Raw genomic sequence first — 72,089 nt, forward strand, 5'->3', positions numbered from 1 at the left:
AATTTATTCCCAAATGACCCAGTGGATTAGGGGGAGAAGCAGAACCTGTTAACAGGTTTACAAGTCTATGATCAAGGGCTTAGAGCAGGTCACAGTGAAATGAACAATGTGGCTCCACAGAGCGATCCTCTGAACAAAGAAGCATTTCGTAAATGGGTTGTGATACGTTCTCTTCCTTGGAGGCTTATCACTAAGTCAGCAAGAATCTGTCCTCAAAAGTCATCATGACTTAATTTTCCATCATTCCATGAATTGGGCCTTCAAGGCTGGAGGTGATTAGTTTAGAATAAAATGATTTAAAATCTCCAATAAATATTCCAAAGCTTAAGGTTTTAAATATTTATTTAGTGCATACAAAGCTCCCCCCCACCGCCTCCAGCCTTTTCAGGACATTTTCAGGACCATATTCTTTCCCAGCTTCTTTTATTATCCGGGCTGCATCATATGTTTCTTACTGGAGTCCAGGCAATGGAAAATAAACAGACTCACATCTGGGAGATCCACACGGCAACAGTGGCAAAACACAACACCACGAAAATGAAAACTACGATGTCTGTCACAGGAGTGCAGCAAGAGAGAGGACATGTCAGGAGGTCGGCTTGCCAGGGGCAGCAGCTATATTGGCGTTTCTTTCTGCCTCAAGTTCAGAAACAAGTTGGACTATCTCAGGGTGACTGAATTTTCCTGCAAGGCAAGAAGACAGGGAAAAATAAATTGACAAGAGAATCCATCGATGTCTCCAGCTTGATCCCAGGCTTGTCAGGGGCTCGGCTCTGTGATTCACTCTATGCAAGGGCTCTGCAGAACACAACTCCAGGTTCTGAAGGTCATGCTCCATCACCCGGATGCCACCAAGCATTAGGGATGAGAATCGGACAAAGAACTGTCCCATTAGGCAGAGCTAAGAGAAACCTCACCAGGCTGCCTCTTGAATGCATCTACTAGGAACTACAAAGAAACTCAAGTAGGACAGCACCCAGAGAACTGAGAGCAACCCCTGTCCCTTCTGAAACTGCAGTGGAGGGGAACAAAGCACCAACATCAGAAAGACTAGTAGGAAGACAGAAGGTCTAGGCTGTCCCAGGATGCAAATGTGCCTCTCTGCAAACACTTCTACACTAAAACCCACTGATCGGTGCTGACTTCCCTGCCCCTCAGCCCCCCCAGATTTCTGTCCTGGGCAGCAACCAGCCTGCAAGCTATCGTCCCATGTGGCTGGCACACGGGAATATTACACCCACCATCCACTCCCTGTTTTTCTGGTTCTGGGAGGTTTTGTTTTATTTTGTTTTTTTTTTTTTTTTTTTTTGCCAATACCTTTTATTGTTTACTGTTCATTCCACACTTAACTCTGTTCCATTTATTCCCTGTTCTCAACCACTTCTTTGAACCTTCCCTTCACCTTCTTGCCCTAATGTCTGGCTTATCCTGAGGCTATGGCTTTCCCTGCAGCCTTGTTACACGGCGGCTGTCTCCTCTCTCACATGGCTCTTGTTACTGGGCCTGGGGCTGCCCTCTATGCTCCCGGTTGCCTCCTGGCCACCCTCGGCCCCACTGTGTAAAGGTCATGCCGTCAGACTATTACCGCCATTCCACCAAAATAGCTCTTATTGAGGACATGCCAATTAGCTCCATGTGCCTAAATCTGATGGCTCTTCTTTCCCCTCCTGAAACACTTTCTTCCCTTTGCTTTTGGGACCCCTGATTTTCTCCTCTGAAACCCGTCTTTCCCCCATCTTCTCCATCTAGTGGCAACTCCATTCTTCTGTAGTTGCTCAGACCAAAATGCTTGGACTTCTCTCATAAACACCACCACACAAATCTTGCCAACCTTTATATTCAGAATATAACCAGAATCTGACCACTCCTTCCTTTTTCTACCACTACCACCTGGCTCAAACCACTAGGAGACTGCAATCGCCCCAGTCAGTCTCCCCACTTCCAGCCCAAGTGACCCTTTCAAAACACAGGTCAGATCACACTTGTCCTGCAGTCCACCTTCTCCAAGGGGTCCCCATCTTGCTCAGAGCCCATGCCAACCTCATATACTGGTCGGAGGGCCCCCGCCCACTTCTCTAGCCTCACCTGCAACCCTCTCCTCTCACCCACCCCCACAAACCACATTGGCCTCCATGCTGTTCCTCAACACACCGAGTTTCAAAAAGAAAAGAGAAAAAGCCATAAGTGGTGACTGAATTAGAGAAATAAAAATGTCTTATCAAACAAAAGCTTTTATGTCCCCTTCAAAATCCTCATAAGGGGGCACCTGGCTGGCTCAGTCGGTAGAGCATGCGACTCTTCATCTCAGGATCATGGGTTCGAGCCCCACGCTCACACTGTGCAGTTTACTAAAAAGAGAAATCCTCATAAGGGTCACAGTGTACATCTTCATCTCTCCTTAACTAAACTTGTTTTTTTTTCTTCAAGCATTATTGGGATAAGTAGGAAACCATCCTTACATCAGTTTTCATTACTTATAATTATTAATTTTTTAGTAGAGTAGTGCACCAGAGTGGAAAGTAAAGTGAACTTTAACCCCAATTCAGCTGAGGACACATCAACCTCTTTCTCAGTTCAAGTTTCTTCCTCGATAAAATGTGGACTTTAAACCAGATGACCTCCTACATCTCATTTTTTGATTCTTCTAGGAGTTTCATGTTTCATTTTCTATTTTTCACTGTGAATATATCAAAACAGAAAATGATAGCATTAACATGCAAAGCACTACACAGACATGACTTGTATTTTAATTACATTATTGGCAAAATATGCTACCTTGGAACCTAATCATTGCTTACAATGGGTCGGCAAACCTTCTCTGTAAAGAGTAAGACAGTAAATACTCTAGGCTTTGTGAACTATGTGGTCTCTGTTGCCAACTACTCAAGACTACTCAATTCTGCTGCTGTGACTGTAAAAGCAGTAGAGACAATATATAGAGAATGAGTGTGGCTGTTTCAATAAAACTTTATTTATATGAACAAGCAACAGTCCAAACTTGGCCCATGAGCCATGGTCTGCGGATCCTTAGTCTAGACTGCTATTCTAGTTAACTGAAGTCAGACATTTTTGAGCACCACCTGTATCAAAAACAGATGAGACAAACCTGGTCTTGGCCCTCAAAGAGTTTACTATGGTGTAGGATGAGCAACTGGAGGTCTGGGAAGAGACCCAACAAGAAACATCACTAAAGAGAACACAAGTCAGACTGTCACAACACTATGGAAAGCTCTAGACCAAATGGAGACTGAGCAAAAAGAAGGGAATGCCTCATTCTGATGGCGGTGGATCAGATAAGGCAACCAGGGAGAGGAGCGGCCTCGGACGGGAGAGCTTTTGAGCACAGAAGTTTTAAAAATGAAGATATGATAATAACTATGTCTGCAGAGGAGGAAAACACTGCAATCTGCAGGGAGAGCTGGGAGCCTGGCTGGCGGAGTTAGCAGGTGATGACAAGAGATGACAGAAATAACAAGGGCCTCATCTGAGGCAAAGGAAGTGGGGCTGGAAAAGACGGAAGGAAAATCGAATCAACCCCATGATGAGGCACGTCATGTCCTGGAGCCCCGCCTGTGAGCCAGGAGTGACATGACGTCCTGAGAAGTCCCAGAGGGGCACTCTAGCAGTGCTCTGAGGGCAAATGGGGGTCGAGCTGAGCCTGAGGGACTCCAGAGTGGAGGGTGGGGGACAAGGAAGGACGGAGCTGTGCTCGGGGAGCCACACAAACAACAGTCAGCAGTCCTACAGGTACAGAGCTTCGCCAGGAATTGTATCACAATGAAGACAGCAAAGGCTTATTGCCCAGTATTATTCTAAGCACCTCGCACTAGATCCTCAAATAACCCTATAAAGTAGATTCTATAATAATCCTTATTTTAGGGACGCCTGGGTGGCTCAGTTGGTTAAGCAGCTGCCTTCGGCTCAGGTCATAATCCCAGCGTCCTGGGATCGAGTCCCACATCGGGCTCCTTGCTCATCAGGGAGCCTGCTTCTCCCTCTGCCTCTGCCTGCCATTCTGTCTGCCTGTGCTTGCTCTCTCTCCCTCTCTCTCTGACAAATAAATAAATAAAATCTTAAAAAAAAAAAAAAAATCCTTATTTAAAAAAAAAAATTTTTTTTTAAATCTCTATATCCAGCGTGGTCGTCAAACTCACAACTCTGAGATCAACAGTTGCCTGCTCTACCAACTCAGCGAGGACAGTGCCCCTATAATTATCCTTATTTAAAAATATGGGTACTAAGGCCCAGAGCTAGGTTAAGTAATTTGCTGGAGGTTACATGCATTACAGGAGGCAGAACTAGAACCAGTTGAACTCCAGGTCTGCGCCAAGAAGCACTATAATGACCATGGTGACTTCAACTGTTTGGGGTTTTCTACTTTGAACATCTCTTTTTCTGCCTCCATCTTCTATGACTTTACTTCTATCAAGCACTTCCAGATTATAAGGCACTTTCATAGATATTCTCTCTTCAATTTCAAAACCCACCTGTGACTCCAATAAGTAAGCTCTATGCTTTCCACTTTTCAGGGAGGATACAGAGAGGCCAGGACACCGCCCAGGGGTGCAGAGGCAGGTGGGAATGTGAACCTGGCTTGTGCCAGTGCTCTCACGCACCAGGCTGCTCCTCCCTGGGAAGCTCACCACGTCCCGGTCAGATGCTCCATAGGGAAGTGTCATTAGAAGGTAATGACAGCAGATCCCACGAATGCGCCGTCAGTCGCTACACTAGGAGTGAGGCCAGCTACAACACTGTTTAATGAACACAACCCAGGGTACCTGCTGTGGAATCATAGAAATCCTGCAGCCTCCCGGGTCTGTCCTCCAGGTCTTCATACTCGGATGCCTGGAGAATCATCTCACATTGGTCCAGCTGCTTCACAAACCTGGCTTCTGCACTTGACTGGCCCTCATACTCCTAAGGAAAGGGGCCACAAACACAGCATGGTCAGAGCTGCGGGACGGGGTACTCCAGGCGAGTTCTGATTCTAGTATTGATATCAGACTCGTAGCTAAAAGCACATTCTGTACTGGCCACCCCACCCATGCAGCCACAAGCCCGTCGCAGAGACGCTGCCTCTGTGACGTCCCCGCTCACTCTCAGCACCCCGTGCAAGAGGGATGTGCTTGCCATTCCGCATAGTCTGCCGGATGCCCCCAGAGTCCCAGCTGTTCGTATCGACACTCCAAGCATTCTTCCTCCCAGCTGGTACCCTGTCTTCGAGATCGTCATTTCATCCACCGGAGTGGTGGTCTTTGTAACTTCCAGCTACTATTTCATCGCGTGTTTCTCAAATTACTTCCCTCCCCATTTAAAAACAGTCAGACTTCTTTTTCCTTTTTAAGTGAATTTCTAGCTTTCTCATTGAATTTTGGCTGTCCCTTTACAATGGAAACCTCTGTCCTTGCTTTCCAAACAGGTCCCCCTGGGGTATGACTCTGGAGGACACAGGCAAGACCGGCAGGTTCTTTGTGCAATGGCGTGTGTGTGCCCGTGTCCTGGTCACATGGTGGTGCTGAAGGCAGTGGACCGGGAGCAGCTTTTCTGCCCTTCCTCCGCCCTCTGGTCCCTCCCTCCTCAGTGCAAACCTGACACAAGAAGCCCCAGGAGGGCCGCTTCGCAGAGCAGGACGCCTGTCACACACCCGTAAGTCCCAATTAATACGATCTAGAAGACCAGAGTGTTCCCAACTGGTTTCCCTGCAAAGTTCTCATTTGTAATTCCACCCCAGATGCGTCTGGATAATGAGCCTGTCATGCTTTCTTGGCAGGGTGACGTGATGGGAATCACTTAAGGTTTCTCGATTTTTATTAGATGTCTTATTCTTACAAACGCAGCTATTTGGAATTTGATAGAGCTGAAAAGTATACAGGAATATCGTTTTAATGTGAAATCAAATACATTTTGTTTAACTTCAAAGGCCCTTAAAAATAAATATCTTTGGGGCGCCTGGGTGGCTCAGTGGGTTAAGCCGCTGCCTTCGGCTCGGGTCATGATCCCAGGTCCTGGGTTCGAGCCCCGCATCGGGCTTTCTGCTCAGCAGGGAGCCTGCTTCCTCCTCTCTCTCTGCCTGCCTCTCTGCCTACTTGTGATTTCTCTCTGTCGAATAAATAAATAAAATCTTTAAAAATAAATAAATAAATAAATAAATAAATATCTTTATTGAAATACTTATTCACATTTAAAATCATATATTTATATTTAATCATTCAAGTTCCTTATTCAACAAAAAAGAAGTGGAATGTACTCAAGGCACAGCAGTTCAGGATATTTCTCTTACTGGAAGTAAGAAAAAAAGATTTCAAGACCATTAAGCAATGACCACACACTGTATAACAAATTCTGGTGAAATTACATGTTTCTTTTAAAAATATAAATTGTTGGGTTTTTCTTCAAGAAGCAATGGTACAGGCACTTTCCAATTTCATTTTCCAACAATGAGGCAGGGCAAGGAAAACAGTGAAGCCAAGAAAGCTCTAGAAGTAAGAAGACACCATGGCATCTTTGAGAGCTTAATCCAAGCAGTTTCTCATGACAGGAGGCAGAATTCATTGTAGGAGGAAGAGGCTGAAGGCGGGTGAAGGGTCAGCTCCTGAAAGGCCCTGTCGTTTGTAATAAAGGGTTTCAGCTTATCCTGCAGCGACTAGACGTCACTGGAAGGTTTCAGGCCAGAAGGGTCATGATCAGATCTGTGCTTAGAAAGATCATCTTACCTTCCGTGGGGAAAACGGCTAGATTGGAGGCAGAAAAATCGGGCTCTGAGACTTGGTAGCACCAGCAGAGCAGCTAGGAGAATCTGGTCTGGTCTAATTGCATGGCAGTGAAGATGGGACAAGTGGGAAGATTTGAGAAACACTAAGGACAAAGAAGTGAACCAAAACAGGAACGTGGATGAAAGGAAAGGCTGAAAAGGACTTCCTCATTTCTGGCATGGGTAACTCAAGAGGGAGCAAAGGGGAGAAAAAGAGACCCAAAAAACTGACAGAGCAAGGAAAGAGCAAAACCAAAACCTAATGAATATTTATAACAAAACTACAGAACACAATGTTACCATGAACCACAAAATATGGTTCAAAATATAAAGTGGGGACAAATCACCTCTAGCCATAAGCCCTGCTTTCCATCAGCAGGAGCAACAGGGCATGGGATGGACCTGAGAATAGGAAACCCTCAGCTCCAGCAGCCGCTGACTCAAGCCCAGCCCTGGTGAATTCGCCAGCCTGACCAGCAGGGGGCTCTCTCCAGAACAGGCCCCCACAGAAAGAGAAACTGCTGGGGACGCAATCAAAACTGAGTGGGGTCAGGATAACAAGAAGAAAAGACAAAGTCCAGATAAAAGTGGGGAAAGAGAACAAAGCCAGGGAATTTCTGAACGCAGGCCACCATATATTTTAACAGTACATTAAAAAAAAAAGAAAAAAGAAAAAAAAAAAGAAAAACAACAAAGCAGACAAGGAAGTTCTGTGAAGTTCAAAAAGTTATCTGGGAGCATGTGGGTGGCTCAGTCAGTTAAAGGTCCAGCTCCTGGTCTCAGCTGAGGTCACGATCGCAGGGTGGTGGGATCAAGCCCTGCATCAGACTCTGCACTCAATGGGGAGTCTGCTTGAGATCCTCTCTCTCCCTCTCCCTCTGCCCCTTTCTCCCCTCTCAAATTAGTAAATAAAAAAAAATTTTTTTTAAGTTATCTGAACCAGGTTTCATTCCACAAGTCTGGGAAAACTAGTTGTGTATCAAAATGAGCACCGGAGATCAGAGAGCACAGAGATCAGGTCCCAAAGAAGCCTACCAGAAGCTAAAGAGAGCAAGGAGCAAAATGACATCTCTACAGACAATTCACATCAGAAAGACATCCTTAGTTTTTGCTAAAAGGATCAAATCTATAAGAAACTATTTCAAAAAGAACTAAAAGATGCTAAGAAAATGTTAAGACATGAAAGAACCATATAGAACATTAGAGATAAAAGTCATTTTGCAGTGAAGGCTAAGCAAACAGAAACACAGGGATACTTAAACATACCTTAAAAGAAACAGAAATTGAAAAGGTTAGGTTTGGAAGCCAAAAAGATATGAAGAAGATGTAAAGGATCTGAGGGAAGGTGACAAATATCCCAAAGACGGGCAAAGAAGAACCAACATACAGATATGTCAGCATTTTGGAGGAAAAAAGGAAACCAAAGTAAAAGAAAAATTATTCAAAAATTTTTTCTTGAAATTAATTTTTTTTTTAATCTGAAAGTATATATTGAACACACACACTAAGTAGCTAAGGATATTTACCCAGAAGGACCAACACCAAGACACAGTCTAATAAAATTACCATATATATGAAAAAAAAAATCCTTTGGACACCTATGCAGAAAAAGCATTGGACATATATGGAAAATAAAATTATTAGACTTCGCTTTATGAGCAAAGAGAATGGGAGTAATGTTTTTAAGACATTCAAGCAAAGAAACTGGGAGCCAAGTATTTTTTTTTTAATCAAGTGAAACTGACCTTCCAGTTTAAAGAACACAGAGGCAAGTTTAGAGCATATTGTTCCTGCGAGCGCTTTTTGAAGAACCTACAAGAGGACAAGTTTCAGACAGCCAAAATGACCAGGACAAACTGATGTAAGGACGGGTAGAGAGCATCAACAGATACTTGCAGAACTAAGACTCAATGAGGTGTAAGAAACAATACATTATAGTTAATGTAATGTAACGGTAGTGTAACAATATAGACAGAGTACGATCTCGGTAGAGTACAATGACAAAAAAAAAATACAGGAATAATAGAGATTAGCAGAGGCAAAACAGTTTTTTAAACTGTTTTCAGTAAATGGAATTGATGATTGTGCTATATACAATTGTTATTCTGAGATGGGTACATGTGTACAGAAGGATAAAGCCCATATAATCAGGATTCCTTGTGTGGAAGAAAGGGTTTTGTAGAGGAGGTGAAGACATATCATACAAGAGATTAAGTAAAAACCACGCAATACTGTATTTGAATTAGAAATATCATCATGAACTCACAAGGTAGACACACACGTATATCCTAACTCTGTCCATTAAAAAGCATAAAAACCATAGACAACCCAGGAGCAGCAAGCACCCGACTGCACATATTGTGGTCAGGAAATTACACTGCCTACTGAAAAACAAAACAAAACAGGAGGTCTGGCTGCTGCAGATCAATGAGGCTGGACTACACTGCCTGCTATAAAGGAAGTGACCAAAGTCAATACCCACTTTTCCTAGATGAACTGCAACCGAAGACAGGAGGAGGAGGAAGCCTCTGCGGGTATAATTACTTCAGCTACTAAATGAAAACAAGACAAAAATAGTATATTATAATTCTCAATGGGATGAAGGGATGTAAGCATCAAGAAAACCCAGACATTATGTGCCTCACAATCAAAGACTCCAACACCATCTACAGTTTTGCCAAAAAGATCCAACGTGAGTCTGATCCAGGCTCTGGATTCAGAGGCCAATGTGCAGAAAATAAAACAGAGGAACAGAACTGCATTATGAGTGTGCAAAACCCAGACTATGGAAAACTCTTTAAGCCAAATGCTCTGGATTCTTCCATAGATAATTTGCAAGAAAGAGAAAGAGATGGGCTGGGGGTCAGAAGGGAGGGGGAACTGTAGATTAAAGGAGATTTAAAAGATACATTAAGCTTTTAAAAAAAATGGACAGGATTAAACTAGAATGTTGGAGGATGACCGCTTGGGTCACAAAACCATAAAGAAATTCAGGTGATCCCTGTGAAAATCAGGGCAGTGGTTACTTTTGGAGGAAGGGAGTGGTTGGCCTTGGTCAGGGCACAAGAAAGGGCTTCTTGTGGGAGTGGCACAGTTCCAGATCTTTTTTTTTTTTTTTTTAAGATTTTATTGATTTAGGGGGCGCCTGGGTGGCTCAGTGGGTTAAAGCCTCTGCCTTCGGCTCAGGTCATGATGGGATCGAGCCCCGCATCAGGCTCTCTGCTCATCAGGGAGCCTGCTTCCCCATCTCTCTCTCTGCCTCCCTCTCTGCCTACTTGTGATCTCTGTCTGTCAAACGAATAAATAAAATCTTTAAAAAAAAAATTTTAAGATTTTATTGATTTATTTCACAGAGAGAGAGAGAGCACAAGTGGGGGAGCTACAGGCAGAGGCAGAAGCCAGTTTCCTGCAAAGCAGGGAGCCTGATGCAGGACATGATCCCAGGACCCCAAGATCATGACCCCAGTGGAAGGCAGGTGTTTAACCTAGTGAGCCACCCAGGTGCCCCCCCGACAATTCCAAATCCTGATGTAGGCGGTAGTTACAAGAATGTTATCCTTCCAGTAACTCATTATGCTATACACAGGTGTTTGTGTCCTTTTCTGTGTTTTACTTTTCAATAAAATGGTTTTTAAAATAATAAAAATGGCTGAAGAAAATGAGGATGCCAGGAACCGGCTGAGCAAGATATTTAGGTGGAGCTGCTGGATTTGTGAGTCTGGAGCTGAGGAGGAAGATGTTCAGGAGAACACAGAGAATTATCAGGATATGATCCCGGAAGCCTGGGAGGAGTGTGCAGAGAGCAGAAGGCCAAGGACACAGCCCTGGGAAGGGAACATCGGCCCTGACCAACTTGGCCAAGAAAGAGGGACACCTGCACAAACTCCGAAAGAGCCCGGAAGGTACAAAGAAAAGCTGGAGGCAGCAACGTCACAGACCTGAGGGATGAGACAGCTTCAACGAGCCAACACCTGTGGCCCAGGCGTCAGGGGCACCTGGGGGACTGGCAGACTCCCCCAGATGGAGCCACACAAGACAGTCCGTGACCTTGGCCAGAGCTGCGCATGGTGGGCCTGAGTCACATAGCAGCCTGCAGGCCATGGAGACAAGGCCCTATTTAGTGGTGAAGGGAAGGAGGGAAATGTGGTGTCCAGGGAAGTTTATTTCAAAATAGGGTACAGAAACATTACTTATAAGGCTTACAAAAAGCTGAAAAAGTTCCATCCATTTTTCCAAAGAAAAAGCTTTTCTTTTCTCACTGAAGGAGGCAAGATTATTTGTTATCAGCTTGGGGGAGGCATGACAAAGAAGGTAGAGGAAGAGAGGGGTGGGCAGCTGATGTGGGGCCAGAGATGGAGAGGCTGCATGGTGGCTTCTGGCACCTGAGAAGGCTCAGCAGAGCCTGCTGGGCGGGAAGCAAGTGACGCCAGTCCCTAAGGCGGGGACAGGAAGGTCCCTGCATCAGCACTCTGCAGCCTCTGGCTGGGACTTGGGAGCCAAATGATCCAAATGACTTGGACTGGGGTTCTGAGAAGCAACAGAAGAATAAGGAGTTCAAGCAGAAAAGAGATACAGTCTGGGTCCTGAAAGGGAAGAGAGGGAAGGAAGGGGCGGGGAGGCCAGAAGTCTCCTCCCTGTCCCCTGGAGAAAGGCCGGTGGACGGAAGCATTAGGGGAAGTTTCTCTCTTGCGTCTTCTACTCCACCACCTCCTAGTGACTCTCCCTCGGGGAACTAGGATCCTCATGGTGCTCTGCATCAAACTCCCCAATAAAATACTGCACCTGAACCATGAAGTACTTGGTATGGAGACTTTTTTAAAGGGTACCTGTAGACCCACTGTATCTCCCAACTGACTGAACTTGGGGCAACATGGCGAGAAAATTCGGGGCAGGTGGGTATGCCAGGCATCCTGCCTGAGGAGCAGCTCCTGCTCTGTCTGGGGACTCACAAGGATACTTCTTTAAAGGGAAAGGCAGGTGGTGGCAGAACAACTTTCTGTGATACTCGGAGAAAAATGACAGTGTTTTCTCTTGACTTGCTGAAATTTGATTTCACCCTTCTATGACCAAGAACATTTATAATCAAGGACGTTTAACTGCATTAAGCAGACATGACCCTCTGGGCTGACAGCTATTTATGGCGGTGAAGAGCTATGATTAAGATTTCAGAAATCAATCAACTGGCATTTTCTATGTAAGTTGTACTATTCTAAGTTCCCCGGATACAGAATGACCATATTTTCTTAAACCAAAATCAGAACATACAGACTGGAGACAGAGGAAAGATAGAGCTTACCATGCATCTGGCAACATTCCAAGTCCTTTCATATATTAATTAATTTGATTGCCATACAGTCTGTAAGATAGGTATACTATTGCTGTTGCCGTTTTATAAATGAGGACATTGAGTAAGTTGTCCAAGACCATACTGGTAGTAAACAGAGTATCTGAACCCTGGAAACTGGATATTGAAGTCCAAGTACTAACGATGGACATAAATTATAAAAATGCTGAAGTTAATATGAGAGTCTGTATACTGGGATGAATAGTGTTTTCCAAAATTTCATGTCTACCTGGATTCTATGAATGTGATCTTATAAGATCTTTGCAGATGTAATCAAATTAAGATAAAGTCATACTGGATTAGGATGGGTTCTAATCCAATGACTGGTGTCCTTATAAGTAGAGAGAAATTTGGGTGTGGATATAGACACGGGGAGACCACCACCTGACTATGGAGGCCCAGACTGGAGCAATGTGTCTGTAAGGAAAGGAATGCCAAAGCCAGAAGAGGCATCTCTCAGGGGGTGCCCGGTGGCTCAGTAAGTTAAGCGTCCAACTCTTGATTTCAGCTCAGGTCATGATCTCATGGGTCATGAGATCAAGTCCCAAGTTGGGCTCCTTACTGAGTGTGGACCCTATTTAAGATTTTCTCTCCCCAGCCTCTCCCCGTCCCACTCACACACACTCTCTCTTTTAAAATAAATAAATAAATAGATAGATAAATAGGCAGGTAGATAGATAGATAGAAAGAAAAAAAGAAAAATGGAAGAGGCGTCTATGAGAAGCTCAGCAGAGGATTTTGGACTTCTAGTCTCCAGGACTGTGAGACAATAAATTTCTCTTGTTTAAAGCCATCCAGATTTCTGGTAATTGAAATTTACCAGCAGTGCTAGGACACTAAGAGAGCCTCTTACTACAAATAAGGTAGTGGTATGGTGTCCTCAATATGCTAAACCTGTAAGTGCTTGTTCAGTTAACCACCCACACTGCATTGTGAGAGAAGGAAAATGTTGAACAAGGAGGCAGGCTTTGTCACCTGCTACCTAAGAGACCCTAGGAAACAGGTGTTCTTCTAGTTTCAAATTTACAAAATTCTAACAGACACAGTAAAGAACCAAAGAGACAGAATACAGAGATAATTAAAAAATAGGTAAGAATATGAAAGTAGCCATTAATAGTACCAAAGGTATGAGAGAGAGGAACAAGACAGAGAGAGAGTGAGAATGAATTAGTTTTCAAGGGCTGCTATAAAAAGAACCACATCCTGAGGCTTCAGCAACAGAAAATTATTGTCTCATAACTCTGGAGGTAAAAGTTGAAATCAAGGTGTTGGCAGGACTGGTTCTTTCCAAGGGCAGAGTGGAAGATCTGTTTCTGGTCCTTCCCCTTGGCTTACAGAAGGCCTCCCTCATATTCACATGGCGCTCCCCCAAAATATGCCTCTGTGTCCAAGTTCCCCTTTTTATAAGGACACCATCATATTGGATTAGGACCCACCCTAATGATCCCATTTCAACTTGATTACCTCTGTAAAAATTCAATCTCCCCCCCTCCAACAAATTTTTTTAATCCTATCACAAAAAACAAACAAACAAACAAAAAAAACTCCACAGTTACAATTTCCTCTTTGGAGAATACATGAAATAATATAGTTATATTTCAAGGTGAATAATAAAAATTTGAAATATAATTATTTAAAAAAAAAACAAAAACTCCTTCACAGTATCAAGAAAAAGCCCTGTCAATTCATTCAACAAATATTTATTGCCTACATCATGTATTATATTTTACTAGGTATTGAGAATAAACTATTGAATAGAAAAGAAAAAAAATCATATATTCAAATAAGAAATAAGGTCTTATTCGGAGGTACATGTGAATTTTAGGGGGACACAACTCAATCCATAACAGAAGGAGAAGAGGGGAGAGGATTATCTTCTTCTGAGGGACTGCCTAGAGCTAGGCTTTTTTGTCAGAAGAGTCTGTGGGCTGTGAGAAACATGTATTATGCAGTGATAGTCCAGTTCTTGAAATACAGGCTTTCATAGGCACAGAATGGGGAGAAATGGTCCAAGAAATGGGACAATTCTAATGTTTAACACTCTCTCTACAAAATAATATTAGATGTTAAGGATGTCCATTTTCCTGCTCCATTTTCATGATTTCTAAATAAACTTAAATACACATGTGCCCGCTGGCGTCGGCACCCATGTACGTACGCACATTTTTCCGTGGAGAGTAAACACTGGGACTTCTTTGTAGGCTCAGTCTGTATGTCTGGGCCCTAGTGACCTTACCCTCTTGACCTTACTTCATTCATAGGGATGTATGAATTGCTTAAGGAAAGTTTAAGAGCCATGAATACTATTCTCTGTGAATAAATTTCTATAATTCTATCTGAAAAATGTGTCGCTGCTTATTTATATGGTCTTCATTTTCCCCCCTCTGGCTCTTCATAGAAAAACAAACTCCCAAACCTCCTAGAGTATGCAAACGTGACATCCATGCCAGAAAGCAAAAAGCTTACAATTTTTCTCCTCCGCACCAATCAGCATCCCACGGTCTTACCAATGAAGTTATTTAATTCCTTGCTATTTTCTTTTAAGCTCTTGGCTGGCCCGGCAACAATTCTCAAGAAACAGAATTGTCGGGCGCCTGGGTGGCTCAGTGGGTTAAGCCTCTGCCTTCAGCTCAGGTTGTGATCTCAGAGTCCTGGGATCGAGCCCCGCATCCAGCTCTCTGCCCAGCGGGGAACCGGCTTCCCCTCTCTCTCTGCCTACCTCTCTGCCTACTTGTGATTTCTCTCTCTGTCAAACAAATAAACAAAATCTTTAAAAAAAAAACAAGAAAGAAATTGAGAATTGTCACATTCCAAGTGGCCAACTGTGTACCTGGCCTGAGATCATCCTTAACAAGCTTAATTAACTCAACCAATGACTTTTACAAGATCATAAAACTATCACTTGTTTGGGGGGGTTATCAAATCACTTAATGCTCTGAACTTTATACATTTTTTTCCAAATCCAAAGTCTTTTTGTCATGTTTTCATTTGGAAGCTACTTAATTAAAGGAGATTTTGCAGTAAATTGAAAGTAAGTTAATTTTTGTAATTAAAGAAAATTTTGCTGTAAGCTTTTTCAGCCAGTTGCTGATTGCTAACTGAGAAAATAATTTAACAGATACTGCCACTGTGTTCACAATAATTAGGGGACACAAGGGTTCCAATTCTTATAAAACGTTTTCAAATTTTGGGAGTCTTTCCTTCTTAGAGACATGGAATTAGTTTCATAAGCTCAGTGCCATTTTTTTCTTCCTGTGTATGAAATGCAGCCCAACTCCACTCCATTATCCTCAATTCATACTGTTCCAGAAGTTCACTTGCGAATACATACTTTGGCACAAGGGACTCTTATGCCTGAAGCGACCCCGTTATAACTAGTAACAGACGCCACCTGAGCCAGCCTCCAGCTAGAGGCCGTGCATATTTTGCTAAATTTAATTTTCACAATTATTTGGCAAGGCAGGCATTAACGGCCCACAGTCTTTTACCTAAAAACCGTTTCAGTTTTCAGCATATTTTTAACTTAGAAAATAATAAGGGACGTACAGGTACATGTTATAGAAAACCCCTAGTGGGGTCCAGGGTAGGCTCGGTTGCCAAACAGATGAGTATTTCTACATTAAAGCATATTAATTTTCACACTAAGGGGGGTGGGTCAGGGCAGGCGGACTCTAAACAGCCTCATAGTGATTCAGGTAAGATTTTACTGTGTGAGGTCAAGTTAGAACAGGTTTTGTTTTGTTTTTGTTTTTGTTTTAAGATTTTATTTATTTAGTTGACAGAGAGAGATCACAAGTAGGCAGAGAGGCAGGCAGAGAGAGAGGAAGGGAAGCAGGCTTCCTGCTGAGCAAAGAGCCCGATGTGGGACTCGATCCCAGGACCCTGGGATCATGACCTGAGCTGAAGGCAGCGGCTTAACCCACTGAGCCACCCAGGCGCCCTTGTTTTTGTTTTTTTGTTTGTTTGTTTGTTTGTTTTTTTAATTTATTTGACAGAGAGAGATCACAAGTAGACGGAGAGGTAGGCAGAGAGGCAGGCAGAGAGAGAGGGAAGCAGGCTCCCCGCTGAGCAGAGAGCCCGATGCGGGACTCGATCCCAGGACCCTGAGATCATGACCTGAGCCGAAGGCAGCGGCTTAACCCACTGAACCGCCCAGGTGCCCCTTGTTTTTGTTTTTAAATAGCTCCCTGAACTCTGTAGATTTCCTAACTGCGGCTAAGGGCAGGTGGAGCTGTATTCCCACGTTCTAGGAGAAACAGGCCGGCAAGAGCCAAGCCCCTCACCTCAAGAGAAGTGGGGTTCAAATCCAGGTCTCTCTGGTGCCAAGCGCTGCCCTCTGCATCAGAGCCTGCTGTCTCACAAGGGAGGATGCTTATGTCACCCTCTAATCCAGCTAAACCACAGAAATGACAGTGCACCACAGAATCGGACCACTGAGTAAAAGGTATTTTTAGGAGACACATCTATTCAGCGTTCAACACTGACACTTTCTCAACCTGTCCCCCAGGCTTCCCAAGTCAAGGGAAGAGCTGACCTGGCACGCTGGGCAATGGGAAGTGAACTCTGCCAGCTCTGTGGCTCAGGGGAGAGAAGGCCGGGCGGGAGGGCAGAGGATGTGAAAGAAAAGGTGGAAAGTCAGCCTCTGAAGGCAGGAGCAGGGAGCAGGACTTTGAAGGACCCAGGAGAAGTGAGAGTGTGAGGTAGCAATTGAGGATAAGGAGGGGCGCTAGGGGCTCCAGCAAGGAAGGGCCGGTGTAGAATGGAAGGAAATGAGAAACTGCGGTAGACAAGGGTCTGTTTGTTGTTTTCCCTTCACAAACGAAAACCAGTACTAGGAGCGGGAAGCAATGGGAACACAATGGCTTTCTTGGCTCTTTCCACTCTTCTTCCTTTTCCCTCCAGCCAAACGGCCTCCCCGCTTGCCAGCAAGCTCTGGGAGGGGAGTGAGCACCCACAGGGCCCCCACTCTGTCCCCCCAGGGGCATCCTGGCAGCACTTCACGTGGACCCGACTCAGCCCTGGAGCACCCTTCCAGGATTCACAGATGGGCGACAGGCTCAGAGAGAGGAATATGCCCAAGGTCAGAGCCAGTGGTGAGGGCCCACGTTCTTTCCAAGGACCAGAAATGGGTAGGGATGATGTAGCGAAGGTGGCAAGGGCAACGCAACAGGAAATCCAGGGGACTGTGAGTCAAGATCTGTGCCAGGCATTATGGTGTCAAGGGAAATGGGGAAATTGGAGGGAAGAAAAATTTCTATGAGCCATGAAAAATTCCTGCAGCAGCCAGGAGGTGAGAAACAGACACAAACCAGAAAGCAGTAAGTTAGAGACAGCTGTGATGACAATCTAAGTCAACTAAAACACTGAGGAGCCATATAAATTCAATCACAATACATTAAAATGCAACCTATCATATATACTTACTTCCCAAAGTTCATAAAGTTCCTTCCTGAGATCCTCTGGGAGGAGCTGGGTCAGCTGCTTCATGGCTTCCTGAAATAACAGTTATTTTAATCATGATCACATTTATCTAGTGAACAACTCAACTACAAAAGCCAAATCATGGGCTCAAACTCTTACAAATGGCTCCCCAAAGGGCAGAATATTGGACAATATTTATGGCTTACAAGGAGGGCAGTTGTGCACATTAAAGAAACGTGTGTATTTATTCGTATGGGCTTCGCTGAGCATATGTTTTGTGGTCTGCACCACACCAGACACCAGAAAAAGGACAAGGAAGGAGGAGGGTGTGAGACAATTACAGAAATATCAGAAGTGAGGCCAGGGATTTTACATCTTATGGATGAATGGCAAGATTCCCATGTAAATTTCCAAACAGAAACATACTAAAGTTCAAAACAAACCTGAGAACAAGAACAGGAAAGTAACACTGAATTACAAAGCTCGAAATTGTTTGTATATTACTGTATGCATTTTCTATTATTAATGTTTTTATTGTATAGCATAAAGCACTATACAAATGGGCAGTTACTGTCATTAACATAAAGGAAATAACACGAGAGTATTTTGCAGACTCACAGACACACGGGCCGAAAGGGGATATGATATTAAAAGACAATTAGCAGGACGCCGGGGAGACTCGGTTGGTTAAGTGTCTGCCTTGGACTCAGGTCATGACCCAGGATCCTGGGATCGAGTTCCATATCAGGCTCCCTGCTCAGTGGGGAGCCTGCTTCTCTCTCTCCCTCTGCCTCCCACTCCCTCTGCTTGTGCTCTCTGACAAATAAATTTTAAAAATTAAAAAAAAAAAAAAAGGTAACTAGCTACATCATCCAGGAACCATTCAAGAGCATCCCTGATCACTTCTTATTCTCCCTCTGTAAACATGTCCAGGTGTGGGAATCTAGCACCTCAGGAGGTTGCCCAAATGGGCTGTAGGCAGCTCTGACAGAATATACTTTTTTATATCAAGCCGAAAACTGTCCATGAAGGTCTACCACTATGCCTACCTCCAACCCTCCGGGATCCCTCCCTCACACACAAACACAAGGTCAAGTGACCCAGCTGGACCAGAATCTGGAAGCCACAGGGACTGGTCCATGGGAGGACCACATAACTCAAACCAGCCACTTGAGGGACAGCTGCGTGATTTGTCCAGCAGAGGCTAGGGGGAAAAAATGATACAGAATACCGCTACTCCCAGAGCAAACTGTATTTGCCAGTGTCATGGATCAGCCTTAAGTAACTTCACCATCTCCAACGATCTGTAGCACCATGCCTCTCTCAGTGGTATCAAATTTATGGTAGGTTGTGTCTGCGTTCTCCCTTGTTTCTTTTTCATAAATTCTAGTAAAATGGTTGAGAAAATCTTTGCATTCTCAAAAATTAAGGGCATCTTTATAAACAGATTGCCTTTCTCTACATTATTCCAAAAACACAAGTCTGTCCATTGCTTTTGTTTGAAAAGAATGAACTAAATAATGTGTATTTAAGGTATGTAAAAACCCAAGCTTTTAGAATATTTTACTCCAGCACCAAACAATGACTGATGTGTGCTCTGACCATAGTGGGAGAGAACGGAACCACACCTCTGTCGTGCCAGATACTCTATTTCTTCAAAGGAAGCCTAAGACTAAAATCAGCTTTTTGGAGATCACATCCAGTTACTGACTTACTGATAAACTTCCTGTTGATTAAAACCATCATGTGCTTTGAAAAACCAAAACAGGTAACAAATATGTTGTTGTTCTCTTCTTGAAAACTGAACAATGATTTTCTGGATCTCTACTCACTGGTATCATTTGTTATCATAAAATCCGACTGCATTTGGAGACCTCCGACGTAGTCGATACTCCTTATTTGGTAACGTATGCCACAGAACTGTGCCCACCTTTTTAAATGAACCCTTTGAAAACGACTTTGCTAAACCCCAGGGTACCTGGCTGCATACTTCAGACTTGCCCTCCCCATGTGAGCCCTGCCACCCTCACTTCTATATGGAGTTTCACCTGGTCCACACACTGATTTAGGGTGATAATTTTCCTAGCTTCCTCCCATTAGCAAAGCGTGCCAGGAATTTGCCAGAAGTCCTGACTGACTAAACTTTCAGCAAACATCCAGTTTTGCGTCAAGCACTCAGAAAGCATCCCGCATCCTTCAGACATCACTTGTGGGGCTGAGCAGTATAGGAGTTCGCTGCAAACTATAGATTCAACTGGGGTTTGGGGCCTGACTCGCCTATGACTGGCTGTGGAACCGTGGGCAAGGTACTTCACCTCTTTGTCCTTCCGGTTTCGCATCTGTAAAATGGGGTGAATAATGGCATGCATCTACCCAGGGGGGGCTGTCGTGAGGATGAAACAGGTAATACAAAGCTCGTGCTGTCTGGCACATGATGACCACTCTCTAAAATGTTCACTCTATTTTTCAGTTTCTCTATTTTGCCACATTCACTCCCATAAAAAAGCTTGGTTTTCCTCCTTTTAACCTCTTGGTTCTTCAGCAACTTTCAGCAACTTGAACCCTGGCAGATACATACCTACCATGATTCTGCCTTCTGACTTCATGTTTTTGTCTTTAAAAAGCAGTATGACCTGCTATCGCTGTATTCCAGCCCTGAGTTCCACCCCACGGGTTCCTGATGGTCCCTACGAAGCGTCATTCGCCAGCTCGCATTATAATACAAAGTTTGTTTTATCTTATTTAGGAAGGGGGTCAGACAGTATTGCTTTTGGCCCTAAACTTTCTCTTCCGTGCCCTCAATTTCCCTTTCATCTTAATACTGTATACTCTCCTCCAAAACAATCAACCTTCCAAGTTCACCAAGTGTTTTCCTTCCCTCCTACCTCAGTTTAAGCCTTCCTGATGCAGTTGGCTAGCCCGTGGGCAAATCATGCCGCCCGATTCTCATTATTGCATTCCACCCTGAGCCAAGAAACCCTCATTTAATTATCTTAATGCATGGTTCAGACATCCAAATCTTGTTCATAAACACCATCTGCATAAAGAATTGTTCACCTTCCAGATCTTTCTTTCTGTTCCCAAATCCTAACCAGTGGCAGAAAGAGGCAATGGACTCTTGGCCGTCTTCCAAGCCTTCTGTTTCTTGTCTAGAACCTGTGGTTCTTCAAGATGCTTCCCCTGTCCCTCCGGATTATGGCCTCTGGGAAACGCAGGAGTGGGCAGCGGCCAGGAGGTATAATGAGGCTGGAAAGAGTCCCATCATTGCCAGGATAGGAAGCCCAAGAGGGCAGAAGCACTCTCTCTCTGTTCATGCCCCAGCAGGCCCCTCCACGAGGTGTCACTGGCCAGGCCTCCCCCTGTCAAAACAGTAGCTGGTCTTCTCCCATCTCCAGTGAGTGGAGAGCCTGCCCAGGGATGCTTTTTTTCTCCTACAGACTCTGACTTGCTCCTCTGTGGAGGAAACCTCAAATTCATTATCTACCTTCACGGGACAGTTTGTCTTTCCTCCTTGCTCTGTGTCACTGCATGGTCTCTGAGGACCCTCTGGTACTTCGATATGCCATTTCTCCTCCACGATGTCCAGACTGACCCTTGACTAAAACTAGCTTGCATCCTGAAATGAGCTGTATAATTAGGGAGTCTTTTTCCCCATTCCTTTTGTCTTCATCATGTCATCGCTCAACATCCTCTGGTTCAGAGCTAACTCCTTTCTGCCACTCGGTATCTTGAACTAATTGGTTTCTTTTCTCAGTAATTCTGCCAGTCAGTCCAGGAACTCTATTCACATCAGTCTAGACTCCTATAGAGAAACAATGCCTCGACCTTCTCCGTCTGTATAGGCTGCCATGATACTGAGCCTATATTCTGGATCTGTGTTTTGGCAGGAAGAATGCATTCCTTACACGAGTTCCCTTGTTCCCATAATGTCAGAATTCCTAAACTGGTATTCCTTGTGGACCTTCTTGCCTCTCAGGGGATAAAAACAGTGCAGGTTACTTAACTCCGGTCTCCCCCAGCTCTGAGAACAGCTAGTCAAACCCACCTGCCCTGTTGAAGCATTTCAATGAAGGATCCATCCACTGAGCAATACAGGACCAATCTCCTATAATAAAAGTAGCTCGCAATACTCCCTGAATTGAGAACTAGCCATTCAACATCAAAAAACAAAACAGCAACAACAACAAAAAACCTTCCTGGATTTTCTGACCTCTGCCTCAAATATGTCTTCCTCTTTGGCCCTGGGCTCTGGATTTAGAGTCCAAATTGATACTGATTTAATATTTTTCTGATGTTCCTTTCTTACTATTACAAATATTTTTCATTACTTTCAACCAATAAATCAAAGACTAATTGAAAATTCACAAATAATTATCATAATGATTAGACTTGTGATTTACAGCATTTTCCTCCAAAGAGCTTAACCAGGATGGCGAATTCCTTCCAATTCTAGCTACTTCCCTTGGGCTAATGAAAGCCATACTATCTATGTCCACTATCTATGTCCACCTACTCATGAGAACAGAAACCCAACAGTTTCCTGTCCCTGTGTTAGACAAGGCCAGGAGCAGGCATACTTTCTTGATCTCATGTTAAACAAGGTTGAGAACAACCAACACCAGTGCGCTACTTCTAGAAATCCTTGCTTCTAGAAGATAAGACCATTCACGGCCCAGATAGAGTAAGCACTAACAGCTTACTCCTCCAGACTCTCCTCTTTGAGACTCTGCCTCACCAGTCCTACCAATCCAACGCTATTTTGTCTTACACTCTGTGCAACCTAACTAGTGGCCTGTCTCATAAGATCCATCTGACCATCCTCCAGCCCAGACCCTCAAACCCTACAAATACCCGCTCCTGATTCCCACCCCCACCCCGACATACTGCTCAAACTCTGTGCTCTCCCTTACTGCCACGGGTCCAATGAACTTAGCTTTGCTTCAGCAACAGGGGTCTCTGGCGGTCTCTGGTGGAGTCAAGAGTTAACACTGACCTCTTCTCGCCTATGTTTTTCTTCTTTGGGGATGTTATCTGCTGGTGCTATGTCCCCAACGATGCATTCTGCCATATCATGAACGAGGGCTAGGCGCACACATCTGACCAGACGAGAAATAGTGAATAAGGACACAAAGTTAGATTCGCTACAAGTTCCTTCTCTAGACTATCGTGAAGATGCATTTTTTTCCCCTCCACCCTTACAGGGTATGTTAATGAAGTATGTTCTTTTTTTTTTTTTTAAAGATTTTATTTATTTATTTGACAGATCACAAGTAGACAGAGAGGCAGGCAGAGACAGAGAGGAAGAAGCAGGCTCCCTGCTGAGCAGAGAGCCCGATGTGGGGCTCGATCCCAGGACCCTGGGATCATGACCCGAGCCGAAGGCAGAGGCTTTAACCCCCTGAGCCACCCAGGCGCCCCAATGAAGTATGTTCTAAAGTAATTCTCTTCTACTAGCCAACAACAATTCTGATTTGAAACTGCTAGTTAATATTCAACACAATAAAACATGAATGCAAGGGGAAAAACTGTTTAGCATGAATTTTTTTTTTTTAAAGATTTTATTTATTTATTTGACAGAGAGAGATCACAAGTAGACAGAGAGGCAGGCAGAGAGAGAGAGAGAGAGAGAGGGAAGCAGGCTCCCTGCTGAGCAGAGAGCCCGATGCGGGACTCGATCCCAGGACCCTGAGATCATGACCTGAGCCGAAGGCAGCGGCTTAACCCACTGAGCCACCCAGGCGCCCTAGCATGAATTTTTTTGTTGTTGTTTTAATGGCTATCACTTTAAAAGGTGGACAACTTCAGATGACAAAGCCAGGAAGGGATGATCTGGTTATGGCATTTACTTCCTGATACAAAACTCAGAACTAATCATTTCCCCAATATACTAGTTAGATGTCAAGATGAGGCTCTTTAGAGAGACATGGGCAGAGCAGGACAGATCTGGGTCCGAATCCAGCAACCATTTACTAGCCGTGTGACTTTTGCCAAGTGACTTAATTTCTTTAAATGTTCGGTTCTGTCATCCTTCATTTTATCATCTGTAAAAAAGGGGCAGTAATTCATCATAAGGTTGGTAGAAAAACTAAATGGGATCCTGTGTGTTCCTGGCACATGTTGATCATTAGGCCAATGGCTATGATTATCAATAATAATGATTAGGCCTAACAACCTCCCCATGGTGTACCAACTGCAGCCTGTCTCCGTCACCAGGTTAAATCTCCAACTACTCTTGGGTTTGTTAGCTCTATTCCACGCCATGTTCGTCTTGTGCTTTTTGCCCAAAATCCCACCTCTGTACCACCTATGGAGTAACAGGGCGCCTCAGCTCTCTAATGAAACTTTGCTACAATCAAATTGATTTACTTATCATTTCCAAAACAGACCTTTAATTTCGGGGCTTCCATTGTTATGCCCTCCTCTCTGCACGCTGTGCCCTCTACTTCTCTACCCAGTCAGCTCTTCAGAGATCACCTCTGATCCATTCCGCCCCCTCTATTAAGATCACCCAAGCACATGTGACCTCTTCTATTAGAATAGCTTGCTAGTTTTTTTTTTCTTAAAATTTTTATGTATTTATCTATTTTTAAAGTAATCCCTTAGCCCAGTATGGGGCTCAAACTCATGACCCAAGATCAAAAGTCATGTGCTCTACTGACTGAGCCAGCCAGGCACCCCCAACCTTACTAATTTTTGAATGTAACTAATTTGAACATAACTAATTTTGAACGTAACTAATTTGGGGCTTTTTATAGAAGCCAGTTGGGACCTGTGTCATTCCCAGGAGATTAACTTACTGTCTTACTTCGTTAGGAAACTGTGTCCTGTGCTCAAAAAGCATTTTAGACACCTGTTGTCTGAAGGAGAGAATATCTCTTTCTCAACTACCTCTGCACATACTCCTCCAAAAAATCACCCTACCAGTGGGTGCTAGTATTCATGAAAGGGCTACAGCATACTATTACAATGACAGAATTTTAGACACAGCACACTCACTGTCAAGGCCCTGGAAATCGTATTATCACACTTATATCTTCTTGAGATCACGGCAGGCTCTATCACTTGCCAAGAGAAAACCCAGAACGCACTTTACAACTGACGCAACCAACACACGTAATTACCCTTCCTACAGCCTGAACCTATATGGTTTGCCGCAAGTAATTTCTCTTGACAGATCAACTAAAAACTTCAAGAATTAGATAAAAGCATCAGTAACAAGAAGCGGCACATCCCACAGACCAGAGATTCTAGCAAACATCAGAGTTCACGTCGGCTTACCTGTCTTTGTTAAGATGCTCATCTTTGGTCACCAGAGCCATAACTGCCATCCTGTACATGTGATCTGACACGCTCTCTGGTTTCTCAACATTTCTGTATACCCACCCAGTCCGTGGGACTCTCTGATGAGAAGGAAGAAGAGAGAGAAGCTTATAAAAATGAGTATTTAATCTGCTATGCTCTTTAAGAGAAGCCCAAGGAATAGGGTATAGAAGCAGGGTCATAGTTTCTCGGAAAGTGTCGAAAAATGCTTAACTAACCAAATGATCAACATCTGGAATCAAACCAGTGAGGTCGGGAATAAGAAGGAGCAGAGGGAGAAATAATTCACAAGTATACAGTGCAAGGGTCCAAAGGTCGAGTTACTCTGCATTACTAAAGCATAAATTATGGAACATACATGGGTCCTTTAGACATAAAAATAAAACTGTAAAATATTGTGTTTTCTTAACTATGAGAGTTGAGACTCTTGCCTTCAAACAACCCCATTCAACACATGTACAAAACACTGGTGAAAGCTCTGAACTTGAAAAAGTGAGTGACAGACATCCCGGTCTGGAAGCAGAAAGGAGAAAGGCCTTTCTAATTGCTCCTGCTACCCCAGTCATGATTCTGCTTTCTGTTCAGATCAGGATGCGATCTTGTGAGACTGCATTTTTCTCCCCAGGAGTCAACATTTCTGAAGAATTGTATAAACAGTAGCAAGAGCGGCAGGATACAGATAATCTGCTTTTAACTTGTAGAAATTCTGCAAAATCTCCAATTATGGGTAGAGGAGGATAAAATGGAAAGGGAGACCACACAGAATACAACTTCAGTGTGCACTACATAAAATCTTCTGTTTAAAAAAAAAAAAAAAAATCAATGGAACAGAATAGAGAGCCGAGAAATGGACCTTTAACTCTATGGTCAACTATTCTTCAAAAAAGCAGGAAAAGAATGTCCAATGGAAAAAAGCCAGTCTCTTCAACAAATGCTGTTGGGAAAATTGGACAGCCATGTGCAGAAAAATGAAACTGGACCATTTCCTTATACCCACATGAAAACAGACTCAAAATGGATGAAAGACCTCAATGTGAGACAAGAATCCACCAAAATGCTTGAGGAGAACACAGGAAGCAACCTTTTTGACCTCAGCCACAGCAACTTCTTCCCAGAAACATCACCAAAAGCAAGGGAAGCAAGGGCAAAAATGAGCTACTGGGACTTCATCAAGATAGAAAGCTTTTGCACCGCAAAGGAAACAGTCAACAAAACCAAAAGACAACTGACAGAATTAAAGAAGATATTTGCAAATGACATTATCAGATAAAGGGCTAGTATCCAAAATCTGTGAAGAACTTACCAAACTCAACACCCAAAGAACAAATAATCCAATCAAGAAATGAGCAGAGGACATGAACAGACATTTCTGCAAAGAGGACATCCAAACAGACACATGAAAAAGTGCTCCACATCACTCGGCATCACTCGGCATCAGGGAAATACAAACTGAAACCACAATGATACCACCTCACACCAGTCAGAATGGCTAAAAATAACAAGTCAGGAAATGATAGATGTTGCCAACCACGCAAAGAAAGGGGAACCCTCCTACACTGTTGGTGGGAATTCAAGCTGGTGCAGCCACTCTGGAAAACAGCATGGAGGTTCCTCAGAAAGTTGAAAACAGAGCTACCCTACGACTCAGCAATTGCACTACTGGGTATATAACCTAAAGATACAAATGCAGTGACATGAAGGTACACATGCACCCCAATATTTACAGCACCAATGTCCACAATAGCCAAGCTATGGAAAGAGCCTAGATGTCCATCAACAGACAAATCGATAAAGCAGATGTGATATAGATCTATAATGGAGTATTATGCAGCCATCAAAAACCACAAAATCTTTCCATTTGCAATGACGTGGATGGAACTGCAAGATAGTATGCTAGGTGAAATAAGACAGAGAAAGACAATTATCGTATGATCTATCTGATACGAGGAATTTGAGAAACAACAGAGAGAGAGGATCCAGGATTGTAGGGGACGGGCGGGGGGGGGGGGGGGTATTGAAACAAGATGAAACCAGAGAGGGAGACAAATCATAAGAGACTCTTCATCTCAGGAAACAAACTGAGGGTTGCTGGAGGGGAAGAGGGTGGTAGGGATGGGGTGGCTGGGTGATGGACATTGAGGAGGGTATGTGCTATGGTGAGTGCTGTGAATTGCCTAAGACTGATGAATCACAGACCTGTACACCTGAAACAAATAATACATTATAATCTTAAAAAAAAAAAAAAAAAAAAAGTCTTGTTACTTCTAGAAGTAGCTAAGAGGCGGACTTAAAGCACCCACTTAACATCTGCCGAACTGATGGATTCTGCTCTTCCCACCAGCGGCTGCTCTGAGGTCCAGCAGAGGGGTCGTGAGCCCCACGTGTGTTCTGGGCTGAAGCCCGGGGGCAGGGAGGGTCCCACACATCACCGCGCCAGCTGCTCTCCAGAAACCTCACGGAGGACTGCCCAGGCCTCCCGGATTTGCACCAGGCTCATCTACCCACACAGGATTCTCCCGGCTCAGACTTCACTGGGCCTGCGGTGGGCCCAGCCGCTGCGCTTCCTCCACCCCATGTGCAAGCGCGCCCGGGCGCCACGGGAGCTTCGGGGCCTACCCCTGAGAGGCAGGGAGGACGCGCGGAGGGCGCAGGCCCCAGTCCCCGCCAGCTGCAGCTCGGGACGCGGGGGCCACACCGGCCTCTCCCCGCGCGCCGTTCGCCGGGCCCCAAACGGCCCCGTCGGGCGCCTGCTCACCTTGAGCTGCCCCACCAGCCGCAGGAACCGCAGCAGGTTCCGGGCCCCCCCGCCCGAAAGGGCCGCGGCGGAGGCAGAAGCCATGCGGCCTCGGGTCCCGCACGTCCCAGCAGGCGGCGTGGCCGCCTCCCGAAGCTCCTCCCCCTCCTCCGCCTCCTTCCTACCCCTGCGCCAGCTCCTCCGCCTCCTCCCTCCCACTCTTTCCCGCTCCTCCTTCTCCTCCCTCCCCATCCCTCTCTTTCCCTCCCGATCCCTTCCCGATTCATTTACTCAACCGGGTTTTCCCAGACCTTTATGGAAAAGAGGTGTCCCACCTTCCTGGCCTCCGGGGCTGCCCCCAGGGACTGCGTCATCCCGGGGCCGATCGAGTGCTCGGTGCCTTCGAGTCGCTCCTTACCTGTTTGCTAATTCCCACTGGACTGAACGCCATCGAACTTTTAAAGGGATTGCAGTTGGGTAGGGGGGAGAAACGGAGGGTGGTGTGCCTTTGGAGGAGGGGGAGGGACTGTGCAAGAGTGCCCGGAAATCTTGCCTTTTAGCCGCTCGGCATCTGATTGGGGGGAGGATAAAGAACGCTACTTGAAGGTGGGTCGGCTATGAACCTTTTAACAGAGGCACAAGGGAAGTAAGTTAGGAGAGCCAAAAGCATTGGGAGAATTGGGGACTAGCCATAAAGGGCTCCGGAGTGAAAGCAATCCCAACGTGAAATCGTGCCTCCCTAACATCTCAAGCACTGAAGATTTCCCTTACTCCAGAGCGCTGGTCAGGGTCTGTCTCAACCATCGGTCTTAATTAAATCCACAACGAACGGTACCCGTTGTTAAAGGCATTTAGTGGACGTGCATACAGAACTCAAAGAGAGATGGTAATATTGAGAATAGACTCTATGGGGCAGGGAGGAAGTAGGGAGATCATTTTGGAGACTATTGAAATAATTCCCTGGGGAGATGATTTGGGTTTGGTCCAGAGTGGTAGTAGTGCAGGTCGTTAATTTTGTATACAACTTGAAGGTAGGACTAGTAAATTTGTGACGGAGTGCCCATGGAGTATGAGACAAAGAGAAGGATGGCTCCACAAAATTTGGCCTAACTGAAAGGATGGAGTTGCTGTGTAGGGAGCTGGAGAAAGCTGTAAGAAGAGTAAGTTGTGGGGAATCAGATCTTTGGTAACTGAGGTCACCCAACAGTCGGAGAAGCAGTCAGTGAGATAGGAAGAGGACTAAGAGATATTTGGGTTCTAGGAGCCAAATGAAAATACCTGGAGAAGGAAGACGTGGCTGTTGTGTGTTAGTTGGTTATGATGTTCAAATCAGCTTGATGACAAAAATGAAATTGTTTTTAAGAGTAAAGTTGTTTTGATGAAGAATGAAGTAAGCGTGAATGAGTGAAATCATGAAGTAAGGATATTGTCATCTCATCCATTGTTGTGTATAAGCACTCAGGAGCTTAGCTGCTGAGGGGCTGCCCTAGGAGCTTACAAGTAAAAACATACAAAGAAGCAGCTAAGGCAAGTAGACATTTTAGACTATAAATACCGAGAGTTTGTAAGGACTATGGGACAGTGTTTGGTCTGAGCAAGGTGATTCTCTGCCGATCTCAATAGCTTTAAAAAGACCTTGGTGGCAATTAGCTCCTGCTGCTTTGAAGACAGATCTGACCCTCAGTGGCAAAAGCCATTCAGTAGCAAACCCGAAGCAGTGGCAGGCCAAGGAGATCTTCTTGCCCATCAACAGGGCCACCATCATTCCCTAGTAACATTCTCTAGTAACAGGGGACATCAGCGTTTGGTTGGCTAACCCAGCTCTCCTGAATATCAACTGGTATAAAGGTACCCTTCCGCTAAATTTGGGCTTTATTGCCTTCATTTTCCCTGGCCTGGAACAATAGTGTGATTAATCTATCATTGGTTTAGAGTATGTTATTTATTGGGTTATTTAGAGACGTTATCCTGTATGTATTTGTTTTTGAAATTCCTACAGTGAGCCTGTGATAAGTAAACAGCTGGCACAGACAGACTCAACTCTGAGGATTAATTTGCCTCCCCCCCAAAACAGTGGTCAACGTTACTTGGATCGGATTGAGATCTGATTACCGGATTTAGCGAATTCAGTGTCATTCGTGGTGGTGACAGGGGCAGTTTCAGTGTAGAAGGGTGAGCAGAGTCCTAACTGGGGATCGTTTCAGAGAAAACAGGAGTGAGTATTGGAACTCATTTCAAATGCAGTGGGTCTACTAGAGAAGAGGCTTTTTGTTGTTGTTTTTGTTTTTAAGAAAGAAGATATTATGGTATGTTTATTTATCAATAGCAGTAATCTAGTAGCGAGTGAAAAATTGATGATGTAAGAGAGAAAAGAGACAAATGCCGGAATGATGGCCTTGAGCAGATAAAAGAGGATGCAATTCAGTGTACAAGTTGAAAGATTAATCCTAGGACTGTGGAGAATTCACCCAGAGTACAGGAGGAAAGAAAGTCTGTAGTGACTAATTAATGGCAGATGTGATCGTGGGGGATTGTAGGGTTCTCTTCTGATTACTTCTATTTTCTCACCGAAATAGGAAGCAAAGTCTAGAGTAGATTATGTTGTAGTAACAAGCAGCCTCTGTATTGTAGCTCTTTATCATAACGAGGCCTTGTTTCTTGATAATGTCTACTGCGACGAGCCCTGGGATGCTGCTTTAACTCATCCAGGAAGCTAGGAGGCGCTCTGTGCTCCTCTGTGGTTCAGAGGGGATGGGGGTGGGTGTTAAGTGGCATTTGCCTCTTAAAGTGGCAGACCCTTTTCCATGTCATTGGCCAGAAGAAGAAACACCCACCATATCTAACTTTAAAGTGGGACTCTTTGGAGTCTAATCTTACTATGCTTCTTGAAGGAAAGGAAGCCAGGGTACCTGTGTGTGGAGGAGGCGGCACTGGGTGGTTATGGAGAGTGGAGGCATAAAATAATTGTTTTGGAGAGTGGGACAACAGGACTAAGTATGACTAAGCACCAAAAGAATGCCAAGAACAGTGGGGCATGTATTAGAAAGGGTTAGGAAGATGGACTCGAAGCTATTTTTATAGTGCTAGATGGTGCTAAAAGAAGGAGGGATCAGAGACCAAGTAGTCAGATTCCCTAGAGGAAAACAAAAACCAACAAAAGTTCCAGTGGAAAAAGAAAGATGACAATGTTTGATTTGCAGAAGGATATAATGAGGAACATTCTAGAGATGGGACTGCAAGCCAGATGGTAGAAGTGAGGTTCAACCTGTAGTGTTCCTTTCTGAGTGGCCTTTTCCTCTTCTTTTGCCAACGGTGCCTTGATGTCCTCATTTATGCAGGCTTTATTTAGTCTTCGTGGGTAGCTCTACTTGTATTTGTCACTTGCTGCAAAACACATATGAGTTCTCTTTCCTTTGTGTAGTGAGCTGTAAAGAATTTCTCCAGTTGCCTAAGTTATCAGGAGTTAAGACATTAAGTTGATGAGAAATTATGAATTGCATAGATGTAGTTTCTGAGAGGCCCTATTGTAAAGATGATAATGGATTTTTGAAGGGGTTTTATTATCCAAAAATAAATTGTTACAACAATTCAAAAAGTACTGTCAACTTGTTGCTTTTCTAAATTCCAAAGATGGATCAGGACTTGTAACAGGGCTTGTTCCTTGCTTGTCATCTAAAATACCAAGATGAAAGTGACTAATGGCCTCCCAAGGATGTCTGCCTGCTAATCTCCAGAGCCTGTGAATATGTTATATAATGCGGCAAAGGGGAATGCAACATGTGGAATTTAGTTTGCTAATCAGCTAGATTTAAAATAGGGAGATCTTATTGGATTATCTAGATAGGACAAATGTAATCACAAGGGTCCCTGAATGTGGAAGAGGAAGACAGAAGATTAAGTATGAGAGTCATGTCATATGAGAAAAGATTCAGCTGGCCATTGCTGGCTTTGAAGATTGAAGGAGGTCATGAGCCAAGGAACAAGGACAGTCTCTACAAGGTAGAAAAGGCAAGAAAATTGGGTTTTCCTCTCAGACCTCCAGAAGGGAATGTAGCCTGGCCAACACCTTTATCTGAGCCCCATGAGACTTGCTTTGGATTTCTGACCTCCAGAGCTGTTAGATAATACATTTGTGTTGGATCAAGAGTGTTCTAAGTGTGGTAATGTGTTATGCAGCAATAGGAAACTAGTAGAGTGACTAATCATATTGGATGACCTTGACCCCTTTTTACCAATTACCCTTTTGCACGTTTTTTTCCCCCTAAAGAAGGGAAATTGGCAAGGCTGTTTTTACTCTACCAAACCAATGACTTATTTCAAGGATCTGTTGGCCAATCAGTAGCATTGGGGGAAATAGGAATCAATTTGTCTCTCCAGAAGGGTTGCCCATTTTAAGCAATGGGCAAAAAAACCTCTTTGGCACCATTGACTCGAGTCTATTAGAAGAAAAGATTAAATTAGCAGCTCTCGCCAGAAGGACTCTTCCCTTGGGCTTACTATGCACTTCAGGTGAACCTGTGACTATCCTGAAGTTGTCTGCAGATTGGGTTACTTCTGAGGATTTTTCTGTCGATCAGATCCTTAAAGAAATCTGAGACCAGAATGAGAAATTTGCTCGGGTGAGCAGGCACGGTGCGATACGTGATGCTCTGGTCTTGGTGTTGCAGTAAAAAAACTTGGCAGTGGGTCTCTCTTCTGCTAGCGACATCTATTGTCACAGAGCTCACCCCGTCTTAATCTTCCCAACCTCCCTCATGATAGTACTAATCCTGCCTTTCAGATGAGGAAACCACTAGACACAGAAGATGAAAAACTGGCCTCATTGTTTCTTGTAGCCAGCAAACCATGGTAGCCAACATTTGTAGCCAGCAAACCATGGTTCCAGAATTGTGTCCACCTCCAGAACTTTCTTCCTGGGACATCCTGCTGTTCCCCGGACAGCTGGCTATTAGTATCTGCTTCCTATCATTGTGAATAGTAAATGAGATTCTGTACCTGGAATAGAGTTTGTAAACTGTTATTTAGGTAAAGAATTGGGGAAGAGTATAGATAACAATAGATCAATGGAGAAAATTTGCCCTGAAAACAATTTTAGGTATGCTTTAGGAACTGACTGAAAAGAGTAGAGACACCAAAATCCAAGTTCTTTTTTTTTTCCCCTTAAGCTATTCAAGGAAGAAATCCTGCTTCTGCCTGCTACATCTTTACAGATTAAAAAAAGTTTATAGTCAATCTATATCACTGGTTCTTAACTTCGGGGTGATTTTTGCCCAAAGGGAACACTTGGCAATGTTTGGAGACATTTTTGGTTGTCATAAAGTGGGGGGTCACATGTAGTGGGCAGAGGCCAGGACTGCTGCTAAAATTCCTACAAGACAGCCTCCCACAATAAAGAATTATCTGGCACAAAGTGTCAATAGTGCTGAGGCAAAGAAGCCACAAGGACTCTTGTGGACAAAAAGAAAATGCTGGCAATTACATCCCTTATATTGTTGATAAAGTATCAGTGACAGAAAACCTGTGTTATGTTTATATTAAAATGAATTAGGAAATAAAGTAAATAACCAAGTTTCACATGTAACCCCTCTTGTTTTCAGTGGCGCAGCAAAACTCCAGAGCTGAGCCCTGACAGAGTCTCTAGACAGACAAGGGGAGTTAGAGGAAGGTTTTGATCATTTGTATAACCCAGCGAAAACAGAGCAACTCAGCTCACAGACTATTAATGTGGAAGAGTAAGTCTGGGAGGGAAGGAACGTTACAAAGGGAATGTTTCTTCAAGACAGAGATTGGGTTTTGTTTTTTTTTTTTTTTTTCCCTTATCTTACCTGTGCCACCTGGATTACAGAGTGGGGGATTTCTACATGTAGAAAGACAACATTCCTGTTTTATTTTGTTTAACATTATCTGAGTAAATAATTCCTTACATCGATTTTCTAGCAAGCCCTCAGATCTTCTCCTCAGATGTCCATCTTCGGTGACTAAATGTTTTCATAATTGGACAGGAATCTTCAGCTGCCCTATCACCCCGTCCTAATCCTATGGAACAGTCTCCAACTTAAAAATTCTTTACCTTGGGGCACCACCCAGGTGCCTCTGCCTTCGGCTCAGGTCATGATCCCAGAGTCCTGGGATCTAGCTCCACATTGGGCTCCCTGCTCAGTGGAGAACCTGCTTCTCCTTCTCCCTCTGCCTGCAGCTCTGCCTACTTGTGCCATCTCTCTGTCAAATAAATAAATAAAATATTTTAAAAAATTCTTTAACTTAAGAAGTACATATCTGAGCTCATGGAATATTTCTCAGTTAGTTTTATCATGATGGTGATACAGGACAGGAAGATTCTTTGGGGTAGACACTGTCTGATCCATCTCTTCTCCTCAGAACCTAAAACCTAGCATGACGTCCCCCTAGACATGGTGATGAGGAAAAGGTGGTGGGAGGAGGTGGAGAAGGGAGACCCATTTGGGGCTAGCATCACCTTGCCCAAAGGTGTTAGTAGAGTGACAAAACCAGGAGCTTAAAATATCAACTTGATGAACAAAACCAATATCTCTGGAAGATGGATCCCAACTTCTAGCAGAAGGGATGCCATTGGTCCAAGGGCTCCAGTTTTTGCCTAAAGCAAGAGGATTCAGGATTGGAAGACACCTGTGCCCCTCTTCTCCAGTGCCCAGGGGAAGCAGGGGAGGCCAGGAGCTGGAGGGCGAGCAGTCAGACTGCCAGGAGGTCCTTCCTGTCTCTGAGACCATGGTCCGTTGACCACCAGAGCCCCCCACGGCGGCACATCTGTTCTGCTCTTTCTGCCGCTTCCTCCTCTCTCTTAAGAGGAGCGTGTAACCTGCCTTTCAAACGGGAGCAGCAGTGGGCCCATGTGTGCCTTCACTGTTTCCAATTCTTTCCCAGGCCCACTCTCCCCCAATAAATGACACACTGTAGAAGGTGTCTTACAGCTCCACATGTTAATAGAACCTAACACAGCAATCACGGCAAAAACACAAGATCACCCAATAGGAGCCAGATAAATAGAAAGCCATCTATAAAAGAGGGAGCTGGACTGCCTTCTTCTTCTAAAATTCTAAGCTATGAAGCACCATTTCCTCAAGGCTTAAGGATATGCTGCTTTGTACACAGGCTCTTCTATGAGCGGAATTAGCTTGTCTTCCTAGATTCTACTATAAACAACTGAATGAATGAAAATGGGATCATTGAATCTGCTTTTCGCGTCTGTCCTAGGGATTCAGGACGGAACGTCTGCAGAGCACCGTAGGACTCCTCAATATCATTATATTTAGAAGATAATAATCATGGCTACATAGTTGCAGACTGCACTATCAGGTATTTTTCTTCAGACTTTCATTAATGACGAACATTTTCTTCTTTTGAGGTGGGGAAAACAATTCTGAATGGAGATCGAGGTCTCGCTTTAACTGGCAAGTGTCAAAAGTTGACGCATCATCCTTTGTTACTTGGTGATTAATGTTAGTTAATTGCCGACAGTTTGCTATTGAGCTAATTTATGAGCACAGAGAGGATCTATTAATGTAGAAGTCACAAGCAAAATAGTCAAGTGCTGTTGAATAGATCTGTGGAGACTGTCCACCGCCATATTCAGGATGGCTGAGAGAGAAAGGTGCGGGAACAGGCAACGCGTCCCCACCTTCTCAGTAAAGACAAACAGGAATAAAGTCTTCTTGGAGGCTCCTTTGGCAATTATTTCCCCACTATTTACATCGTCACCACCTGTGGTATTAGAAAATGACCACTAGGTGACACCATTTCACCAGCGTTCTCTTTCATCAGCAGGAGGAAGCCGGTGGGTAGGGCCTTTCTGGATCTTGGAATACATTTACTGTTCTGTGTTTGCTAATTTTGACTTAGAGAAAGCTTTCTGCTCCCTCCACACTTCCCTGGATTTGCCTATCTTTCTTCTTTCTCGTGTTTTTCTTTGACTCTTGGGAATCTGAGTCAATACCTAGGGACAGGTACGTTGATTGCCCCATGGTGCTGATAATCGTAACTGAAAACTTAAAGTAGAGAAACAGATAGTGACCTTTTATTGAAGGCTTATTATGTGTTAAGGGCTTCTCAGGTATTATTTACGAGACTCTCAGCAACTCTGTAGGCTTGTCTTCATTTTATGAACAAAGAAATAAGGTTCAGAGAACTGAAGCATCTTTTCCCAGGAAACCCAACAAGGAGGTAAAGAGGCACAGCATGAATCCAAGTTTATATAATGTCAGGGCATTACTGATCTCTGGACCATTCACAGAACTTGAATATTGGGTACGTGAGGGAAAAAAAAACAAAACAGGAGTCCAGTCTTTGTGAAGTTCATAATCTAAAAGAGGATATATAGTAAAAATAAAGAGGTGATAAAAGTAAAAATAAATGAAATTGAGCAATTTATTTGTAACACACACACATACATATATACACTATATATCTATCTGTGTGTGTGTGTGTGTGTGTTTATGCCATATATATATGGCATTTATAAGACCATAAATTTATAAAAGGTAGTGAGATTACCAGGAACACTTATCAGGTATCAGAGTCAAGAAGACAGAATCAAGAAGTTGATTCTTCTCTTGGAGTAGAATATTCCTGTAGGGGACAGTTCTGAAGACAGGAGTGATAAGGGCAGGATGGAGACCAGTTGGATTTAACTCTCAAACTCATGAATCCTTATTGTTAATGTTTTTTGTTTCATTTTTTTTTTTTTTTTTTTCCATGACAGTCGAATTTGCTCTATTTCCTCAGAGGTGGTGTCTCAGCTAGAGCTCTCTACACAGGTGAAGGAGACCTAAGTTAAATGTTTTGAGGGTTAAGAAATCCAAATATTCCAGGTTATTTATCCTATAGAACCATGAGAGCAGCAAGAGCCAGGAATCTCATAATACTAGACTAAGTGAATGTTTCTCTGTGGGGGGCTGGGCATCCCACCTGGGACCTTGCATATATCACTGAATTTAATCTTAACACAGCCCCATAAGATGTGCATTAAATTAGTATTTCCCCAGGATGTCAAGCTTAGGCAGGTTGTGTAATTCACCAGAAAGCCCCCAGCTAGCAAGTGGTGAAGCTGGGATTCCATCCAAATTGGCAGATCAAAGAACCCATCTTTTAACCTTTGAATACACTGTTTCCATTTAACGTGCTACATGGCAGTGAGTAAATGCTCTGGCCATGGTAATCCTAACTTAAATTTGATTTGTAAGTTTCAAAGAACTTGCAAGTATTTTATTGGATTTGAGGCTAGCAACAATCCAGTGAGAAAGAGGGCTTAGATTTTCTTACCATGCCTTTCCGTCCCACTCCCTTTCCTCCTCCTGCTGACACACATGCCTCTACCTGAGTTTAGTAACCCAGATGAAGTCACAGAGCTACTCAGTGGCAGACCCGGACTCAAACCCAAAGTTCTCATCCTTAGCGCATCGCCTCTCTCCTGCAATAGCAATACCCCCTTATAGTAAATAATGCATTTTTAGGTAAAAGTTCTGCCATTGGCATTCAGAATACATTATGTCCAAGAAATTTTGCTTAAAGTCAAGCATGCTATTTAAGAAAAACGGTATGAACATCAAATAATACAAAAAGGTATATATTTTAAATCACTTAAAACTCCCTACAAAGGACAAAGAATCTAAAATGCATTTTCAAATATTTTACATGAATGATTTGAGAGACATATGCAGTGATTCATGTAACTATTTAGAGTCAACATCTGTGTTTTTTGTGTGTCATATAGAGACTTGTGCTTTATTAACACAAACAGAACACAATAGAGGCATAAAGATAAGAACTCTGGTCACATACAGCCTAAAAGATCACAGTGAGTGTTTATAAAGTCCCAATCTTCCCGGTACCCTCTAAGCTGCAAAGTTCTGGGACCTCAGGTCAGGGGAGAGTGGCCCAAAGGAAAGGGCCTGAGGGTAGTCGACAACGGGTGTGGAGTGAACAGGGGAAGGATATGACGTAGTCACTGTACCACTCTGGACCCTGGCTCCTCACCTGTAACAGGAGCACCAGAAGACCTCTAAGATCCCTATAATACCAAGCAATATTTCTTCATCTGAGTAACATTTGGAGATTTGTTTTATTCAGCAGAAAAGCCAAAATTTTTAAGAATGGTCCAGGCTGAGAAGTAGATTACACATTTTTCCATTACTCTTTATTATTTTTCATTTATTTTTTTAATGGAGAATTTTTTTCTTTATTGAGAAACTTAAGACTTGAGTATATCAAATAAAACCAATTTCTGGGGGGAGGGGGGAGTCAAAACCCACAATAAAAAGAAGAAGTTAACATTGTCTGCACCACAGCAGAACCCAGAGAATGTATTCTTTTAATCGAAAAATTCCAGGCACTTTATAAAAATACGGAATGCTTCACAAGTTTGGGTGTCATCCTTGCAGGGGGACGATGCTAGTCTTCTCTGTATCATTCCAGTTTGGGTATATGTGCTACCGAGGCGAGCACCCATGACCCTTCTTTAAACGTGAATTCATAGATGCTGAGAAAACACATGGACATAGAAAACCCAGGTTTTATTTTCAGAGCACCCACCTGCCACGTGGTTCCGCTAAAGCAGGCAGGATGGATGCACAGGGTCAGGTTCTTTGCCACTGGTGGTAGAAAAAGTGATCGAACGCTGCTAAAAAGGAAATGCTCAGGGACACACAGAGTCCCTGCGCTTGATGGTTCCTCGGTCGCTGGCTCACTGAGCAGCCACACTGGCTACTGGTGAGAGGTGGCGCTCTTCACCAGCAGATCACCGAGGTAAGCCGCCGGCTGGGCAGGAGGCTTGCCATTTCATTACATCCCTCTAATGGGCTGCAGATGTGCCATATAAACAAATGTGGAATGCATGGATATCCTAAAAGTGATTGTCAAGGCATCACGTTCCCTTGGATGGCAAACTTCATTCATCATTAATAGAAGAAAAAGGGAAGAAGAAGGAGGAGAAGAAGAAGAGGATGAAGAGGAAGGAGAAGAAGAAAAAGAACAAGTGGAAGAAGGGCAAGAGCGGGGGAAGAGAGAGAAATCTGCAAAAACTTCCAGTGTTTCCAGAAAAGTTTGTATTCCCTTGGGGGCCAGCCTTAAGCTAACTGGAAAAATTTGGGTTCTGGATTAGTGTTACAAAGAGGTGAGGCTGGCTTAGCTTTTGATCTGCAGGTAGAAGCGGTTGGGTTTTTGAGGATCGGTTAGCCACAGCTTTGGCCTTCTAGGTATTAGTGTTCGTAGAGTGCTTTAGAGAAGAAGACCAAAGTTTTGGAGACTTTCAAAGGTAAAAGTGATATTCTTAGTTTAAAAAAATGTAGTACTGTAAATAGTACTGTAAATAGAAATTAAAACCTTGGGATTTAAAAAACTGTGGCTCAAATTTAACACAGAACTCCCAGAAAACAAGGCACATGGCTCTGGTTCCCTGGTTTGAACGGATGGTATGACAGGATGCATCCTTTTATACCTTTCAGGTCATGAATCTTTGTGGTCATGAAATAAGGGTTGGAATTTTTCCTTGGCCTTGCAGCCAAGCTGGCTCCCACTCTGTTAGCCTCCCAGGCCTGGTCAGCTATTTAGCCTATGTACAAGTATCTCCAGGTCATGCTTGAATTCCTCCAAAGATGGAGAACTCACTGTCTCTCATGATGGCCCACCTTGGACAGTGCTTCTTATTAGGTCATTCTATTTATACTAAAATGAAATTTGCTTAGCTGAGGTTATTTTTTTAATTCATAAAACAAAACAATACCTTAGAGAACATTTGGAGCATCTGCCACTTGTTAGGCCTCAGGAATAAAATCATAAGAAGAGGGGCACCTGGGTGGCTCAGTGGGTTAAGCCTCTGCCTTTGGCTTAGGTCATGATCTCAGGGTCCTGGGATTGAGCCCTGCATCGGGCTCTCTGCTCAGCAGGGAGCCTGCTTCCCTCTCTTTCTGCCTACTTGTGATCTCTCTCTCTGTCAAAAAAATTAATAAAATCTTAAAAAAAAAGAGATGAGAAGAATACATATAGTTTAGCTGATCTTGTGGGATATCTAGTCCAGTTTGATGGATCTCAATTTTCTCTATCCTCATATTCCCAAGAAATAGGTCATAGTCCTGTGGACAACAGTGGCACTCTACAGAATCAACACCTGCTGAATTTGGTGTGTAGATGCTTTTCTAGGAAGTGAGTCTCCCTCCAGGCTGGTAATCCTCAACATCTCAGCAGAGAAAGGGACCATAACCTGAAGAGGTCCCTAAGTGACTCTACTTACCACCACACCCCCATTTAAGAATCACTGCTCTGATAGTTCTATATTCCTATAGAGGTCCAGTCCCATATCAACAGGATGTCAGATCAAATATCTGAAGAAAACTGTCATATATCTTTCTTCCCACCATTATCATTTCTTCCGGCTAAACGCGCCACAGAATTCAGACTATGATTACTGTATTCTTCTTCTTTTTTTTTTTTTTTAAGATTTTATTTATTTATTTGATCACAAGTAGGCAGAGAGGCAGGCAGAGAGAGAGGAGGAAGCAGGCTCCCCGCTGAGCAGAGAGCCCAATGCGGGGCTTGATCCCAGGACACTGAGATCATGACCTGAGCCGAAGGCAGAGGCTTTAACCCACTGAGCCACCCAGGCGCCTCTGATTACTGTATTCTTGAAGAAAAGACTGGCTCAAAGAAAGCCATCGAGAGCAGCTGTAAAGGCATCCACATCTGTGCAAAGTGGAACTGAATCCATCAGGCCAAACCAACAGCTGAGGAGGAATAGAGGTGATGAGCAGGGAGAAACCTGAGCGTTGTGGAGTTCCTTATAGATGTGGTCTTTCCAAGAGAACATAGTCTGCAGTGACCAGCCAAAAGTGTGGGGGACATGGAGAAGAGGAGAGGTAAGTGTACCTAACTCCCTACCTTCTTGTTTCCTTCATCCTAAGATTGTTCCTTGATGGGGGTTAGAAACCAGGTGGAAGAAAGCATACTCTATACCGTGGCGAAGTTCAGATTTAGAGACAGAGAGATAGAGAGAAGCAGGGAAAGACAGAGAGAGAGGGGGGAAGAGGAAGAAGAGGAAGGAAATACAAGCTAAGATAAAAATCGTTCCAGCTTATGTAGCTGGAATGCTTATAATGTAAAGAGACAGCTGCATTAAGGGTTAGACCCCACTGCCTGATTAACATCATTTGATCTTCTGCTATTGAAAAGACCCTGTGTATTTTCAAAGGCAGTGGGCGTCTTAAATAAAACCAGGAGTCTGGGTAAGCAGGAAGTTGTTAAAAAATAGCTCACTTTTTGTTTAGTAATCTCTTTGTCCTACCTGCTTCACAATCTTCAGTTTTCTTCTTCGTATTATTAGGGCGTTGCCCCTAAATCTGAAAATTGGGGTCCTGGGAAGTTTGATATGACAAAAATAAACATGAAAAAATCATGATGACCTAAATTGGTCAGATCAGATTTTTTCCCATGAATATCATCCTGGGGAGCTTCTTTTTTGGTTTTGCTTTGAGTTTATTTTTTTTATCCTTTACTCTCCATGGCCAGCAATCACCACTCAGTCTCAGTGAGAGAGATTAGCACATCATTATACAATGCCATTTTCATGTTTTACTTTCTCTTTTGTTAATCTGCTTTTCTTTTTGTAAGTTTCAAGTGAGATTGGAACTCTTACTGATGTAGAGATCGATTGTCAGAAAGTCAGAATTTTCCACTAGCCAACTTGCAGCACAATATCGGTGGGAGGAATCAGAGCATCTCCACACCCATGCTGTCATCCCAGGGTGGCCAGGCAATGAGGTGGGAGGGCCTCTGGTCATTTGAGAGGACCAAGCAGTCGTCATAACTAGTTCAGTCTATGTGGCCCATTCAGCTCTTGGCATTGCTGCCAAGCCAGCCAACAAAGGAGCATTGTAATCCTGACAGTTTCCCAGCATTGACTGGACAGGCGCAGACCACCAACCAGCTCCCTTCTCTTCTACTGTTCCCAAGTGAGACCATGAATGGAAAAAAGTCAGTTGCAAAAATCCCACATCCTGCTGAAGTTGGTGTGTAGATGCTTTTCTAGCAAGTGAGACTCCCTCCAGGCTGGTAATCTTCATACCTGTTTCCTTTTTCTGTTTTGTTTGTTTGTTTTTAAATATAGTTAGCTTGAATGGTAATGCATAATCCTCATTGATGCCTACCAAAAAAAATTAGGTTTTGAGTTTTGAAAAATAAGCATATGGAGTGCAATAATATGGAGAATGGGAAGTGTGATAAAAATAAAATATCATGAATGTAAAAAAGGTAAACTAAGATAAGCTTCTAAGTTGAGAAGCTAGTGGTAGGAGCCACTATGATTCTTAAGAAATTAAATTCAGGAGTATCAGAATATGGTTTTCAGGTAGAAATGGAATCATTTTAACTCATTTTAACATTCTGAATATGCATCCCAAAGCTGCCCTTTCTGTACACCAAGCCAAGGACATCTCCAACTCTGATTTTAAAAATTGCAGTAAGTAAAGTAAAATATTTAAGAACAGTGTAAATTCAGAGATACTTATCGTGTACTTGTTACTGATTGAAAGTCAGGAAGTTTTCTAATAATCAGATAAAATGATTTTTAATACATGTCAGTGGTAAATGTAGCATAATTTTATTTATTTAAATTGTCTTTTTAAATAAGTGCAGATTATAGTGATGGGATACCATGTTTACTTACCAGTTATCAAATATTCAAATGACAGTGCTTCATGCTGGTAGCAGAGGTGAAATGAAAATATAGTGTTTAAACCGGATCCACAGTTTTAGAAAGCAATTTAGGAAAAACTTAGTAGTACTCTGTCCCTTTGATTCAGTTATCCTACTTCTTAAAATAGATTTATGTGTTAAAAAAATATATATCTATGTGTTTATGTATTAAATACACATATGACAATATTATACTAAAGGCAAAATAAGAGATTAAATATAGTATTATTCATCAGAGCAAAAATAAAAACAAAAACAAAGAACAGGAAAAAACAAAGTTCCCAAACAAAATGAGAACAATAGAGTTGCTTCATAAGTAAATTGTTAGCTCTAAGTAAAGGTACAGGAGAAGATACTATGTCGCTATTAAAATTGATGTTTCCAAAGATTCTTAATAATATGGGAGAATGCTTGTATGAATATTAGGTGAAAAGAGAAGCTGTAATTGAGTAATTGGTAACGATCTAAGCATACAAAAGTACAATAACACACTAATGGTCTTGTTTGGCAAGATTATGGTTGGTGTTTCCCTGTACATTTCCATATTTTCAAAATTATTACCAAAGAACATATGCCATATTTCGTAATCATTAAAAAATTGTATTTAAAAAAAAAAACTTTCTTCTACTGCAAAAAGACTACTAAAACTTCTAAATGTCCATCTCCCTTATGCTTAAGGGTTATTTACTTAAACACAATACGAATGAGAATGATACCTTGACATGTTACCAGGAAGTCCTGCTGAGACAGATTCTGATGCTGATTAGATTGACTTTCCCTTCCTTTATTTTCTTCTTGAACCACCCCTGAAAATGTACAATAGGTAAAGCAACATAACTTGGGGTTATTCTTCTCCTGTGACCCTAGTATTGCCTCTGGGCTTGTCTGAGTTGGCTTATCGGGGAGAGAATGCTGAGTCCTGCACTGTGGTAGAACAACCCATAATATCCAGCATGCCAGAACCTGTGCCCCGGGGGAATAACTCCCTTAGCAACAGCCAAGCCATGCGATGTCCCTCATGGAAAGTCTCACCAAATGTCACAGGTTTGAAAACTCGTGACGGTCACAGTGCTTTTTTGCTTTTATAGCCCAGGATTTTTTCAATTTTGTTTCATAGCTAATATACAAGTCTTTTTCTACTAAACTCCAAGAAGACAGGTATCAGGTGTCTCGTGCAATCATTCATTCAGCTAGGAATTTTCAAACACAAGAACACTTGTGTTCTCTGAAGCCGTGGAGCCCAGTGGTTAAGAGCATCAGCTTTGGAGCTGGACCCAGTTCCATAGCACTAAACTTAAGCCAAGGCAGGAGGTGGAACAGTATGTGGGGATCTGAACCAGGATGCCTGTCCCCGTTCTGGCTGCTGACACTAGCAATGAGGACTAAGTAGGGTCAAAGGGCAAATTTCTGTGGAGCCTGTGCTCCTTGTATCCATCCTGCCTTTTATGCCTTCATCCAGGTTCTAGGGACCTTAGAATTTTCTACCCAACAGCCCAAGCCCTATCTGCTCAGGCTTCTTTCCAGATCTGTTTCTCTGAAAGTGCATTATACCACTGCGGGGGGGATCACTTGTAGGCTCAGAGCGGGTCAAAGGACAGACTTCTGGGCAGTGTGTGTAAGGAATGTGGCCATCAGACTAGCACAGAGTCCTTGCAAAAATGGAAAGTGCTTAACACAGTGCCTACTATGCAGTGAATGCTTAGCAAATGTTATTTCTGACGTATTCTCTTAGTATCTTATTAGATAATATTTTCTGTTTTGAGAGAGAGAAAGAGAGAGAGAAAAAAACAACCATGAGCATACAAGCTTCTGTAGGAGAATACTATTTTAATTTTTGGTATACAAAATGGAATTCTTTTTTCATTTTATCAGTAACTTGGCTGTTATCCTGGCCCAATTCCAAAACTCTGTATTTAAGCTAATTACATTCCTCCCCCACTGGATAAATTATTCTTCACTTCCCCCCTAAAAACCATCATGTTATACTTGTGAAACAAAATAGCTTCTGTGTTCTACCACACAGGCCAAAAATGGTTGTATTTCAATACATACTGTATTTCTCTGTGTGACTAAGCTGAGGGCTGCATTGGGATTTATTACAGTGAGATGTGAGTTTCATTCGATGATGAATCTGAATTAAGATAGATTCCCTATTAAACGGAGCACTATCACAAGATGCCTTCTCCCAGTAACTTAATATGCGGAGAGGTTTTTTTTTGGAAAGATTCTATTTATTTATTTGACAGGCAGAGAGAGATCATAAGTAGTCAGAAAGGCAGGCAGGGAGAGACGGGGAAGCAGGCTCCCTGCTGAGCAGGGAGCCCATGGACCCTGAGATCATCACCTGAGGCGAAGGCAGATGCTTAGCCATCTGAGTCACCCAGGCGCTCCACCATGCAGAGAGTTTTTAAGGCATTATTTGGGTTGAGACTAAGCAGATGTGAGCTATGGAGTCCACCTCTAAGTCTCTGTATTCATAAGCAAGTCATTTACTTGTCAGTTTGACTTTTTTTTAATGCCAGAGGTGTGAGCATTCCTGAAAGGGCTAACCCAGTGTTCTGACTTTCATTCTGAATAATTAAGAGATGTGATTTTTAAGCAAAGCTGTTAAAACTAGAGACAAAAACACTGAGGTTCATTAGGAAGTCACTATCCTCTTTCCTTTGCTCTGAGCTTAACATCACTTAGGTCTAAAATCCTTTTTTGGTGTCTGATTGAGGAAGGTGAGTTTCATCTCTTAAGATCACAGAGTGTGGACTAGGTGGGGGTAGCTAAATCCGAGTGGCACATTTTCATGAGGACCAGCAGTGTAGGACTCAAGGTGCGGCTGAGAGCACAACCAGCTCCCCTTTGAGAAATGTCCCAAGAAACATCATCCCTAAATCTAAACTATTCTAAATATATGTATCCCCTCCACCCCGCCATGAATCAAAAGTCTGCAGTATGCCACTTTGCTTTTACAAAAAAACTACTTTAGTACCTATTTTCGATAACTGAAGAAAATCTGAAGAGGGTTTTCACATTTAAGAAAAAAAAATGAAAAGCAAAAATAGCATTCAGTGTTTGTTTTGCAGTGAGTTTTTACGGAAGCTGCACAGCCCCAGTGGTGAGAGGGGTCCCCGCCCCTCCCCCCCAGCTCCTTCCCCAGGAACTACACTCAGCACCTGAGCATCGAGCAGCCAGAGCTCTGACTTGTGTCTGTGAGCATTTGGGCTTTATCTTGATTTACTTTGTGCATCCATTCGCAAGATGCATCCAAAGGTATCAGAAAAGTCTAAGGTTATTGATTGGTCTGAGAACACTTTAAAAACTTTCCATATTACTTAGTGGCAATGGCTTTTTCACTTTATGCCATTTCAACTTGCAAAAGTTTTTATAGGGACGTTCTACTCACAGATAGTGGGGTGGGTAACCTGTTTGGTTTTTAGACTTCAAGCAAGAGACAACTCTCACTAAGAGAGTTGCCTTTCCCTGCATTGTACCTGTTGGGAAGGGACCTTGTTGTTATGAATCAGGAGTTCATACCCCAAGACTTTGTGTGGCCCCAGTGTGCGAGGCACTGCGATGTGGCCATGCCCGGCTCTGTGTGTGGGGAGAAGGGAGGCCATCAGTCTCTCCTGCCCTTGAGGACTTGCTGAGTTACTGTCCTGGTTTCAGGCTGAGGGAACCCAAGTCCAGGGATGTTTCTCTTCTGGCTTTACTCTCTTCCCATTCAGTCTGAAATGTTTTTCTCAATCTAAGTCTCCACTGCTAAAACAAAACAGATCATTGAAGCCATGAACCACTTGCTCAGGCCCAGATAACACTTGGGAGAGGGAAGCATCTGAATGATTCAGTGAAAAATAGCTGTTTTATCTGACTGATTCTGAAAAATGATCTCAATTCTCTGTCTTTTGGCTTGTATCTACTGAGGTAGATACAACCAAGCAACTCTTTCTGGTGTTTGAGAGTTTTTGAAGTTATTGCCTTAGTCTCCTTGGAAAGATTGGCGGTGGGAATAATTTACATTAGATTATCATCCTGGGTATTACTATTATTTTGCATACTAGGTAGAGCCTTTTCTCCAAACTGGACTCGAATAGGTGACTCCGGAATAGAATTCTTTACTCTGGTCCCAGACTAACGGGTGTTCTGTGTAATGACGTTCTGCAGGGTTCTAGAATGCTGTACCTTATTTATCAAGGTGTGTCTCTCCACAGATGATGAACTATGGAAATGGAAGGAGAGTTTCTGTGTTCAATTTGTCAGGGAGATTGACGGGCTTGGCCCATGGGAGGTGTTCAGTCAACTTCAAGCTTTAGCTAATAAAGAAGGAATTAGGGGTGCTGAGTAAACCGAGTAGCAATTCAGTGAAACACCAGGGAATTAGGATCGAGTTAAATGAACACCTGTTAATTCTGTAGCGCCCCCCTCTCCAGGGCAAAGCTTGTGGCAAGAGAATGCTAGATGCTAGAAAAATGAAGTCAGAGCCAATGCGAGCACCATTTATAACCATGGATGAGACATGCTGAAGTTAGACCCCCGTCTGGGAAGCTTGGATTGACCATTCGCTAACCATGTACTTTGGATTAAGTTTCTTAACTTCTTAAACTCCTTGGTGCCTAAATTTCCTAATCAGCAAAATGATGATAATTTAGTCTTCCTAGTGCTATTGTGAAGATTTATTACTGCAACATGTATAAAATGCTTAGCATAATACCTGGAACAAAATTAGTACTCAAGAAATAGAAACTCATTTTTATTTTTTTAAAAGATTTTATATATTCATTTGAGAGAGAGAGAGCATACGTACATGAGGAGAAAGGGAGATGGACAAGCAGACTCTCTGCTGAGCAGGGAAGCCCAATGTGGGGCTCGATCCCAGAATCCTGAGATCATGACCTGAGCTGAAGTCAGACACTCAACAGACTGAGCCACCCAGATGCCCCCAAACTTATTTTTATTAAGAAACCTGTATCATTTCTGTTATACACAAAAAGCAGTATGTATGTACATTCCCTTAAAAAAAAAAAGTCTCTCTCTAAATAAAAAGAAACCATAAACCTGAAGGAGAACTTATATATTGAGTTTTTAGCCTTCATTAAAGCCTTCAGGACCCAGCCGGGGGAATGTAAAATTTCATATAAATTTCATGAGTTTTGCTATTCTGTGATACTTCAGAAAGAGAGGGAGAATAATTGTCTTTTCTGAGCAAGCATCTCTTTCTGGTTCCCCTAGTTCTCTCAGTACCACTGTTGTGACTGGTTTGGCTCAAAACTCTCATGTTTAAGGGTTCCACCCCTTATCTCATAACCTGTCAGTTGTGATCTCACGGCCAAACTTTCTTTCCACTCCCATATCCACCACCACAGCTGGGGTTCAGATCACTTCTGCTTGCTGGTCACAGGAGTACTTGCTGCCTGTGGAAGCCACTGGAAGCCCTTCTCTCCCCATTCCTGTGAGGTGTGAGGAGCAGTTGGAGGGGTGGAATTGTAGCATGAGGACGTGTGGTAAACGCATCTCAAGAAATACTCTTTGCCCTCCTGCTCTCACCTCTGTGCTGCCCCTCTCAGATGACTCTTGCCCTCACCATCAGGACGGTGGGCTGTTGAGAGCTAAAAATTATGGGACTTCTCAGCACTTTCTGATCTAAGCTCTTGTCCTGTCCCTAGTCAGAGCTCAGAGTTCTCCACAGAATCCATCCACCAGGCTTCAAGTGGGAGATATCATTTGTTAAGAGTCAAGACTCCAAAATATTAGAGGACATGCTTTTGTTGGGCTTGGTCCCCTGCACACAATTTCCTTTGGGAATGCCTCAGCACTGTGGTCAAAAATAGTACTTGAGGATTCTGGTTCCTGGCTCAAAGTCATCCCCTTTAAATCCATCCAGTCTCCAAATAGATCTTCTGTCTTCATTCGGTTCTTTCTTCAACTTTCCAGTCTCGTTTATTATTTCTTAAATGTGACCTTCAGCTTCTTATTTGCTTGCTCAAAAATGTTTAATACCTGCCACTGATTAAAGGTAAAGACCAGACATCAGATAACACAATTTGCATGGCATTCAAGGTATTTCTGGATCTGACCCCAAGGTAGCCTTCTGACTCATCTCAAAAAGTTGTCTGCTCTTCCCCCTCTTGTCCTTGTGAATAGCTAGTGTGACTCCCAACTATCTTAAACCACCACCGCCACCGCAGCCGAAGCAGACCCACAGAGAGTAGAACCCTGTAAATGAAGGGTATGGACCCTGAAGCCAGGCTGCCTGGGTTCGAATACCAGCTCTGCCACCAACTAACTCATTGTGCAACCTTTAAACAAGTGACTGAATTTATACCTTAGGTTCCTTATCTGCCAAATGGGGAATAATAATGCCTACATTTGAGGGTAGTTCATAGGATCACATTAATGAGTGAATCTAAATCGTGCCTGTTGTTATAAGAGCTCCACAGTTGATGCTGCTAGACTTGACATAAAAGCTCAAACCTTCATTGCATGGTAATTCTCCCTCACTTTTTCTATGTTCTTTATGAGACACTTATTAGATCCTGCCTTATGGTACTAGTCAATTTAGTTGCTTTTACTAAATATTGAACATACAATAGAATATTTCTAGTGTGTTGGAGAGGTATAAAGATGAACAACAACACAAAGTTCTGTCTCCGTGACCAAGCTTTAGAGACAATATTACTCACTTTCAGGGAAGCCCTTGACTGTTCTTCCTGAATCTCATCCATTTTCAACCCCATCCCCATCCATAATCTCCATTTGGATATTTTTTTCTTTAAATAATAGTAATTATCAATACTGATGATTAAATATAAAGATTCAAGTTTGTTTTTCTTAGGAAGCCCATTGTGAATTATAAATTTCAGCATTTGCCCTATCCCATTACTTGACCTTCCCCCTGCCCTTGGGGGCTTCTACCTGCCTGTCTTCCATATCATATTTTTGCAAGTCTTTTTTATCCCATCATTTATTTTTGAATTTTAAAATACCTTTTTAAATCTAATTCTCTTAAAAATACATTTTATAATGGTTTTATTGACATATAGTTCTTCTACCATACAATTCACCTGTTTAAAGTGTAAATGCAATGGTTTTAAAATACATTTATGGAGTTGTGCCATCATCATCACAATCAATTTTGGAATATTTAATCACCCAAAAAGAAACCCCATGCACATTAGCATTCACCTCCCAATTTCCTCAAGCACCCCCCCCCCCCCGCCCAACCCACCCAGCTCCTAGGGAACCACTAGTCTACTCTCTTGTTTCTATAGATTTTCTTATTATGGACATAACTTGTAAACAGAATCATAAAATATATGGTGTTTTGACACTGGCTTCTTTCACTTAGCATAATATTTTCAAGGTTCTTCTATGTTGTAAAGTGTATCAGTTATTCATTTGTTTTTATTGCTGAACAATATTCCATTCTATGGACATACCGCCTCTTATTGATCCATTCATTCATCAATTGATGAACATTTGTGTTGACTCCATTTTGTGTAGTAGTTTTTGTATAGACATGTAGTATTGTTATTCTGGGATATAAACCTAGGAATAGAATTGCTGGGTCATATCTGTAAAACCTTTGGAGAAATTGTCCAACTGTATTCCAAAGTAACTGCACCACTTACATTCCCACCTGTAGTGCATGAGGATTCCAATTTCCCTACATCCACATTTACACTTTTATTATCTTTGTGATTATAACAGTTTTTGTAGGTTATAAAGTTGTATTGCCATTGTGATTTTGATTTTCATTTCCCTGGTTTCTCATGATTTTGAGCATCTTTTCCTGTGTTTTTTTGTTGTTGTTATTTGTATGTCTTCTTTAGAAAAATGCATATTCAGATCCTTTGCTCATTTTTTAATTGTTTGTCCTTTTGTGTTGAGTTGGAAAAATTCTTTATATATTCTTCATTCAAGTCCCTTATCAGATATATGATTTGCAAATTATCTTTTATTCTGTGGGTTGCCTTTTCACTTTCCCAGTCATGTCCTTTGAAGCACAAAAGGTTTTAATTTAATGAAGTTGAAGTTATCTGTTTTTCTTTTGATGTTTGTGTTTTTGACATCATATCTAAGAAACCGTTGCCTAATCCAGGGTCTTCAAGATTTATGCCTATGTTTTCTTCTAAGAATTTTATAATATTGGCTCTTACATATAGATGTCTGATCAATTTTGAGTTAATTTTTATCTATTAGGTGACAGAGGTGTCCAACTTTATTCTTTTACAGTATAGATATCTAGCTGTTCCAATATCACTTGTTGAAAAACCTGTTCTTTCCACCATTGAACTGTCTTGGTACCTACTGAAAATCAATTGACTATGAATGGCAGGGTTTATTTCTTTTTTAAAATTTTTTTAATATAAATTCAATTAATTAACATATAATGTATTATTAGTTTCAAAGGTCAGTGATTCATCAGTCTTATATAATACCCAGTGCTCATTACGTTACCAGTTACCCCATCCCCCCCATCCACTCCCCTTCAGCAGCCCTCAGTTTGTTTCCTATGTTTAAGAGACTCTTACGGTTTGTCTCTCTCTCTGATTTCGTCTTGTTTTATTTTTTTCTCTCTTCCTCTACGATCCTCTGTTTTGTTTCTTAAATTCCACATGTGAGTGAGATCGGATAATAATTTTCTTTCTCTGATTGACTTATTTAGCTTGGTAGGGTTTATTTCTCAACTCTTCATTCTGTCCTATTGCTCTGTAGTATGATTCTCTATGCCATTTTCATGCTGCTATCATTATTGTAGCATTCTAGAAAGTTTTGAATCAGAAAGTATGAGTCTTCCATATTTGTTCTTCTTTTTCAAGGTTTTTTTTTTTTTTTTTCTCCTTATTTCCATTCTGGGTTCCTTGAATTTCCAATAGAGTTTCGAATCAGCTTGTCAATTTCTGCAAAGAAGCCAGGTTTTGGTTTTGATTTCTGTATTCCTTGATTTCTTTCATCAGTGTTTTGTAGCTTTCAGAGTATAGAATTTGGACTTCTTTTGTTAAATTTATCCTTAAGTATTTAATTCTTTTAATGATATTGTAATTGGAATTGTTTTCTTAATTTCATTTTAAGATTGTCTCTTGCAAATGTGTAGAAATACTATTGATTTTTGTGTATTGATTTATATCATGCAACCTTAGTGAACTTGTTTTTTTCAGTTCTAATGAAATGCAAATTTTAAATTTTGAAATGGATCTCTTTGGGTTTTTCTGTATATAAGATCAGTCTATCTGCAAATAGAGGTAGTGTTACTACCTCTCCTATCCAGATGCCATTTAGTTTTTTTTCTTACCTACTTGCCATGGCTGGACCCTGAAAAACAATCTTAAATAGAAGTGGTGAGAGCAGAAATCCTTCTCTTGTTTCTCATTTTAGAGGAAAACCACTCAGTATTTCACCATTAAGTATGATCTCAGCTATGAGTTTTCAGATGCCCTTCATCAGGTTGAGGAAGTTTTCTTCTATTTCTAGTTTGCTGATTTATCTGATTTGTCAAAGATATTATCTGTTCTGTTTACTGGCACCTGCATTCCTGCTTGCTTAGTCTTAAATTACAGCATTTTAATTTTATGTCTTGTTCTTTTACAACTTCTGTCACCTTTCTTTTCAAACTTTCCTTTTCTCTAGTCATTTCATTTTTTAGTTTTTCTTAATTCTAATTTGTTGTTCTTTTATCTTCTATCACTTTGTTCATTTCATTTCTATCACTTCTAAATATGAGGTCACACTTTTGACCTTTCTGTGGGCATACCTCTTTGACAATTTTTATTGTTTATAGGAACCTTGTTTTGCTCTCTTCTCTCTCTCTCTCTCATTGCATAACTTTGTATGCGATTCAACTTTGATATTTTTCTGATGTGAGTTTTTAAGGGAAATGGGTTTTCCAGTATTTTTATAGTGGTGGTCGTAGTTTGGGGTATCTTTTCTAGTTTCGTGATTCTTGGGCTCCCTCTTCTGTTCTTTTCACAATACTTATCTGGACTTTCCCTTTCTTTCCTTTCTGTTGCCCCCGCCTGTTCAAAGGAGATTTTATCCCAGCAGTTTCTTCTCACTGGGAAGCTTTGTCCGGAAAGAGTGCTTTGGTGAAACCCTCCAGGCTGAGCCGCTCTCTCAGCCTGCCGTGGGGCCTTCAGTGAGAACTTCTTGGGGTTCTTTCATTCTCAGGGTGGGTCAGATGCCTTGCCGACTCTCCTTTGCTTCTTCCTGCAACAAGGATGCTCCCACGTGGGTCTTGCAGCTGTGGGAGCTCTGGCTCCTCCTCGTCTGTGGCCCCTGGGGGCTCTCTTATTACCTAGTTTGCTGCCCACATTGTGCATCGGTTTCCCAGGTTTTATATCATAGTTGTTCTTCCGGTTCTTTATGAGGGGATTCAATAATATTTAAGTACTAGGCCTCCCGAACTGCCATCTTCTCAGAATCATTGTGAGTCACTTATAGTCCTTTCTGATGTGAGGCAGGTTATAAAAGAAGCAAATGAATAACATGTAAAGTGCTTTGTATACTTTATTAGCTTCTATGTTACATGTAAATAATTCATATATACAGATATACTCTAGTCAAAAAAGAAGTATAGGGTGCCTAGGTGGCTCAGTTGGTTAAGCAACTGCCTTTGGCTCAGGTCATGATCAGGTCATGAGCCCACATCAGGCTCCCGGCTGCCCAGGGAGTCTGCTTCTCCCTCTGACCTTCTCCCTCTCATGCTTTCACACTGCCTCTCTCAAATGGATAAATAAAATCTTCAAAAAAAAAAAAAAAACAAAAACAAGAAAAAAGAAATGTAGTTCTCCTTTTATAATTCCTGAGAGGATGCTTGCTTATTAGTTAGCTCTTCAAAAACAGAATTTTAGTTTTTGCTCCTCACTGTTTCTAGGAAGGACAGCACTGTCAATATTTCCAGAATATGAGACTTTGATATGATCTCAAACCAGAGAGGCAGCTTTCGTTTCTTGGCTCTTCCTTCACTCATCTACTTTCCTCTCCCATGTGTCCTTGAGTCTATCCTCATTGGAAGTGGAGGACGGTGGTTTGGGGTCAGGCTGTGAAAAGATTCAGGGCCCACTTGTCAGTCTTTTCTAGGAGACTTAACAATCTTAATATCACAAATACAGATATATCTGTGAATTTTGCTATTAGCATCAATGATTCCTTCAATGGGTTTATCCCAACTTAGTAGTGTACTTTGGCAATACGGAGTGTCAAGCAAGAATTAACTTCCTAGAGCTTATTATGCATACTTTGAGAAATAACCATCCCCCACTGCTAGAACAGTCATTTTGCATTCACTCTGAGTCCAAGACTGGGTGCTATTTTTCCGTCTTCTTTCACATAAAAAGTCATTCTCAATAATTTTATTTGTATAATTTTTTCTACCTCTAAATTAGCAGGCAATTTTTCTCTGTGATTTTAATCAGTGTCCATCTGAACACATTCCCAATTCACCATGATCCCTTGGAATTCAGAGCATATCCTCAAAGGCAGTAAACAACAGTTTTGGCCCTAGGGATTGATACTCTTCAATAAATGATGCTGGGAAAATTGGACAGCTCTATGCAGAAGGATGAAACTGGACAATTCTTTTATACCACACACAAAGACAAACTCAAAATGGACAAAAGACCTCAATGTGAGACAGGAATCCCTCAAAATCCTAGAGGAGAACATAGGCAGTAAGTTCTTCAACATCAGCCACAGCAACTTCTTTCAAGACACGTCTCCAAAGGCAAAGGAAACAAAACCAAAAATGAACTTTCGGGATATCATCAAGAAAAAAAGATTCTGCACAGCAAAGGAAATAGTCAACAAAACAAAGAGGCAACCCAGAGGATGGGAGAAGATACTTACAAATGACACTACAGACAAAGGGCTGATTTCCCAGGCTTATATCCAAATAGTCAATCATCCTACTGATGAAGTTACTGAACAGTGCTGAATCGAAGTGTTCGGTTTTCTAAACCTAACATGTATATTTGCAATTTAATACTACACGGTTTTATGAAACCCTTTAATGGAATAGTTGCAACATAATTGTAAAGTTGCTTTTGGAATCTGTGTAGATAGTGCCACGATAAGCTTGTAATTATATTGGTCAATACTGCTGAAGAAAAAGAGAGACCAAGGATGAAAGGAAGGAAGGAAGGATGGAAGGAAGGAAGGAGAGAGGGAACTGTTTTTCACTGGTATGTAGAAGAGTGCTACGTGTTGATATCCTGGAGTCTTTGCAAAGTGCCCTTAAGGAAAAAATTAAGAGCTTATTTTTTATTCCTATGTAGGCAAACACTAAATGAAGGTAGCAGTATTTCATTTAAGCCAACCATTTAAGAATGCTTACGTTATACAAACAAATGCAAAATCAGCAAATACTCCTCTGCTGTGGGGGAAAACTATGAAAACAAGATTTTTTTTTTTTTTTAAAGAAAACCTCAAGGTTTAAAACTGTGCTTTTATAGACTATCATGGTTTTAGATTAAAAGTAAGCATTGATGGAAATATTTTATGAAGTTTACTATTTCGTTTTAAGTGGATTATGCAGATGTCCTTAAAGCTAACACATCTTCAATTTAAAAAACTTTCCTGGGATTCTTTTGTTTTATAGATTCCCTGGTATTCTTTTGTTTTATAGCTCATCTTTGAAGCTGAATTAGGCTGTAATTGCTGTGTCACACAGAACTCTGTTCCCTGTCAACAAACATTAAATCAAAAGATAAGATTTTTATTTTCAATGACTTTTGTTTATTAGGATTATATAAATACAGTCAAACCTCATTGGGTAATGGCTTTTTCTTACATGGATTTGGATACCCTGGTGAGCAAAGAGGTTTTTTTGGATAAATTTATTTCATAAATTAGAAAGTTTGTTTCTTCCTGTTCCCAATGAGCATTATCTTAAAGTTCCACTATAAATATATGTGAGTCTGTCTTTGGGTTTTTCAAAATGAAGAGCTTAAGTATAAACCCTGTCGATTTTCAATTATTATAGAATTTATTGCCCAATTCTCTTTCCACTTGACTTAATAATTATTGAGCTTTTGCTACTATTTAGCAAACCTAATTTTCAGCTGCATGTGTTTCCTTATCACATGGGGTGATTCTACAAGTATTTTAGAGACTCTTAAGTAGGATAGGTGGCCGATATCTGGGTTTCCAGTGCAAGCTGCTTACATCTCCATCACGGCCCCTCTCACACCATGTAAATGTGGTTACTGGTTTGTCTCTTGTCACCTTGGGGCTAGTGACCGGTGTGCCCATTTCTAAGTCTCTTATGCCTGGGACTATTTCTGGCAGAGTGGAGGCACTCGATAAATATTTGGCAAGTGAAATAAAGTTTAAACTTTATGGAGCACACCAGAACTTTTCATTCATGACCTTGATTCTCATTATTTTACACATTGTGAAGAGTATTCCCTCTTTCCTGAACGCTAAAAACGTCATGAACAGTGAAGACACTAAATTATAATAAAAATATACAGATAAAAGAAAATGTCTCATGACTCTTGGTGGAGACATTACGTGAGTGTCTTCATACAAGGTACTCTTTGTAACCTGGCATGCAGTGTTTTTCATCAGCGTGCATCTTCTGTACTGACAAGTCACTGTGATGACATCAGGAAGGTGATAGGGCTAGAAGGATGACTCAGCAGGAAAACACAGACATTGCTATGGTAGGTATCTATCGCATGACTCCAGAGAAAGTCACAAATGGTGAAATTGTTGCTTGCTTTTAGGCAGAGTTTACAATGGCTTAATGAGATGTTAGTCTTGGATTATTGTATTCCCTACCGTCATAAAATGGGATGATGAAATTCACATCTGCTTTCCTGGATTTTTTTGTTGTTGTTAGGTTATATCTAATAGTATAACTATGGTGTTTGTTTATGCCTGTACCACGGTCATTTTCATTTTGAAACTTGGCTTTAAATACTTGAAGAATGAGAAATAATTCAAATATGACAGCTTTAACAAACATAGCTGCCCATGACTGTGATGGATTTGTTGTGCAGTATGACCATGTTCCGACCAAATATCCAAACAGTGATCTGGCTACTTTTATCTAGCCACTGGCCAGGGAAACAGACTGGGCTTTTAATTTTTCTATGCATTTTCAATGACACTTACCAATTCTATGAATTTTTTCCTCCTCCCAGAAATAATGAAAAATGTGATACATACATTTTGACCCAGAAATTCTTAGGGAATTTCTTTTACCGATATAAGGACGCCTCTCTATAATGGCTTGTGGTTAAGGCAGTCTCTTGGAATATTGCTTGTAGTCATAGCAAACTGCAAACATCATGAATGTCCATCTGTAGGGCAGTGTTTGTACAAAATATGGTACATCCACACTATAGATCTATACATTTATAGACAAAATTAAAATAACAATAGGGTCAAATGATATATATTCTTCTTTTTCTTTTTAAATAATATATAACTTGGGCATCCCTTCAGTTACTGCATACAGCTGTTTGTTATTCTTCAGTATGGATGTGCTCTGTTTTATTCGCTCATGAAGATGAGATTAAAGGAGAGAAGAGGATGGGGATTACTATTTTTTGTATCTTTTTGATTTGTTATAATGAGCACGTATCACTTTCATTGTTAAGAATATAAAGTTCAAAATGTGATAGTAAATGTTCATTCAAGGAGGCTTGTTTAAAGATAGATTTTTAGAACTAACTCTCTGAATATAATGAGTATTCAAGATGATTAAATAGTTCGATGATAATTTTAGGATGTGACTTTTTCTTTTGGAGTCAGACCCCCCAAAAATCCCCAAGACTGATGTCATGGAGCTTACTCCCTATGTCTTCTCCTATGATTTTTATGGTTTCAGGTTTTACATTCAAGTCATTAATCCATTTTGAGTTAATTTTTGTGTGTGGTACAAGGTGGTGGTTTTATTCTTTTTCCAGTGGTCCTCCGTTTTCCCAACACCATTTATTGAAGAGATTGTCTTCCTTCCCCCATTGTATATTCTTGGCTCCTTTGTCATAAATTAATTGACCATACACGGGTGTGTTTATTTCTGGGTTCTCTATTCTCTTCCATTGGCTTATATATTTGTTTTTAAGTCAATACCATACTGTTTTGATTACTATAGCTTTGTAATACAGTTTGAAATCAGGAAGAATGATGCCTCCAGTTATTTTCTTTCTTTCTTTCTTTTTTTAAAAATTTTATTTACTTTTTTGACAGAGATCATAAGTAGGCAGAGAGGCAGGCAGAGAGAGAGAGAGGGAAGCAGGCTCCCTGCTGAGCAGAGAGCCCAATGCGGGGCTTAATTTCAGGACCCTGAGATCACAACCCGAGTCGAAGGCAGAGGCTTAACCCACTGAGCCACCCAGGTGCCCCAGTTATTTTCTTTCTTAATATTGCTTTGGCTTTTAGGGTCTTGTGTGGTTCCATACAAAATTTAGGATTATTTGTTCTATTTCTGTGAAAAATGCCATTGGAATTTTCTTAGGGATTGCATTGAATCCGCAGATTGCTTTGGATAATATGGACATTCTAACCATAGTAAATCTTCCAGTCATGAGAAAGGAGTATCCTTCCACTTATTTGTGTCCTTGGTTTCTTTCATCAACATCTCATGGTTTTCAGTGTACAGGTCTTTCACCTTCTTGGTTAAATTTATCCCTAGGTGTTTTGTTCTTTTTTATGCAGTTATAAATGGGATTGTTTTCCTAATTTCTGTCTGATGGTTTGTTTTTAATATATAGAAATGCAACAGGTTTTTATATGTTGCTTTTGTACTCTACAACTTGACTGAATTTGTTTATTAGTTCAAATAACTTTTTGATGGCGTCTTTAGGATTTTCTATATATAAAATCACCTTGTCTGCAAACAGTGACCCTTTTACTTCTGCCTTTCCAATTTGGATGTTTTATTTCTTTTTCTTACCTAATAGCACTAGTTAGTATTTTCAATACTATGTTGAATAAAAGTGGTGAGAGTATCCTTCTTACTATGGAAAACAGTATGGAGGTTTTTAAAAAAATTAAAAGTAGAACTCCAATATGATCTTGTAATTCTACTTCACAGTGTTTATTCAATGAAAACAAGAACACTAATTTGAAAAGGTATAAGCACCCCTGTGTTCATTGCATCATAATTACAATAGCAAAATATGAAAATGTTCTAAATGTTCATTGACAGATGAATGGTTAAGGAAGATGTGTTATATATAATGGAATTCTACACAGCCATAAAAAGGAATGAAATCTTGCCATTTGCAGCAACATGAATAGACTCTGAAGGTATTATGCAAAGTGAAATAAGTCAGACTGAGAAAGGTGATATGATCTCACTTACATGCGGAATCTAAAAAACAAACAAACAAAACAAAAGAACACTCATGGATAGCATAACAGAGTAGTGGTCACCAGGAGGGAGGAGGTTGGTTGGTGGGTGAAATAGATAAAAAGGTACAAGCTTCCTGTTGTGAAATGAATGGAGGATGTGATGTGTAACATCGTGGCTATAGTCACTGGTAGCGTAGTGCCTATTTGAAGATCGCAAAAGAGTGGATCTTGAAATGTTTCATCACAAGAAGAAAAACATCTCTTGTAAACTTTTAAGATGATGGTTGGTGACTAGATTTGTTGTGGTGATCATTTCATAGTGTATACAAGAGTTGAATCATTACATTGTACACCTGAAACGAATGTAATGTATATTAATTATATCTCAATTAAAAAGTTAAAATGTAACTACAACGTTATAAATACATTTCTTGTTCAGTTTTCACAAACTAAATTCAAAAGTGTTTCTAAAAAAAAAAAAAACAAAAACATTTCCATAAGACTTTTAGGTAAATTCAGTAGTGTTTGAACAAAAATATGCTTCCAGGACTAAGGAAAATAATAATTTAGATATTTAAGTTCTGGTATTTTTTTTAAAAAGTCAGTCCCAAAACTTTATGGTCACATTATTATGTATTTGTATGTATGGTGGTATGTAGAGAGTGGTCTTTCTATATGTGAATTGAGCAGCAGAAAAAAGAGAACGCATCCAAGTGTGGTACATTGACCGATACACCCACCATGGAACAGCTAAAATTCATTCATTTTTTTTTTAAAGATTTTATTTATTTATTTGACAGAGAGAGATCACAAGCAGGCAGAGAGGCAGGCAGAGAGAGAGGAGGAAACAGGCTCCCTGCTGAGCAGAGAGCCCGACGCGGGGCTCGATCCCAGGACCCTGAGATCATGACCTGAGCCGAAGGCAGTGGCTTAACTCACTGAGCCACCCAGGCACCCCCTAAAATTCATTCTAACTTACATTCTTCTCTTTGATTCTTTGTTCATTATATTAGTTTTATTCATTATATTAATACATCTTTTTCCACTGTCATTTATTACTTTGGGTAGACAGTCTTGTGATTTTTCACTATTCAGATGTCACTTAAAAAATCATATTGGCATACTTTCCCTTATCATGCTGCCCTTGTGAGACAAGCATTTTAAGTGTTACAAGGAGGTGCTGTTACTATTACAAAGGTTATTATAGGAAGGATAAAAGTACTTCATTGGGAACAGTAGCCCCATACAGGAGAAAAAAATGTAACACAGTTCCAGAAGCATTGTAACAAGAGTGGAGGGTATATAAATGATCTCAGGTTACCAGATTAGTGCAGATAATAGAAGGAAGCATGTGAACCCAAGTTCCCTCTATGGACATAAACTGGGAAATACAGAGGAATCTGCAGCGTGGTGTACGAGGTGCGGAACAGGGTGCAAACGTATCCTGTGACCTGGTTATCTGCACAGCCCTGGGATTGGGTCCAGCTACTTTGGTCCTCTAGAGAAGCAAGACGGCTTCTTCATGTAAAGCTAATTTGGTGGAGTTCATGCGGAGTACAGAGTTGGGTCACACAGCAGGCAGCCCTGGTGACCTTAATGCAGGGCACACAAGGGCTTGGGCGCCTGCCATTCTCCTAATCAGAAATCCTTGATATTGCTTGTATAGTGTTGTTTCTTCCTGAGATGCCATTTTGTCACTCATCCCCAGAACAATTCTTAGACTAACCATACTAATAATAGTAAAATATACTGTGTTCTGATAATTTAGGGGGTTCTGTTGCTGGTCCCAATATGAGTATATAAGCAGTAGCCCTTGTTCAAACAGTAGTCCTCTGTCCCTCCCGGCAGATGGTACTGTGGTTGGAAATCTTTACAGCATTCCAGTGGAACCATTATGCCTTTGATGCGTCACTCCCCCAAGGCCCAGGAGCTATGGAACATATTACCTTACCAAGAAAGGCCTGCCTTATACTGCTCTGGCACTTGCCAAAATGGTCTTCACATTGAGAGTCCCAGAGTGTGCCTTGCAGAGTAATAAATTACATTACCAACAGTCATTATGACCTCAGTGAGAGACACACGCAGCCAAGAGCAGCTACATGTTACTGTCAGTTAATTAGTGTTGGTATTCATTAAAAGTGGGAGTGAGAGCCCGGAAACAATCCATTACTCATTGTGAACGGAGTCATGGGACAGCATAAAAGCTACCCAAGGAACCAGTGAAAGCAAGAACCAGGAAGCGGGATAGAGATCAACGAACTGGTTACTTGGTTATAGTTCTTTACTGCGTTCATGCATACTCACACACACACACTCACACACTGAGCCCTCACTTGTACATTTGTACATGCATTTTCCCTAGCTCACCCAGTTCATGCTATGGTTTGAATGGTGTGCTCCCTAAAAGACACAGTGAAGTCTTAGCTCCTGATACCTCTGAATGTGAACTTATTTGGAAATAGGCTCTTTGTGAATGTAATAAGTTAAGATGAGGTCAGACTCAATTTGAGTGGATTAGGGAAGAGAAGAAAGAGACTCAGGGATGAAAATGTCATGTGAAGACGTGGAGAGACACAGACACAAAGGGAAGATGGTCAGATGCTGATAAAGGCAGAGATTACAGTTATCCTGCCACAAGCCCTTGGGGCTATAAGAAGTAAACAAGAATCCTTTGGAGGGGGTGGGGTGGTGGTAAGAGGGAGTGTGGCCTTGCCAACACCTTGAGTTCAGGCTTCTGGCCTCTGTAAGTGTGAGACAATAAATTTCGGCTGTTTTAAGCCACCTATTTGTGCTGTTTTGTTATGACAACCGCAGGAAACTAACGTCAATCACTTGTATAAAATGGACACCCTCATACTTACGGCATTTCGTGTATGTGTTCTCAGACACACTTCCACACTCCTGTTTAAGTCTCACTTAAAACACTTTAAACTTAAATGCAGTAAGTTTATGCCGTCCTAATTCAATCAACTCTTGTCAGCTTGTCCAGTTTTGAATCAAAGGGAAGGTGAGTCCGAACTGCAAGGTGGACGACCTTGAACTTCGTGAGCTGCTTTGGAAGTGAGGAAAACGTACCCTTTTTGTTATGATTCCTCAATCCAGAAGACAGTTGTGAAAGAATTATAGCAAAAATATTTGTTTAGAATATATTTGTCTCATTACTCACCTAGTTTTGGGACCCCAAAAAACTTGCCCATAAAGAAAGTAGACATCTGGGGAGTCCCTAATGTGGCAAAGTTTAACCAATTTGAAATTCTGGCAGAATGAAAATGTGAATAGGCATATAGGAAAATTAAAATAGATGATTTTCCTGTCATTCACTGTTTCTTTATTGTGTTTTAAATAAAAAATTTTCCAACTTTAAGACAACCCGTAGTTTGCCTTCATACACATTAACTAATGGCTATGGCAGTAGGAGCTTATATGTATGTGTTATTAGACACTGTGGCAAGTACAAATAATGCAAAGTGGTCCTTATCATCTGAGTGTTGGTTGGCTGTAGCCAGCGCTCCCCAGTGTATTCTCCTGACCATCACACTTCTTCTTTGAGCTTCCTGCTCCTGAGTCCAACTGTCTACCTCCACATCTCCACTTAGCTATCTTAAAGGAATTCAGACTCACACACAGGAAACTAAGCTTTTGGTATTTGTTGTCACTCTAATTTTCTTTCGTGTTCCCTTTGGTGCCCTGACCCATCTGAGTATGCATGCAAGTCAAAAACCTACACTGCAGGCCCTCCCCACCTACCATCCCTCTGGCTTTCTCTAATTAAACACCACTCTTTATTCGACCTCCTAAATATCTTTGGAGTCTTTCCTGGTCTTAACCATGTCCTCCCCTTCTTGGTTAGTCCTGGTTCCAGGAACTTCCCTCTAGCTCACTGCAGGAGCCTCCTATTGGTAGGAAGGATAGTAAACAGGTCCCCCACACCCAACCTTTTCACACTGCAGCCAGAAGGACCTTCTCAGAAAGCAAATTTTAAGATGCCATCTGCCTGCTCAAGCATAATGTGGTTTCACAGAGCCCTCAAATGAAGGCTGGAATCCCTAACTTGGTCTAGAAGTCTTCAGGTCTCAGTTTACACTCCTCTTCTGATTCCTTGTACCGTGAACATGTTCCCTTCTTCTGGTGTAACAACTGTGCTCTGCCCCTCCCATGTTGGGTTTTTCCACCTACTGTTTCTTTTGTTTGGAATGTTTTTCTCTCCTCTTCCCTTCCTCAAATTCTTCTAGTTAACTACCACTCATCAATCAGGATTCTGTTCAAACAACACATCTTCAGGAAAAGCTTTCCTGATGTCCCAGCACGGATCAGGACCCCTGGCATATTACTGATTCTCTCATTCATCAATAGCTACCAGTATCACTGCATGCCAAGTACTCTTCTAGGCACTTAGACTCATCCTCATCACTGGGAGTGAAGATAAGCTTATGATTTAGTTGGAGGAAAAGATAATAGACAAGTAAATGAACAAGATACCACCAGATAATGATAAACTCAGTGATAGAAATATAACAAATAAAAATAAAGCAGAGTGAGGCATTAGGCTTCTATGAGAAGGTGACAGCTAAGCTTAGACCCTACTGTCAGTAAGAAGGCAAGGGTATGAAATTCCATGGGAAGAACATTCCCAGCAGAGGTTCTAGTCAGTGAAAAAAAAGGTTCTGGAGAAAAGATGACTAGGGTGTGGGAATGAAGAGGACAAATTTATCTGGGACAGGATTATGAAGGTCAAATTATGGTGTTTGGATTGAATTTCTAATGTAATGAGAAGGTAGTCAGGGGTTTTAAACAAGGAAATTATTTCCGTCCCTTTACATTTGTAGAAGAGCACTGTGTAGCTGCTGTGTGTGAAAGGATCTCAGGTGTGCAAACATCTACATGGAGCCCTTGGATGGGTGCCCACTGCAAGAGTGAAGATGGAAGATGGCAGATGGAAGATGCCTCTGTCACTCCACTGAGTGACAGAGCTCATTCTCATTAGTTAATGGACGTAGTAGTAGGTTTTTCTCTGGCTCCCAATCCAAGTTTCTGTTGGTTCCTTCCTCCTTCCTTTTAGATTTCAAACACTGATTAGGTAAAAGATTAATTTCAAACATCTAAAAATAGCAAATGCATGCCCGCGGATCATGGATCCTGAGACTCCGTGGATGCATCCAATGTTAAAAGTAGGAAGCAGCAAACGCACTACGCTGTTGGTAGTTTTACAGCTGTTCATCGAATAGGTATGTAGCTAGATGTAGTTTAAAAGGCTGAGGAATCTTCAAAAAAAAATGAATTTGGGGAAAGCAGGGAACAAAGGGAGGTACTTAAAAAGTAAAATGAATAATTGGCATTATCAGGCATTTTGGACCTTGGGGTGTGTGCTTGCATAAGCGTGTGTGTGTGCCTAAGGGTCAAGCTCCAGCATGCTCATTTGGGGTAGCAGGAGCTTGCATCAAAACATTCATCAAAACACAGGCTGCATTCCATTTCCACAGCCCAATATCAAGATTGCCCAGAATTACATCTTTATGCCATTAGACATCTAATGCAAAGCCATCTAGGCTTTCAGCTTTCCCTGGGGACCCTTTGAGAGGAATTTCTGCTGAGAGCCCGCAACTCAGACCTGATGCTTGTCAGGAATGAACCCTGGTACAAGCTTCAGGGAGGGCTTCCGTTGTCAAAACAATAATAGCTGTAATTTTCTCTCCCTCTATTTACAGGAAACAAACTCTTCCTTCCTGTCCTCTGCCTGTAGCAGAAAATAGACAAGCCAAGCAGATGTCCAGGGATGGTGGAGGACTACTTTGGGCTATAGCTTCCTTGGACAGAAAACAAGTGCTCAAGAGAGCCTTGGGGGTGGGGGAAGGATGGGGGTGCATACTGTGTCCCGATTCTCGCCTTCTTTTTCTCCCTCCAGACCTCTTTGTCTCTCTCCAGCTCTTTCGTACCACTGTGAGACATGTGACCTAAATATGGCCAGGGAAGTCTCCAGAAGTCATGGTATTTTTAAACTCCTGTGCCTCCTGTTTGTGGACTCATGCGACGTCGATGAACCAAAGCCAGAGAGTTTCTCATGGGAATCCAGGATGCTTCACGATCCCCTGGCTTGGATTGTGCATGCCTTTGGCCTTGGTTAATGTAGCTCTTGGGGTTTCGTTTCACATCTTCGAGACTTGGGAAGCCACAGACCCTGTGAGTGCAGCAGGAATGTGCTAGGGAGGCTATCTTCAGGGTGTGCTCCAAGGATGGCCACCTTGGGGCTGTGAAAACTTGCTGGCTTTGTAACTGGAGCCCAGCTTTGCAGGGGGTGGGGGGCAGTAACCCGGGCATCTTAATGCAGATGTGAGCACGAGAGAGAAAGAGAGAGAGCGAGAGAGACTAGTTCTCACCCCATTTTAATAGCCCTTCACGTCCAAATTCTCATTGTTGTTGTTGTTGTCTGGTGTTGTTTGGCTGTCCTTGCACATTATCTAACTTTAGCTGTGACTGTTTATGTGAGCCTCAGCCCTTCCCTTCAGCATCACTCTTCCCGGTGACTGTTTATTTTCCTTTCTGTTGCTCCCGTTCAGATTCTTCTCTCCACTGACAATGTGTTTCACGTTGTCCTGGAATAGAAAATATTTTGTTATGTTTAAGAAATAACTTTATTTTCAAGCAATTTCTCCATCAGCATTAAAGTTTATCTGATGATAAAATGATAGGAAACCACTCACAAACTTACTGAGTGAGAAAAATGACCTTTGAAGCCATGATAGAATAATGAATTTGTCACTCTGGGTGTGGTTTCTTGCTGGAAAACTAAAATGCAGTTAGTTCTCTAAGCTACACATTGTGGAACTCTGGATGTCACTATCCACAATATAGATTTAATGTGAGGATGTCCTGACAAGTGTCAGTCAAGTGTCTTGAAGGAAGGGTCCTTTTTTCTGTTTTGTGCAAAAGGACTGTATAGACTAGCAGTATCTACTTTTTTTTTTTCATAGTGCACTTTACCTACTATAATCACTGCTTTTTACTGAGTTCTGACTTTGCATCAGATGCTAATATAATCAGTAGTGTGCTTATAACCCAGCTCTGAAAAAAAAGAAACCTGGATTGCAGTGTTTGCCAGCTTCCATGGTATAAATATTTCCCCCATGGCTAAGTTCAAATTACCAAAGTTCTTGAAAGTAAATGTGAAATGAGGAGGAGATGACTACAGTTGGCTTTCCTGAGTCAGTAGGAGCTCCAACGTATGGCTGCCGGTGCTAAGTATTAATGGCCTTAAATATTAATAAGTGTTAGTTACTCTGTAAAGTGATACTGTTCTTATTCACTATCATACAGATAAAGAAACAGAGACATTGGGAAATTATATCACTTTGTCAAAGCTGACAGAACCAGGAAGCTGTGGAGCAAGGTTTTGAGCCCAAGCAGATGAACACCAGCATCCACACACATAAGCCCTACCCTGTGCTGCAGCTGGTAGTGTAGGTGCTCAACAAATTATTTCCAGATGAGGAAATGTTGATGTCAAGAAGTATCTACTCCTCGGGACATCTGGGTAGCTCAGTTGGTTAAGCGGCTGCCTTCGGTTCAGATCATAATCCCAAGGTCCTGGGATCCGGTCCTGCATCAGGCTCCTTGCTCAGCAGGGAGGCTGCTTCTCTCTCTGCCTCTGCCTGCTTGTATGCTCGCTTTCTCTCTCTATCTCTCTCTCTCTTTCTGACAAATAAATAAATAAAACATTTCTTTTAAAGAAAGGTATCTACCCCTTTAAGTATTGTGTCACCCAGGGTTCCACCAGAGAAAGAACCAGTAGTATATTATATATTACATATCACATGTTATATATATACATATGTTAAGAGATTTATTGCAAGGAACTGGCTTCTGTGAGTGTGGGGGCTGGCTGGGTGAGTCAGAATTGTGTGGGAAGGGCTGGCCAGAAATTCTGGAGCAGGAGCTGGCACTGCTGTCTACCTGTCTACAGGTAGAATTTCTCCTTTCGGGAAGCATCAGTTCTCTTTTTTGGGCTCTTCAACTGATTGGATGGCCTCTCTCAGATGACCTAGGAGGATCCTAATCACATAAAGCAAACTGATTGTAGGTTTCAATCACACCTATAAAAGTACCCTCACAGCAACATCTATATTAGTGACTGAATAACGGGATGCTAGCTTAGCTAAATCTTCACAGGAGCTTTTATGAATTGAATTTTGTTCCCTAAAAAAGTAACGTTGAGGTCTTAACCTCTGGGGCCTGTGACTTTATTTGGAAACAGGGCTTTTGCAGATATCATCAAGTTAAGATGAGGTCATATTGGAATAGGGTGTGCCCTTGATTGGAAACGACCACTGTCCTGGTAAGAAGAGAATAAAAATTTGGACACAGAAATATGGCGAGAAGGCCACATGACAATGGAAGCAAACACTGGAGTGATGTACCTACAAGACAAGGAACACCAAGTATTTGTGGAAAACACCAGAAAGTAGGAAAAGGCAAGGAAGGGTCCTTCCGTAGTGTCTTCAGAGGGAGTAGAGACCTGCCAGCACCTTGATGACAGACTTCTGACTCCCAGAAATGTGAAACAGTAAATTTCTGTTATTTGAAATCACTTGTTTGTGGTACCTTTTTTATGACAGCCCAAGGAAACTAACCCTAGGGATCTTAAAAATAACACTAAATGGTAATACATTCAAATAATGTCTCCTTCACCAATGTTTGAAACTTCTCTTTTATTTAAAGAAGTGTGAGCTTAGCACGATGTGACATTCTCAGAAGTAGCATCTTTGTAGATCGTGTCAAGTTTGATGTGCACCTATAAACTAATTTGAATAGCATTTTTAAAACAATATTATATCAGTTTTTGCTGTACAACATAAAGATTCAGCTTTTATATACATTATGAAGTGATCACCATGATAAATCTATTGAATAGCTTTTATTTAATTAAATACATGATGGGATTTATACACATTTCTATCAAAACAATCTCTTGAGGAACTATTTCAATTAAGCCAATGGGATTGACATTGTAAAAGCATCTTTAGTTGTACATTGGAATAAATATCTATGGTTGAATGAGGATTAAGTTCATTCATTGCTTTCAGGGGCTGTTATTCATTCTCCAGACTGCTGTTAGTGCTAACAATTCCTTTTAAGGCTAAATATGATTTGGGGGAATAGTCCCAATCACTGTTGGATGCGATGGGGAATTAAAATGGATTCAATTCATTTTTGCCGGTAGCCTATAAAATGTTTTTGAGAGCCTTTCCCAAACAGAAGAAACAAGAACATTTTCAGCATAGTAACATTAGAATAAACATATCGCAACCTTTCACAAGGTGATAGCATTGAAGGCCAGTAGTCCTTAGCATAGCAAATTTGGGGTTTTTTGTTTGTTTGTTTTTGGTTCCTCCTGTAATTGGATAATCACATCTGTAAGGTCACTGGCAGCAGGTCAAATGGATTATCAGGCTATGTGATACAATCCTGGTGAAGACATTTTGTCTCCAGAGTTCTATATGGTTGTACAAGGTTGAATGAACTGATTCCAAAACCCAAGGCTCGTTCACCCACAGAGAGTAATTGTAACATTGGAATTCTTTCCACATGGATGGCCATGGAGTTTCCATTCTGCATATTTGATGCCTTCCACTCTACATAATCAAGTTTATTGAGTACTTGCTATCTATCAACAGATACTATTCTTTCCACTCGCTTTTGCTGCATATGAGGAAATAAATAAATGAGGCGAAGTAACCTTTCCTAATCACACATCCGGGAAGGGGCAGATGTAGGATCTGGTCCTAGGAAGTCTGACTACAGAGCCCGTCCTTTCAACCTTCTTGGTATGGGAATAGCGTGGACATCCTATCCTACAAAACTGAAGACACTTCATGTGTTTATTCAAAAATAGTTTCCAGTCATTAGCATCAAACCAATAACAGTTATGGAGACTTTAAGCAGTGAGTATGTGGGTTGATTGTCTAAATGCAAAGTGAAAAATAAAAGAGATGTTATCCAATTAAACTACAAAAAAGTGTGAATTAAAAACTAATTAAAACTAAAAACTTCACACACCCTTTAAAGTTCCATCCTAACTGAGTCTTGCTCTGTGCTGTCCACAACTAAGCTAACACATTGGGTCAAGGCCAAAGTGGCAACAAATGGCTTAGCCAGGTTGTGGGGGGGTGCTGCCTCTTACAGAGTTTTATGGATGGGATGATTTCAGGAGCTCTGTAGATTCTTGTGGAGGGCCCCAGAGGCTTACAGGGCATGGAGGGAGACCCAGGTCCCCTTTCTCCAGCTGAGACTCCTTGGTCTCCTAACTCATTCATTGTGAGATGGGTTGATGTGACCCATTTCTGTTTGTATGTTTCTTTAATTTAGGAGACAGGGTTATCCAATATTTTATTTCAGAAATGAAGGGAGAAAAGAAAGCCATGACAAGCTCTATAGGTGGCCATTTTTAGGACATTAGACATTCAGCTGACTTTCTCCATAGCTGATCCCTTACTATCTTGTTTGCTTCAGAAACATGCCCCAGCCCAGGGATGATACCAGAAACACTTGGACATATTTCAAATTGAATTATCCTCATTCCTTTTTATTTGAATACAGCATGAGAAAATTGAGCTCCAAAATGCTCCTCCTGGGTATGCCTTGACAAAGAGCATTCTTGTTTCCCCGCAGCCAAGAGGACTGTGAGAAAGGGCAAGAAACGCCGGCTCTACTTTCAGGAGGAGCGCCTCGCTGCAAGAGTGGGTTTTCTCATGGCTGTCAGTTGACAAGGGAATTCCATGGGTCAAGCCTATAGCTAAATCAATTCCATGCCTATATGGGAAAGGCTCTGCTTATCAAGCTTTCCAGTGTAAATAGCATGAGTCTGGACTCTCTCCCATACATTCAGGTATTCCAATTATTTCAAAATATATCTTAAGATTAAGGCCACCAAATAATTTGAACCCTGCTGAGGATAAAACCAACTGCACACTCTTCTAAGACACTAAAAAATGAGTTACACCCGGACCACATTTCTACCTGTGATGGTTCAAGCCTTTTAGACCTGTGATGCTTTTTTCAAACATTCCTTTTAGCTGTTGTACTGAGAACTAATACACTCCCTGGACCCTAGTTGCATGCTCCAATGGTGTGGAAATGTTCTGTTCTGTGACTGAATTTTCACTTGGTCTTAGAATTATCAGCTTGGAAAAGAGACAACTTAAAATTTATTTGAAAGAAGGTAACTGCTTGGACTGAACTAACTGGCTTATTCAATCCAATCCCTCTTTTGAATAATCTAGTAATAGGTTTAACCAGGTCACTTACCCTCTCAACAATAGGCTACCGAATAAAACTTGCACGTCTTAGGCTGCTAAGTTCCCAGTTTTCCCTTTTTTCTATGGCTCCAGACAAACCCATTAAGCCATGGGCATCAAACATGTTAGGGATCATCTGGCCTCTGTGCTTTAAGCAAAGGTAGACTGCTGTACCTCATATCCCTTGTGGAATAAGTGAACTAGAAAAACAAAGGCTCAGGTGTGCCAACAGGTGTAAAGTGTTTTTATTTTAGAATGTATATTAAGTTAGGATTAAGTGCAGCTCCTAATAACAGAGCCTCTGAGAGTGGGCTAGTTTAAGAATCTGTTGCCTTGCATTTTAAAAGTCCAAAGGTGTTTGGTACAAGGTGATGTAGATACTATAAAGATATCAGGGACCCAGGCTCCTTCTCTCCTGCTGCTCTGCCACCTGTTCTGCAGGTCATGAGAGGGCTGATGGAGCTGTAGCCATTCAGCTCACATTGGAGGAAACAATAAGGAGAGAAGAGCTGCTCCTCCCTTCTAAAGAGCCTTGGGGAGGCAATGAATGGTGCTACTGCCTCCATCTCATCACCCTGGACATTGTCATATGGCCACACCGGGAGGGTTAAGAACTGCAGTGTCTCAGCTGAACACATGCAAGTTTCTGTTGTAAGTCAAAAGGGAAGATGGATATTAGAGGTGATGAGCAAGTAAAGTCCTGCCACCATGAGTGTTAAAACAGAAGTTATGGACAAACACTTTGACATTCATTCAAGAGTCAATAAAACCAATATCCATTGATAAGACTCTTACCTACGTGCCGAGGATTCAAAGATGAAAATGATACAGTTCCTGTTCTCGAGGAAACTCTGTGGTCTAATGAAGAGATTCATGTTCATTTCCACAGATGATCACAAGATAGAGGTACGTAGAGATTTCTATGAGGAGGACTAGGATAAACTTCCTACTCAAGCAAGGGTAAGGGAAAGGAAGAAGGCCTCTTTTTTTTTTTTTTTAAGATTTTATTTATCTATCTGAGAGAGAGAAGGAGAGAGAGCACAAATAGGGAAGAGAAGCAGAGGGAGAGGGAGAAGCAGACTCCCTGATGAGCAAAAAACACAATGCGGGGCTTGAACCCAGGATCCTGGGATCATGACTTGAGCCAAAGGCACGCACTCAACTGACTGAGCCACCCAGAAGCCCCAAGGAAGTCTTTATGAAAGCCATGAAGGAAAACTTCTGGAAAGGGAGAGGTAATTTTCAGTGACAATACATTGCACAGAGGTCAAAAAAGACAAAGACAGAAAAGATGTTAATCAGGCTTATTAGCAGAGGAGGTCTTTAGTGAGCTTGAGAAACACTGTTTCAGAGGAGTGGAGGGAAGGACATCTAGTAGGGTGGGTGTGAATGGTTGATCATGAAATAGAGAAAATGTAGAAAACCCTTTAAGAAACTTAGCTAAAAAGAGAGGGAACGTAGTAGTTAAAGAGGTCTAGGGCAGGGAGAGGTTTTTTAAGGATAGGAAAAATATGAGAGTATTTCAGTACTACCAAAAAAGTGCAAATGGGTGTGGGGAGGAGGGGAGAAGGGAACTTATTTTCTGAAGTGGTAGAAATAAAACTAAAATCTAATGCCAAGGCATGGCCATAAAACTGAGGAACATGTCTGGAGATGATTTCATATTTTCTGTGAAGTAGAATTTACAGTTCTGAGATACCGGGTGAGAGTCATAGAGAAGAGTGATGCATTTTAAAACAGCTATTACTGGCAATGAGCAGCGGGAATGGATGAAGGAAAAGAAAGAAGGGTGGGAAGTACAGAAGGCCCACTGCGAAAGTCCTTTCTCCCACCCTGTACCCAGCCACCCAGAGTCCAACCACAAGAGGCAATGACTCTCATTAGTTTCTTTTGTATGTTTTCAGGGTATCTTCACCAATAGAGGCAAACCTATATTTCCCCTCCTCTTTTTTTCCCTTTGTAGTTGGTCTTTTTATTTTTTTCTAGAAATTTCCTTCTTTATTTTTTTTAATTTAGACTAATTCAATTAGCAAACATATGGTACGTCATTAGTCTCCCTCCTCCTTTTTTTGCATTTTTTTTTTGCAATCTTTTTTTTTTTTTAATTTTTTTATTTTTTTCAGCATAACAGTATTCATTATTTTTGCACCACACCCAGTGCGCCATGCAATCCGTGCCCTCTACAATACCCACCACCTGGTGCCCCCAACCTCCCACCCCCCCACCCCT

The 72,089-nt window shown here is 41.9% G+C and overlaps 1 protein-coding gene and 1 non-coding gene across 3 annotated transcripts; both read right to left on the reverse strand.

The window, feature by feature from the left end:
- Window positions 1–324: 324 nt before the first annotated feature.
- On the reverse strand, window positions 325–28,036 carry HDDC2 (HD domain containing 2). Of its 2 annotated transcripts, none has more exons than XM_047733614.1 (6): window positions 27,989–28,036; window positions 24,795–24,916; window positions 22,510–22,612; window positions 17,520–17,588; window positions 4,779–4,917; window positions 325–684 (listed from the first exon to the last, which is right to left on the reverse strand). In XM_047733614.1, exons 1-6 carry the CDS (start codon window positions 28,019–28,021, stop codon window positions 587–589), a joined length of 564 nt encoding a protein of 187 aa, XP_047589570.1. In that variant the 5' UTR covers window positions 28,022–28,036; the 3' UTR covers window positions 325–586. The 2 variants fall into 2 exon arrangements, with proteins under 2 accessions (XP_047589570.1, XP_047589569.1); XM_047733613.1 differs by lacking the exon at window positions 27,989–28,036 and adding an exon at window positions 27,592–27,746.
- Window positions 28,037–37,939: 9,903 nt separating this feature from the next.
- LOC125103386 (U6 spliceosomal RNA) lies at window positions 37,940–38,046 on the reverse strand. The gene has a single exon (XR_007128388.1). It is a non-coding gene; the product is annotated as a U6 spliceosomal RNA (small nuclear RNA).
- Window positions 38,047–72,089: the final 34,043 nt, after the last annotated feature.

Source organism: Lutra lutra, chromosome 6 (assembly GCF_902655055.1).
Source record: "Lutra lutra chromosome 6, mLutLut1.2, whole genome shotgun sequence".
Taxonomy (NCBI): Eukaryota; Metazoa; Chordata; class Mammalia; order Carnivora; family Mustelidae; genus Lutra; species Lutra lutra.

What these genes read in the sequence shown, in the direction of transcription:
- HDDC2 (XM_047733613.1), bottom strand. Translation starts at nt 27,675, where the DNA reads ATGGCTTCTGCCTCCGCCGCGGCCCTTTCGGGCGGGGGGGCCCGGAAC. An exon ending in AAAAACATAGGCGAGAAGAG is followed by an intron (nt 17,589 to 22,509) that starts GTCAGTGTTAAC and finishes CTGTTATTTCAG; the next exon opens with GAAGCCATGAAGCAGCTGAC. An exon ending in AACTTTATGAACTTTGGGAA is followed by an intron (nt 4,918 to 17,519) that starts GTAAGTATATAT and finishes CCCTTTCCTTAG; the next exon opens with GAGTATGAGGGCCAGTCAAG.